Source organism: Meleagris gallopavo, chromosome 6, assembly GCF_905368555.1.
Source record: "Meleagris gallopavo chromosome 6, MGAL_WU_HG_1.1, whole genome shotgun sequence".
Lineage (NCBI taxonomy): Eukaryota > Metazoa > Chordata > Aves > Galliformes > Phasianidae > Meleagris > Meleagris gallopavo.
The window spans coordinates 43,286,364-43,342,822 of NC_139409.1; the positions used below are offsets into that span (position 1 = coordinate 43,286,364).

The 56,459-nt window shown below is 41.2% G+C and overlaps 1 protein-coding gene and 1 long non-coding RNA gene across 2 annotated transcripts; one reads left to right on the forward strand and one right to left on the reverse strand.

The window, feature by feature from the left end:
* Positions 1 to 3,293: 3,293 nt before the first annotated feature.
* On the forward strand, positions 3,294 to 38,369 carry LOC104911558 (uncharacterized). Its single transcript, XR_014884179.1, has 4 exons — positions 3,294 to 3,577; positions 6,277 to 6,523; positions 7,223 to 7,590; positions 38,203 to 38,369. It is a non-coding gene; the product is annotated as an uncharacterized LOC104911558 (long non-coding RNA).
* A 10,170-nt stretch (positions 38,370 to 48,539) lies between these two features.
* On the reverse strand, positions 48,540 to 53,689 carry EIF1B (eukaryotic translation initiation factor 1B). The gene is made up of 4 exons (XM_003207260.5): positions 53,508 to 53,689; positions 51,875 to 52,038; positions 51,113 to 51,214; positions 48,540 to 50,517 (listed from the first exon to the last, which is right to left on the reverse strand). Exons 1-4 carry the CDS (start codon positions 53,536 to 53,538, stop codon positions 50,473 to 50,475), a joined length of 342 nt encoding a protein of 113 aa, XP_003207308.1. The 5' UTR covers positions 53,539 to 53,689; the 3' UTR covers positions 48,540 to 50,472.
* Between the last annotated feature and the right edge of the window lie 2,770 nt (positions 53,690 to 56,459).

Here is a 56,459-nt window from a genome sequence, read left to right on the forward strand (position 1 = left end):
TTAAAGTGTACTCAGGTAATTAAAAGCTAAGAACTAAATCTTCTCCAGTGATTTAGATAGAGGTTGCAAAAATTAAAGAATGGGATCTGCATTTACTTACAGGTAAAAAGCTACAGGTGTCCCCAAGGGAAAAAGCTCTGGTACTGTGAACTTTCATTCCATGAGGAGGGGGAGAAGCTGCTGTCCTGACTGAATTATTGATAGTGTTGTCCACACTGTACTGAAGTTAATGGAGAACAGACACATTTTTTTAGCTGGTGCCACCACTTGTATGCTCACCAAACCTCATGTGTAAGTTATAGCAATTGTCTCAGTGGGAATTCATATGGAGATATGACAGCTGTGGGGTAAAATACGCTGAAGAAGAGACAAGGTTAGCTGAGGATGAAGTACTTTGTTCAAAGTTTAAGCTAGGATATCATTTATCTCTCTGAATGGCTTGTTATTTAAAGTGCAAAAAGAAAAAAAAATATCTTGATAAACAATTATTTTCATGAAGAAAAAAAAAAAAACAAATGCCAAGAATTATTCCCCCAAGTCCCCCTATGCATTCTTATGTCCTGCCGAGTAAGATCCCTTCTATTTCTTTCATCCAGATTTTCTGGTATTAGGAGTTACCTTTGTACTGGCAAGGGAGTCGCAAGAGGTAAGATGATGTAGAATAGTAAAGTGTAAATGCTGATAAGCATTTTCCATTTCATTCCACTTCAGTAGAAAAACATCTGTGAAATCTCAATATCAAATCAAAATTAAAAGAGGTTTCTGAAATCAACACTAGGAGATATTTGCAGCCATTACTGCCTATCTGTGGTATAATCCAATTTAGCATGGACAGGTAGTAGAGATAGTGGAGAAAAAAGTAAAAATACAAAAAACACACAAACTGTTTCTTGTGACATTCAAAAAACACAAGACAGGGTTCAGAGGGACTTTTTGTTTTTTTCCAAAATGTCTGCCAAAGGTTTGGGCAATCCCTCAGCAAGATGATTTCATCTCTAGTTCATTGCTGTTATTAATCTCTGTTAAAGTCAGCGTTGCCAAAGAGATCAATTGATAAATCTCTACTGGCTTCAAAGAGAGCAGAGCGCTAGTGCTCTCGAAAAGCTTGACTTGACCTAACCTCAGAGATTAAAAATGATCAATTTTGCAATTTGACGCTGTCTTTTCTGCAAAGCTTATTTCAGTATGATGATACTATTATTCGAGAAGAAACCTCCACTATGATCAGACATACTTTCATGTACTGATATGTATGTATATGTTCTGACCTTTCCAAGCTGCAATCTGTGAAACAAGAATTGTTCCAGTCAGTTTAGTCCAGGTAGTAGACCTGGAGAGGAGTGGAACTTTGCTCTCATACGAAAAAGACCATTAGAGATGTAGAATAAGGCAAGCTATATGTATGGGAACTGCTGAGTCACAGCCTGAACCACTGATTGATCACCTGAGGCAAGCACTGAGTCAGCCATGGGAGCACAGGTGAAGGTAATTCAGCTGTGTGACCAGAAGGGGTGGAGCCTAGCTGCACCTCTCCTAGACCCCATTTAAGGGCTGAACTGGAGAAGAGTCTCTTTCTGGAGATCCTTCCTTTTAGAGTTTTCTACTGTGAGCCTAGGATACAGGTGAGCATTTCATTTTTGATTGTCTCTTTCCACCATGGTAATCTTTCTAACTATAAAACTGTAAAATGCTATTTTCTAGCTGTGCATTTGTTAATTGTACGCTATGGAAGGAGGAACATGGTAAAAAACAGAAGGTATGGTGGAATGCACTTCAGAGAAACTGCAGAGGCAATAAGGAGTAGCTGGTTCACATGAGATTGCAAAGCTGGATGTCAAAGCAGAAATTGCTATGAATTCCCCTGTGCTTTTTGCTGTTTGTTTGCTGAAGAAAAGAGGGCTAAAATCTTCCAAGTTCTAGATTAACAACAGTCCCAAAATAGAACCTGTGATCTCTAAGATATACAGAAGAGTTGTGGGGGATTGTTCACTGTATAATCATAGGTAGCTTGCTATACTGTCTAGTGGAGGTGCTACAGAATTGCTGGGGCCTTCTGACACTCCCTTTTTTTTGCAGTGTGTGTACTGCTGAATCTTCTTACCTGGTTCTACGTGCACTATGCTGAGTGCATGTGATGGGATGAGAGGAAAGGGCCCTCTTTAAATCATGCCAAACATGGACAAGAGTCTGGTCACAGGCTCACAGAATGGCTGAGGTTGGCAGAGGCCACTGGAGATCACCTGCTCTAACACCTCTGCTCCAAACATGGTCAACTAGAGTAGGTTGCATGATGCCATAGCCATTCAGGTTTTGAATATCTCCAAGGATGGGCTACTCTACAACTTCTATGAGCATAATGTGCCAGGTTTTGATGACTCTTACAGTAGAGGAGGTTTTTCTTATATATAAGGTGAATTTCCTTTCTGAAAGAAATGAGAGCGTCACTGGACTGATTGGTTTCTCAAGCTAGGCAGGTCCCTAGCCAGAGTGAAAGGCCAAGCTAATAATAACTGCCTATCAAATGACAAATTCTGTCTGAGATGGTGGAGCAAAGGAAAAAGCCACTTTTTCCTCAAGGGTGAATGCCCTCATGACAGGCTTGACAAATATAAGTATTTTATAATAAATGAGCTATCCATAACCATTCAAATGAATGCTATGTGGTACTTGTGAATTTAATTATTTTCACCTGGTATTTAATGATTTTCACCTTGTGAAGGATCTAATTTTACTAGGATGCTGTTGAAATCACAGTGTAGACAAAGTAAATGAGTCATGGTACAATAACAGTTATTCACCAAGAATCTGTAAATGGCACATTAACTGCAAGCTTCTGTTTGGTAAAAGTAGCGAGAGATTTTGTTCTGTGTTCTGTGAAAAGATCAGAAATTATGATTAGAAACTGATCTTGTGTATGATCTGGCCTATTTATGTACAGCTTATGTTGCTATCCTTAAAAGAATTACATATCCATCCTGGAAATTGGTAGCTTACAGTTTTAAATATAATTCTTTGCTAAGCCAGAATCTATTGCCTTTATTACATTAGTGGTATACTTCATGAGCATCTGTGAGATTGCTCACCTTGCCAATCCTATGTAAAGGTAAGTGAGGCAGCAGACAGTGGGCCTGCATGGCCAAATGGGAAAGGATAAATGAACCAGGATAACTCATTTTCAGTCCCTGACTGCTGTCAACCATAACAGCTGTAAGGCTGCAGTTGTGCTGGGCTAAAAACAGTACACACACAAATAGACTGTGAGAATAGTGCGAGACAGAACAAAGGGAGGAGAACAAGTCAAACTTTCTTAACTGCACCCTTTGGTCATTTGTAGTTATATGCCCTGTCGTCCTGGTTTTGACTAGGATAGCGTTAAGTTCCTTTGTAGTAGCTGCTACAGTGCTATGCTATAGATTCAGGGTTAAAACAGTGTTGATAACATGCATATGAATTAATTGTTGCTGAGCAGTGCTGTACAGAGCCAAGGACTATTCAACTCCACGCACTGCCCTGCCAGTGAGAGGCTGGGGGTGCTGGGAGGGGATGGAACCATGACAGCTTCCCAAATTGGCCAAAGGTATGTCCTATACTATGTAGCGTTTTGTTGAACAATTAAAGCTGAGATGAAAGGAGGATGGGACTGGGGGGATGTTCAGAGTGATGGCGCTTGTTTTCCCACTAAATTGTTATGTGTGATGAACCGCGCTTTCATGGAAATGGCTGAACATCTACCTACTGGTAGTAAGCAGAGTGAATTCCTCATTTTGTTTTGCTTGCAAGCACAGCTTTGGCTTTACTTTCTGAACTGCTGTTATCCTAACCCATGAGCTCTCACACTCCCTATGTCTTTCTGATTCTCTCCCTCCTTGTGGGAGGAGTGGCTGTGTGGGGCTTAGAACAACGCCTGTACAGTATCTTGCTGCACAACGCCTGTACAGTATCTTGCTGCACAACGCCTGTACAGTATCTTGCTGCACAACACCGAGAAATCGTTTGCCCTTTGATTGTATTGAGTAACTGTCCACACTTTGTAATGCTATTTGGATAATTGCCTGTGTGTGCAATGATTTATTGAACATCCACCTAGGGATACTTTATTGAATAATTAGTTGACAGATGTATTGTTTAAATCAATACAAGTTGGTTATTTTGCTTCATATTTCCTAGAACCATTTCTGAGCAGAGAAAACTTCCTCTGTAGTGGGTAGTCTTTTGAGCCAGATCTCTGCCAGGTTCACTCATTTCTTCTTCCAGAAGCTCCTTTATCCCAAAGCCAACTTCACAGCCCTGCTGCCAACACCACCTGATGTTAATTTTTTTTTCTGTGAGGTCTGAATACTTCTCACAACTGTTCCCATATTCACCTCAACTCTTTTTCGTTGAAAATTCTGGGCTTACAAAGAAATTGTGCTCATCAGAAAGCTGTTCATTATTCTTTTTCTATACTATTCTTGTATCTGAACTCTTGAATTTGGGTCCAGTACTTCACTGCGTAGAGCCCTAATGGTGTGCATAACCAATGTGTTTTGTCACTGAAATTAGGGAGAATTCAGAGCTATTTCCATTGTACCTCAGATCTCTGGCAGGTAGCACGTCATGAAGCTTAGCAAGCCTTGATCTTCTGCTAGAGTGGAGGTATCGTTCATCACTTCTCATTGATTAAAGGCTGGATACATTTCAAAGAGCTAGATGTCTTATGGGAAAAATATTTTCAACGTTATTTTTTGGGAAGAGTAATCTTTTTTGAAATATGTTACCACCAATGCAGCCCCATGTTGCTAAGTCCTTCTTGCTGTTCTTTGCTTATTTTTAGTATATCAGAGTAAATCTGATTCATTGGGATGTCAAGCCTTACTTCAAAAACAAACAAAACAACAACAAAAAACACAGAAGGCAACAGAACCATACAAACCTATTAACAATGCTGAACAATAGCAGCCATACATGACAAAAAGCAACAGTGAGCTGGCTGGAATTTTTCTTACTTGGGATTAGCAGTTCAGGATCATCATACAGGTATTGCTTGTTCTCTGAACACTGAAAAAGAAACTACACGTGAAGGCAAGAGCTGGGTGACTATTGGTCATCCAGCAGTCATGCATTGTTTATGAGGTCTGTTATATTCAGTACTCTTGCTAAAACCCAGCTTGCTTTGTGTTATTTGTCCAGATTAATGCCATTTTCAGTTTTGGTTGTATCTATTGCTTTTTGTTGCTCTCTCTCTTTTCTGTTCCCTTTCAGTTGTGGTGATTCAGTTCAAGGATAGCTCTGCTCTAGTGATGCAAAATATGCAGAGATGCTTACACTTCTATCTCTGGCAAAATAGGGGCTCCAATAAACATCACAGTACTAAAGGAAAAATGGCTAATGACATTATGAGTGATGGAGGGTGGTGGGGGGGAAGCAGGCTGTCTGCTGTCTGAAATGTTATGTATAAAGTTGGAACACATTGTCCCATAACTAACAGATAGATGGAGCAGAAAGAACAGAGTTCTTTGGGGTTATTGATTATCCTCTGCTCTTCAGGGAGAACAGCTGATGCTGTCTCCTGTGCTGATGGTATAAGCAGTACCCATCTCACCTGCATAAGTAATAAGGATGGTGTAGAAGAGCTGGGACAAACATTCAAGGTTAACAAAGCAAGACTGTATCTCTTCTCTTTCTGAAGGGTAGTTACAGTATGCACTGCTTTGTCTGTCCTATACAAATGAGAATGGAGGCAACAATTAAAAAGCATTAAACAAGTTCCCTTCCTAACAGAATGCCTATAGGAAAACCTATAGGTATGTACAATCTATTTCAATCAAGTAACCTAAAGGAAACTGTTACACTATGAACCAAATACTATTTCTGTGATAAATCAATGTATAGCTGAAGGCAGGGATCTTTTCTGAGCTGGAATTGTTTATCTTTAGTGGAATCAAGGAAACTAGCAGAGATGGTATGAAAGTTGCTGAAGATAAAAAAAATAAAAGCAGCAGCACATTTCCTGGGAGGCAGTGCCAGACAATCTTTCTTTCTCACCTGGTAAGACCTCTGTAATTAATGTTTTAAAAGTCCCAGTGAAAGTATACTAAATATTTTATCAGGTGAGGTGACTGTTTTATACTTTCCTGGTAAATATTTTATTTTGTTCACATGGATTCGGCAAATGAAAGAGGTTCCTATAGTTCTTCTACCTGTCTTGGTGCTTGTGTGAGCTGTCCCTGCTTTAGCTCTTCTGTCCAAACTGTAAAGAAGTAAACTCTCCAGAGCTGCTTTTTTTTTTTTTAATAGCACCAGTGAAATGAGAACTGGGAAACCACCACACCACACTGAGTTTTGTTCCTCCATGTATCAGCTTTGGAAATATCATGGGACTTCAGCCACTGATCATTGAAGATTGCTGCCAACATTTTAGTCTAGTTCTGTATTCTGGCCTTATCAGAAAGGGAAGGAAACAACAGAGTACTAGAAAGTCCTCCTGGCAAAATCCCACGTCTTTTCAAGTGGAATGCAACTTGTTTCTCCCGGAAAATTTCAGGTAACTCCTATAAATTCTACTTACTCTAAGATATTATAGTGGATCTCCAGTGATGTTGTGACCTTTTCACACCTGAGTTTCAGGTAGTTCTTACAAGTTGTTGCAAGTGAGCAGGTCTAGGCTTAGACTAAAGAGACAAATGGTGGTGATATTTTCTGGTCATACTTTAAATATGTCTCTCCCAGTACTCACTTTGGGAGAGTTACTAGTTGGTATGTGGATGTTGCTCTGATCCTGACCTTGCAACAGTCCATGCAACACTCTGTTTTTACATCCTTATTGCTTTAGACAGGCTCTCTCTAGTAACAGCTAGAACAATTAAATAGTGTAAATATTGCAATGCTAAGTGTTTGAATATGAGGCTACTGCTGTTTACAAGAGTCCACAGAGTCAAGTCATTGTTTAGTACTTTTAGTTCATGTAGGGAAGATCAGGTACAAAGCAGGATAGTTGGCCTGAGCTGCTAGGTGTGCTATCTAACCTACCCAGTGGTAAGAGGAGAATGGCTAAATCCACCCTTATGAGCAAAATAACTACCATCCCATTCCCTGATGGAATTAAAAAAACATGAGAGAAGTGCCTAATATCTCTAGACAGCATCTGGCTTTAAAATGTGATTATAAAGAAGCAGCATGAGGAGCAAAAACATGCATAAGTATCCTATATTCCTCTTCTCTAAACATCTGTTCTCACTTTAAGGAGGATCAGTTCAACCATTTTGGATACATGTCCCTGAAGTGTCTGCTCTAGTTGGGCCCTCCACTGCATATAGTACTCATGCAGGAGAAGATCCAGCTGCATTTCTTGGATTTCAAGTTCATACATCTCATCATATTGAGTCTGTCTTGCAGAGATGACCCTTATCACCTATTGAACTGGTTCTTCCTAGTCTACACTATCCAAACAAATAAGCAGATCTAAAAGGGAAAGGAATCAAATGCCAAAAATCTGAAGATTAGTTCCACCAGAAGACAAAACAAGATTCTTCTGACCTAAGGTTACCTCCCTGTTTTACCTACCAACTGAAATGTGACTTACAGGAGAAGGTGTGGAGTCCTTTCACTTCGGTGAGTCTGATGTCTTCTCTTGTGCTGTCTTGCCAGTTAATTCTTTAGAAATGTGGGTTTGAATCTCCTCAGGAAGGAGAAGGAATTAAATCTATGTGACTCTGGCTGGGCAGGATTATAGACTGTTCCAAAAGAAAGTGATTCTTCATTTCCACCCCGCTCCCTACATCTTAACAGAAGATGCTGAGCTATGTCTTGGAGGAAGATCAGGCCTCAATGTGCATTGGCTATCTACTCCATCTTACCATCATCATATTTAGATAGGGGATTATCTACTTTCTTCCTGTGAATGACCCAGTAATGGAGTGTTCATGTCTAACACAACCAAGTTACTCCACCATTATGCAGGAGCAGGACTAATTGTTGCCCATGACAAGGAATCCCAGTGGAGCTCATACACGAGGTGGCTTAAGTAGCAATGAGGTGGAGGAGGGTGTCCCAGCTATGCTGTATGATATGGCCCCATGCAAACACTCTGGAGGGATTTGGGGCTCTGTTTTACAAGTGACAGGACATTATGCAGTTAAAAGGTATGTTCTGTACATGTGTACTCATGTTTATTTCAAAAAAAAAAAAAAAAGGAAAACAAACCTGTGTTTTGTCACGCTACTCTGTATAATGCTACCCCAGCTCCCATATATGCCTGGCATCACTAGGCACTGGTACGCAGAGCTCTACTGGAGTGGCAACTGCTAAGAGGCCAAGGCCTAAAAATGCCATAAAATATACAATTTCTCCAAGCCTAAAGTCCAACCACCTTTGGATGACTAAGTTTATCTCTGAGAAATCCCAAATGAAGAAAATTTGCTTTAGAGTTCATGCACTTTTAAAATTATTTTTATAAAGAGCACATTCTCATTAAAAATGACCTTTTTTTTTTTTTGCATTATTTTATACTTTTTTTTGGTTAATGGAACTCTGACTTTTTTTTCCATATCCTTGAGGAAAATAATCTTACATCAAAAGTATAAGTTCTTTGTTACATTGTGGGGTTACATGTCATCTTGAGAAAGGTGGGGAAAAGCCTTCAGCTGTTACTTGTCTCTGGGGCAAGTTTCATTACATTCACTTATTATTTAGGTTGCACGAACTCAGAAAATGCAAATGTAGTTAAATTAAATTTCAGAATATATGAAAACTGAGCCCAACTGTACCACCAAAGAAAGAAATTTTCCCTTTCCACTGCAGGATAAATCAATAGTAATTATGTCAGTTTCTGCTTGACTGGCTGAGCTACGTACAGTAAATCCCTGGTGCAAAGAGACGGCTAATTCTGAGTTCTAATAGGAATAACACTTGTAGATTTCTTTTCTATCTACTTTTTAGACAGGGATCAAAACAAACAATTTGTTTTCATCTTCAACTTTTCCTTGTACTCTTGTTTTCTGTGCCTCAAAATTCCTAATTGTTTCTGATTAATAAGCGTGCAGTATTCCAAGTCTGATTGTTCACAGTTTTCCTAGTGGCATCTTTGAAATCTTTCCTTACTTTTAAGAAAGTGAATATCACGTAATGTGGTAAGAGGAGCTTCTAGAAAGAAATCATTCACTCCAATGACATATTTCTCATTGTGCTGTTGGGTTAAGGGATCGTTTTTGTCACTTGCAAATGTGCCTACTTCTGTGTTCCCACCCTCAGATATCCTGCTTGTGAAACTTGTTATGTCAGTGAAGGTTTAGTGAGAAATGGCTCAGAAGCAGAGACTGTTGAGAAACAGTTTTGCAATGTTTATGTTCCTAATAAAGGGAATAAAAATTATTTTAACACTATGAAGTGAAAAACAAAGCTTTAGTGTAAAAAGATGTTGGAAAACTCCATATATAAATTTTCTGATGTTCCTGAAGATAATATGAAGCGCCGAAATAGTCAATCTCTTTGACAAGTCAAGACTGTTATGCAGAACTATGGAAAAGAGAGCTGCTGCATTTCATACAGATTTACTGTTTAAAAATCTAATTTAAAAAATGTGAGTGAATGCAAGTCCCTTTATCTATATGAAAATAGATGGAAATATATTCAATGCATTTACGGCATATAAAAGGTTATATTTAATGTTATCTGGTCTTGACCTTTAGACTGAAATTTGCATTTGATTTTCAATGCCTCCATGAATGCTCTATTTCCTGCTCGGACCCTTTTTAAATGGCTAGCAATGCGCTCTGTGTTGCAGTATGGATCATTTTACACTGATGATGGTAACTCTTTATGGCTTTATCAAGTCAACTGCTGTTTTAAAGTGAAATGCTAAATTTCATATCCATTGGGGTTACACTGGAAATAGACTTGTTCAAACTTGAGACAGATGTTCTACTCTGTGTTCTATCTGTGGAGAGTGGATCTGCTCTTTGGGAATGTTTATCATAAGTCCTATCTTGACCTGAGCTCACACCATGGCATTGCCTAAAAAATAAAATTGTATATACTGTATACAACTTAGACTATTCTTGAAATTTCATTTTATGATCCCTTTGCTGGTCAGACATTTAATAACACCAGTCACCTAGACTTAAGCACTGATGTTCATTGAATGTCACGCTGCACTTCATGTCATGAATGTTCGTGCAGAATTTCACAAGTGATCAATTTATTTTTCCCCTGCCTTTGTCTTCTCACCCTGAAGCACAACAAACTTACCACCTTCATCTTAACAATTCACTTGACTGATCTACCATTCTCAAATCCAGAACAAGTTCTCCATTCTTACTGATTATTAAACTCAGCAAACTCTGCTCCAGATCTGAAAAAGGATGTGTGTGCTTACTGCTGGCTTGCTTTTTTTTCCCCCAGTCATATCAATACCGATGTATTTTATTTAAGTGTGTCATCTCCACTTTAAATTGTTGGCATTAAAAAGTAGGACTTGAGAATCAGGATCTCCCAAAGAGCGCAGGAAGTGCATATGCTCACCTGCAATGTTAGCATTCTGTATAACTTCAGATCTTTGGGTCTTTTATTTCTCCTGCATTTTCCTGCGCAATTCATATGTTTGTGTAGGACAGCGTCCTCCAGTTTCCTAGAATAATGCATGCAAACATATTATCCAGTAGTCCCAGTGTACTCCCTTCTCTATGCCATCATCTGTGCCATCTTCATCTTGGTGCTAGAGCAAACCAGAGGAAAGCTCAATCTGCTAAAGACAGTGCCTGAACTTTCTCCCAAAGGAAAGACTAATACATCAATCTGCAGCAGTGTTTAAAAAAGTTGAGATACGTTTGTTAAAGCATTTTGAAGTATCTTTTTCTATTCAACTATGAGTAAGATACACCAGGGAATTAAATAATGATCCTCTGTCCTCTTTAGAATCAGCAATTTGATGACCAGCATCATTAGTGCAATGAAGTTAGTGGGCTGCTGTGTTAGACAACAGGCTGCAGAATCTTGCATTACACTTAGGTTCACTTGCGCCTCACGAGGGGAAGAGGGATGTCCTCAGAGGCCTGTGTAGATGCGCCAGTTCAGATCAGGTCCCAGTTCAGAATGCATCAGAAGTTGTTTAAGTTCATTAAAATATTTGAAATGATACATTGTGCTGATAACAGAGTAGTGTCTGGATTATTGCATAATGACATAAAGGTCAAACAACAAGGGGAAAGGATATGTATTTAATAAATGTAATTTATGATTGGGTAATATGATAGCCCCAGTGGAATTACTTTTTCAGTAAGTATCCCTAGCCCTCATTGGATTTGTTCTCTCAGGAGCACTAACAGTATAGAGTTTATATATAAAATCCAGAAAAGCAATTTATAATATGTATTACTTGTCATGACAGTCATATTTACTGGATAATGTAACTATAATATAGCATAATAACTATCCCAAGCAGGAAAAAACAATCAGCTAGAAAAAAAGTTATACCACCTTTTTTAGAGACATTGAAACATGTAGGTTAATATTGCCAATAGAATATTTTTGGCTGAGAAGTCAGAGAACTGCGATGCTTAAGGTCACTACTTTGCCACTCTGCTCTTCAAAGACTACCCTATAGAAAGATGGCATCATGCAGTACTACTTAGAACACAAGGCCTATTTTTTTTTTTTCTCCTTTTGGAAATTGTTCCCTACCCTTGTCTTTTACCTAGAAGAACCATATGGAACCTGACCATGAAACAATTAGCACTGCAGCAACAAAACTCAACTTAGTGGTAGGGGCTTGGATTTACAAAGCTGAGCCTAGTGTTGAAGATCTCTGCCTACTGCCTGGGGAAGATGCAGGTGTGATGTGAGGCTTTATAAGATATACTGCGCAAATATGCTGGGAAGGCAGTAAAACCTATGAGAAAAAAGAGAAAGAACATTGTATGGTGAGATACCTGGTTTGTACACTACGCTTCTCTCCACCACAAGTTAGAGCCCTTGCTCATGAAGCAAGGAGGATAGGCTTTGGCTATAAATTCTCCCTTACAGCTGTAAGTTCTGAGCTGATACTGGGCTAATAGGGCCAAGGGGAAGGAGTAGCAGCATCATAGCAGTGACCCTCAGATGTATGAGAAGAGATCTAGGGGTGGTGGCTCTGCATTATTTCTGCATGTCTGATGCAGAAACAGATGAGGAAATTGGAACTGACCGCAGAACATCTTCCTGCTAGTAGATATTTCACTACTCCAGCCATGTACATAACTCTAATATGCTACACTCTAATGTATGGAGTGGTTCCTCAACCTTATCTCCCATTTGTTTTGCTTTCAAGTGAGCCAGCCTCTTTTTGAGATTTTACTTTTCCCAGGCAGCCTCTCCTGTAGTAAGTGCAGCTGTAATCAACTCCCTAAAATCTGCATTGCACCAGTCTGAAAGGAACCTGCATGTTCCTTTCTTTTGAAGAAAAACAACCCAACAAACACAAAGCAAGCACCAAAAAACACAGTTCCCTGCTGATCCTGAGACACTGCTACGCTTCTCTGAGCCCTTGAGCGTTTTTTTTTATTGTTCCAGTACAGCATCTTCCTGCAGTCAGATGAGGGATTATCTGTCACAGTCATTTCTGTGTTTTCCTTATCTTTAGTGTTGCTTAGCCTTCTTTCATGTGCTCTCTTTGCCCTATCATGCTACTTTCAGCAGCTACTTTTGGGTGAGTGACCTCTCACATTTTCTGCGTGCTCTCTGCTATCACATCTCTTCCTTGGATCTTTGCTGCTTAGCTGCAATGTCTTTTCTTTGTTGCTTTTGTGCTGCAGCAAACCAAAACAACAACAATAACAACAAAAACTACCTACCAACCAACCTCCCATGAAAATACCTACTTGCAGCTCTCTGTGCACTGACTTCCTTTCACTGTGCCTCAGCATCTTGACATGACTGACACCTTATTGTGACTGAACGTTTTCCTGACTCCGTGCATCCTGTCTTTCTGATGTCTCTCCCTGCCCACAAATGCTGCAAACTCTTTAACATAAATTAGCATAAATTAGCAGAGGGAAAGAGCTCTTGCTTCAATATCTACTGTTCCTTTTTCTGCTGTCCAGCATATGGCTAAATAATACCTCCTGTAGAAAAACACACTGCTGGTGTTGGAAAACTGCACATTTTAATGATCTTTCACTACTCAGGAAGCAGCAGTCTTACCACTCAATGAGACCATGTGTGGTTTGCAAAGCTATTTGGCTAAATTACGACCAGGCTCTGTTGTAGCTCACAGGTGTGGAGGAAGGATTGCTTTGTATGAGTAAGAACAAGCAAAAAAGAAAACCAAACAATCCCCTTTCCCAGACTTCTCAGCACTGGCTCATACTCTCCTGCTAAATCCCAGAAGAGCTGTTCCAATCATGGCAGTATTTCATAAGCTTCAGTGGCCTTTTCTATAAATAACCAGACTGTGGGTTTAAGTGGGATAAGCAAGTCTTTGCCACTCAGAAATAATGTTTAATTCCCCAAAGGGAATAGAGGCTCATTTTTAATTGCCATGCATAGATAGCCTTCCAAACAATAGTGAATGCCCATCTTTGTCAATAAGAAACATTTTCACAGGCTTAGAAAAAGAGCTAAAAAAAGTTCAGTACACGTTTACAACAAGAGACAGGATACTATTAAAAGCTTGTGCTTCTTTCACTCTGCGTTGAGTTTTCTTCTATCTAGAGTCACTGCAGAACAGACAACTGGCTAGTGACTCATTTGCAAGGGGAAGCAGGTTTAGTTTATCTAACATTATCTTCAGGAAACAATGACTGAATCAATCATCAATTATTTTACTCCCCCATTTGATCTCTTCCCAACCTTCTCCAGGAATGTCTGCTACAAATACTTCAAAATTGCATGCGTGCTTTAATGCCAGCAAAGCAAGGCTTTGCTGTTGCTTGTCCACGCACAGTGACCAAGAATCACTTACAGAGAGGAAAACCACAGCAGTAATAAAAGGACAGTTTAATTTTCTTCACACTTTCTATTTGTTTATTTTTTCTTTTCCTCCGCTTCATTCTCTCCCTGCTTCTTACGTTGATGCAGTGTGTTGGTTAAGAAGTACTTTATATCCAAAATGAGTCCCTGTCATTGCCTCCATTTTTTTGTCCTGATGGGGCCATTCTGAGGAGTGCCTGTCTCATTGCCCCTATTACATCACTAAAAGCATACAATCTCTCTAAACTCCTTTTTGCAAGATATCATTCTCCTTACATTTCTTTCATATTTTTTCTTTTCCCCTCTATCCCACCCTTCCTTCAATTATATTTCTTGCTCTCTACACTTTTGGCAGCTCCATTCCCAGTGGCACATTTTGGAACCTTTAGCAACTTGAAAGTTCATGAGACAGATGCCATAAAAAGCAAGGTAAGAAACCAGGTCTGAATACAGTATCTATACTTGGCCAAGAAATCACCACAGGGGAGTACCAGAAAGAGATAGGCATTGCCTGTAACCACAACTGCTAGAGAGAAACCAGAAAACATGGTTTTGGGGTCGTGCAGCCCTTTGTCTGTCAGAAGAAAGAGTAGAGTCATCCAAAGTGGTGCTTTTGAAGGGATCACTTTTCTGGAGAGATTCTTTCCAGCCATGGCGAAGCTTGTGGCAACATCTGGGCCTTGCTTGGAGGCAGGTGGTAGCTAATGCCCATTTGGAAGGGGGCCAGGGAGCGGATGCTGTTGGCAGCATGGCCAGACCCATGTTTGTGCTGGCAGCAGCTGTGGTACCATTTGCTTGTGCCTAGTGATCTGGCCAATTCCCAATGCAAATGTGACAGCAGATCATTCTCATATGTGAGCCAAGCGTGTTAGAACAGGGCTTCCCTGCTCTCCTCCATTTTGGTCTTCTGTAGAGTTGCTCTGGAGAATCCATGCAATTGCTATGATTGCATATGTAAGCGTTAGTTTCCAGAGGTCTCCTTAAAACCATGTGATCTATAGGAACCATAATTACCTCTCTGAAAACATTAGATGGAGCTAAAATGATGGGCAACTGCTCAGGTCTGTCAAAGTATGTGCAGCCTTTTAAACTCCTTATATCTATTGGGTAAGTTGCTAGGCATAACCTATTAATGTGAGGTAATAATTTCTAAGTTTATTAATAGGCTTAGTAATGTTAAGGTATGGGATAACCATTCCCCTCTTTGTTTACCCTAAATTTGGCTGAGCTGTTTCATTCTATCCAAAATAGCTGCTGGAATTCTTGTGTGTCATCTATATACTTACAATTTCTCCCTTCATGATGGCTTGTAAATGTATAGAAATAGCGAGAAATTATGACTGCGTGCTTTGATTTTTTTTACCATGCATTTTTTTGGTGCTACCTGTTGCCCTATATAGATGAGAAGGATAATGACTGCCCATGAACTTCCAAGTTTCCCAGTGCTGGTGATGGTTTTTTTTTGGTTATTGTTGCTGAATTTGGAAATTTTCCTTCTTTCCAGTCCTGATGGAGACTGAAACCTACAGGGTGTATTGTCAAAACTTTCTTCTTACAAAGCAGACCACAAACCATCTGTCAAAGACTTTTCAATTGCTAATTTAAAGGAGAGATGGGTCACTGCTAAAATAGCTCCCGCTAATTAAATTTGTCAAATAAAACTGTCCAAACCATTCCAGTCCTTGCTTGAAAATGTGCTTTAAGCAATTCCTGAAAAAATTGTCTGTGAAATAGTTAACATAACAAAAACAAATGAAATCCATCCCATGTGAAATCTCAAGAGAACATAGGAGCTTCCTCCACAAATCTCAGAAAAACTATTCTGCCGGCCTTGGAGCCTTCATAAACTTTTATAAAGGAACCCTTCTAAACCTTAATTGATAATGCCTTGCTCATACCCTGGCATCCAGGATGGAATTGTTCTCTTATACCCAAATGAGATGTTTCCTGCAGAGACAAAGCATGCTGTGAAGGAAATGGCAATTAGGTATGGAAGCCCATAATGGCAACAGTTGTAAGTGAAAGTTAGTCATACAATTGCAATGAGAATTGTTTACTTATTAAATTTTAAAATCTGACCTTAGCATTATTGTTACCATAATCTCCTAAATATTCAACAAAATTTTATTTGCTGTAAAATGCTTTCGTTGAGTTGGTTTGTGTGGAGCAACATTTATACATGCAGAAGTGCATCACATTATTGTTGTCCTTGTGTTAGTTCATCATCAGATGTACATGGGCTTATATCAGAGATTCTCTTTTGTCAGTCTGTCTGGTTTACAAGTAATATAATGGATACTAAATCAAATGAATTATGGGAATCGATTATTCCAGAGAGCATATGTACTTCAAATGCTGCTCTTTAACAGATCACTTCCGACTTTATCTCCTTTGACCACTAATTGCAGAGAGCAATTCTGCTGGGCAAGAATTATTTAGAAAAGATTACATGTATATGACTTTGATTAATTTTTTAATGCCATGTAGGCAAGAACATTAAACCCTGCAGGAGATTGCTGTGCTTGTAATCACAGCTTGAAATGCATTTAGTGTAGCAGGTGACACCATGTATCACAAATATCAAATGCACAATATTTTTTTTGTACTTGACTGAGACTAATGAAATCTTTGAAAATGCTGTGAGGCACATTCTTGTAGCAATACGTTTGCCTTGGAACTGCAAGTCTGTAGAGTTTTCATACGCACATCTTATGTCAGGTCCTTTTGTCACGAAAAGTGGGTACCCGTGGCTGTGCGTAAGCATGCATATGCTGGAGGGAAATGTCAGTTCTGACTTTTCCTTAGTTTTACTATGGCTGAGATAAACTCTCATGATCTCCTGCTGTTTCCTGTTAGTAGACTGTCAGAGGAAAGATATTTATTCAATGCCAAATATAATTTCATTTTTAAGTCCTTAAGGATGCGTTTGTTGTTAAATCTAAGGATGAGTTTTATCATCCACCAGAGCTAGAATTTTAGCTAGTATAAATGAGATTAGAGCTTTTGAGATCTGTGGAGTTGCAGAGCAACAGATTCACAGCTCTTCTTGTGGATATAATGATGGAAAACTTACATTATATGCTAGAAAAAGAGTAATAGTAAGAGAACGGAAGAAAAAAGAGCAGGGGGGAAGAGAGGAGTTTTTCTCCTAAGAGAAAAAATATTGAACATTTTGAAGGATGGAGAAATATTTAAATAATAGTGACTAGATGATCCAAAGAAAAAGGAAAAAATAAAGCTGGGGGAGCCCATCCGATAAGCAGAGAATAAGCATCTGCTTCTGATATAATAGAGAGGGTCATACTGGGAAGTTTTCCTTCAGATTAGCCAGAGTACAAACATAGCTCTACTTCCACCTGCACCATCAGCTATGAAGCTTGTTAGGGTAGTGACAAACATGAAAACCCTGTCATGCAGAAATCAGAGGAAGAGGGTTTTGTTACAAGGCACAAAGAGGTGGGTACGGCCAAGCTTCACTGAAGCTCAGAATTCCTCTGGCTTGCCTGAAATCCAATTGTCAGGTGAATCTAAACAAATGAGTCTTAGAAGAGTTATTAAATACTGAAAGAGTTTAAAGTTGTTTCCTCTGTCAAATAGGAACTTGTGATGAATTCTGTTTTGAGATTGAAAGTAGAGCTGAGAAAAGTTCTATGATATTTTGTGTGAAATGGCCAACCTGTAGTAACCAGAACCTTTTATAAGGACACATCAAATGAACCTTTCCATTAAAATTGTGAAAACATACGAATTTCAGAGCCCTTGAATGCTTCATTTAATCATTGCTAAAATGTAAAAATCACTGATTTTCCAAATCAAAACATCTTCCATCTTGAAAAGTTGGGTATTTCAAGAGGTGGCTAGAACCTGAAACTCAGCAAATGATTGTTGTTTTTTTTTTAAGTTGTCCAGTGCTGTCATTTTGTTTGAGTCATCTGTTGATTAAAACCTTCAAGAGCTTATGGTATCACCTGATTTGTGTCAGGAACATTTTTATTAATGTAGAAGCTTGTGCAGAATGGGATTACTTCTTCCTCTATTGCTGTAATCATTAGCTCATCTGTTAACTGAAATGCAGGGCTTGCCCCATTAATCAGGAGTTTATGATATGGCAAAGTTCTCCTATTAGTTCTCATGCACCTGCCTTCCTTTTCATTGGTTTAGAGAAAAGGTAGAAGGCTTTGTTACACATTCAAGCAACTTGCCTCCTAGGCATTAAACAATAGCTATAATAGCAATAAAGTTTAGAGGCATTGGGCTGGTTTCATTGCTAGCAGGTCTGATCTAATGGCAGGTCCTCTGTGTAGCAGGTAGCACTGGGAAATATGCTCTCTTCTAAGCTGGACCAGCAGAGTGATAGCTAAATTTCTGAGCGTTTAGTCTTGACCTTTCCCACTCCTGGTTATATAATTGAATAAGTAATTGCAAGGAGACCGTACTTAGCCTTGAGTTCATTTTTGATGGACCAGCCTCCCTGTTCCTTTGATGATGTTTCCATATTTCTGTGGCCAGCATTCGTACCCTTGGTTTGAAGCAATTGCCTTTATACCATGCCCTGATGAGCCTTTCCTGTTGCCATTGTAGCCAGGAAAGCTGGAAATTGCATGTGCTGCAGGTGGTGAGCAGCAGGGTTTGATTAATCCAAATTCCAATTTCGCATTATTGAAAAAAGATGGGACAAGAGGAATGCTCTGCAGCTGAGTGTCAAACATAGTTAGAAATATTGCAGCCATGGGGATGATGATGTGGGTCATGCAGTAATTATTTTGAGCCAGGAATATAAAGTGAGACCATACCAGAGATTTGTCAGAGGGCATTGCTTTAACTCATGCTTATATAAGAGCTCAGTGAGAAGGATAAACTGCAAGACAAGTGGCTTTTTGTCCTCTGTTTTATTAAAAATGTGATTTTCATCAAAACTATGCTGGACTAAAGGCTCTTAATACACAGAACTGACACAAATTTGGTGCACAGCTCTGTATCAGAAGATCGTGCAGTCTTCATACAAGCAAAAAAACACTCACCTGCTGGCCATGAATTACAGCCTTGAAGTGAAAATAGTACCCACATATAACTGTGACCTTCAGAAATAACAAGGCAGCATCATCCTTTTCCTTATTTCCACCTGCTACAGATTCACTAAGCTGGGGCTTTGGTTTGCATTTCTCTGCTATGGCAGTTTAATCCCGGATTTCCTGTTCTTCTAGATCCATCTCTATTGCTGCTATCGTATCTTCACAAGAAAAGTAGGGTTTTGTTAGTGCCATTTCACAGGTGGCTGTGAGGAGAGAGTGCTTTATTTCAAGAGGGAGCAAGATATTCAACATGCCTGGGAAATAGAGGAAAAACATTTTTCTGATCTGTAGATTCCATGAATTTTCTCATTTCTATGGGTAGGAAGAAAATGGCAGAAATAAGCACCAAGTGACAACGTTCATTTCTGCACTCTTCTGTCAAGAAATTGATGGGACTGACATCCCGTTATCAAATCGCTTCAGACTTGAAACTTACAGATTTGCTGTGGAAACATCCGTGTATCTGGGACGTGTAACACTGGCCTCAAATTGATAGAACCTTGAGATTGTTTTAAAATGCACTCTTTTTATAAAACCATTCCTGTCTACCATCCTCAGTGTAATTCTCTCAAACTAAAATGTAATGCTTCTTGCAAAGCAGTTCCAAGGCATGCAAACAAAAGCTTGCAAAACATCGTACACTGCCAGAGCCCTCTTTGAAGAGGCCACCATTTGGTGTAGTGCTTACAAGTCATGCTGAATTCAAGCACAAGCCAGGTTGGTGTAACCTCAGTTGCCAAGGCTGAGTGCTCTAGGTTTGATTTTTGGTCTCTGTCAAGCAGAGTTTTGCAGACAGTGACAGTGTGAGGGGCAGGGTGCCTTTGAGGGGATGTTCATGGCAATTGATCTGAAGCAGGCTACCTTTTGTTGGGATGGGATGGGACTGACCTTCTGGTTTTAAGCCTTGTTTGAATGGGCCTGAAGGTGGGTCATGTCTGGCAAAGACTTAGTTGGTGTGGTTTTACTCAGTGTGGTCAGCACTAGGATTCCTCCTGTGGCATTTTCCTTGCAAAAAACATGTAGCAAGTAAGCAAGTAAATTGTGCCAATGAATACAAAGATGCTTGGGAAAGCTGGGCAGCTTCAGGCTTCATCACAGCAGTGTGGGGAGTAGAAGAAGCTGTTTTGCAGGGATGTGTTCTCTGGGTTGGCCTGGGTCTCCTTGTGTTTCCTGGCAGCATGCTTGGCAAAGGTATTACACACTGCTAGATGGCTTCTCTCCTCTAAGCTGTCCAGCTTCCAATAGCAGATTCCCCTCATGCCCATCCATTACTATGCTGCCATCTGCGCTGACTTTTACTGAGGCCTTGGAATGTGTCCAGAGAAGGGCAACGAAGCTGTGAAGGCTCTGGGGCACAAGTCTTATGGGGAGCTGCTGAGGGAGCTGGGATTGTTCAGTCTGAAGATGAGGAGGCTGAGGGGAGACTTTATTGCTCTCTACAACTTCCTGAAGGGAGGCTGTGGTGAGATGGGGGTTGGCCTCTTCTCCCAGGTAACAATGATAGGGCGAGAGGGAATGGCATCAAATTCTCCCAGGTTGGATATTAAGAAACATTTATTTCCCGAAAGAGCAGTGAGGCAGTGGCACAGGCTGCCCAGGGAGGTGGTGATGTCACTGTCTCTGGAGATGTTCAAGAAATGTGTAGATGCGGCATTGAGGAACATGGTTTGTAAACATGGTGGGGATGGGCTGATGGTTGGACTAGATGATCTTAGAGGTCTTTTCCAACCTTAATGATTCTAAGAGTCTATGTCTGGGGCATGAAATGGTGCTGATTAGATACAATTTCCTATTTCCTTTGGGGCTTCTGTTCAGCTGCAGCTGCCCATCAGCTGTCTCAGTCAGGCATCAGCTTGTGTACTTGTGTGTAATCACAGCACAGAGCAGCAGCCAGCTTTCAATGTACGATTTTAAACAGATTATTTTTGTTTTTTTTTGGTAGCTCCTTTTACCATTAAATAGTTTTGCAGGTACGCATTCTGTTTGGAACTATATTCTGAGGAGGAGAAGCTTTAAATCAGCAGTATTTTACTTACCATGTAGAATATTTTATGGACATTCACCTTCCTTCTTTCAAGAAAGACAATCCCTTCCTCTTATTCTACAGCCCATATTCAGTATTAAAGCGGCAGTTTATTTAGGACAGGGATCTTGCAGAGTGACTGCTGTTAACCAGAAAATCTAAACTACGTTGCTTTGCATGTGCACAGAAAGATTGTCACACTTCTGCAGACTAATATAATGTTGGTATTTCTAGCAGTCTGCATGCACGTCTCAGTGACCTTAAAGTTCCTCTCACACAGGATTCATTTTCCTCCTCAGCTGTGGTATTCTAGAACAAAAGGGGAGAAACAAAGCAATGCCAGTTACATGGGGACAACAAGCAGAGGCCTGTACACACAGATGCTCCAAAGTGCTCTGCCTGCCTGTGGCTGAGCCAGCTGGATGTGCTACTGACCCATCTTGGCCATTGGCTCTGCTGCATCACTTGCACTGCCACAGTGTATCTCCTCATTGGGGATGTGCTGAGCCTCAGCTACACCTTTCCTATCCAAACAGCTCATTTTTCTCTGTCATTGATTGGTGGCTTACAGTGACCCTCATGTGTCAGGGAGTGAGCATATGAATTGATGCTGGCAGGGAGTGTGGGATAAGCAAACGAAGGAGGGCAGGGGCTAATCTCTTACTGAGTACAGTTGTAGACAAAAGAGGAAGATAAATCAATCCTCTGTCAGTAGGTATCAAGGAATAAGCCAGGGCTCTTAATTCATAAACATGGATATACATCAATTAGAGTCCTGCCACCTTCACACACAGCTGTCCCACAGAATATGGAGAGGGCAGGAATCAATGATTGACAAATATACTCCACAAGAAACACACTGCTGTCTTAAAAGTGAACGTCTTCACTCTTCTGTCTTGTAAAAGCTGATATAAGCCTGGAAGAGTGCTGTGAGATCTCTCATTTAGTGGAATTTTCCACTCAGTTTATATACATATGCATGCTATGTGCTGCTGGGACGCTGGCAGAATGGCTGCAGGTACTAAGAAATAGTGGCTTTCCTCAATAGTTTGAAAGATAGAAAAAAATGAAGGGGAGAATAATGAGAAATGGCTTATAAAACCTGGCTATTGAAAAAGCAGTAAAATAGCATTAATCCTAGGAATGAATGCCAGGACTTCAAAAACGGCTTATTATCTGAGGCATCACTGATCACATTGAGATGGTGATTTTGTATTCTTATTTGTTTCAATTTCTGCAGTCATTAGCACGGATATAATATTTTTTAAAAACAAACAGGCAAGCATTTTTGGCACTTAAACTTCATTTTTCTCTGTGCCAACAAATGTCAGATAGCCAGCGTAGGACAAAAGAAGGCACCTGAATGTGTTGGGGCAAGGTGAGCACTATGGGAGGAACTGATTGTGAGTTCCCTACTAACCAAGTCTTGTTTAAAACCTTGAGCTGCAAAAACAAATGCTGGCACACTGCAGCACACTTGAAATCTTAGGATAGTGAGCCAGGAACTACTGAGGAAAAAGGAGAGGGGAACAGGAAAACTCAAGGGATATATTTCAAAAGAATTAAGGAATTATCCTCCAAAAAGGCGAGAGGGTCAGCTGTGCTGAAGTATCTCTACACCAACACACACAGTTTGGGAAACAAACAGGAGCTGGAAGCCACAGTGCTGCTACAAAACCTTGATGTAGTTGCCATCACTGAAACCTGGTGGGATTATTTCCATGACTGGAGTGTGGTTATCAATGGCTACAAGCTGTTCAGAATGGGCAGATGAGGAAGGACAGGAGGAGGTATTGCTCTCTAAATCAAGAAAGGAGTAGAGTGTGAAGACTATCTCTGAAGAACGGCCATGAGCAAGTCAAAAACCAATGGGTGAGAGTTAGAGACTGAGGCAACATAGTGAGCCTTGTGGTTGGTGTCTACTACAGGCTGCCTGATCGAGTGCAGCCTGTTGATGAAGCCTTCTTCCCAGCTACAAGAAGCATCATGATTGCAGGTCTCATCCTGCTCAGGGTCTTCAACCACCCTGACATCAACTGGAAAAGTAGCTTGATGACCTCTAGGCAATCAAGGGGGATAACTTCTTCAGCCAAGTAATAGCTGCACGAGGGACTTGTTGCTCACTAATGCAAGTGAGCTGATTGGTGACATCAGGATTGGAGACTGCCTAGGCTATAGTGATCATGCAATGGTGGAACTCACACTCCTGAGGGATATGGCACAGACAGAGAGTAAAATAAGGATGCTAAATTTTAAAAAAGCTGAATACCATCACTACAGGGAGTTAGTCAACAAATCCCTCTGGGAAACTATCCTCAGGGACAAGGGAGGGGAGCAAAGATGGCAGATCTTTAAGGAAGAGCACACAAGCTCTCCATCTTCAAGGGTAGGAAGCCAGGAAAGGAAGGAAAGAAACCAGCATGACTGAAGCAGGACCCAGGACCTACTGGTCAAGCGGAAGAGTAAGAAGAAACTGCACAGGCAGTGGAAGTAGGCACAGGTATCTTGGGAGGAGAAGCCTCATAATTACATAGCAAGTTAACTAATATCAGCATCCAGGCTCCTCTAGGACCCTGCTTACATCCCTAACTCTAGTCATTTCCTAGCTTGCTACTTTGGGAAGCAGTAATAAGAAAAGTTATCTTGTTAAATGATATATCTGCTTTGTTATGTTCAAAATTTGACACACGAAGGCAATTTAAAACCTGAATTTCTTAAGCCACTAAAGCTACCTTGCATACAGGAAAGAAAGACAACGGAACGGAGCTCAACCCTCCTGTCTCCTGTTGATATCAACTTCATGCCTGCAGTAAGCTATTACATTCCTTCTGAAGGTCAGATCAACTGTAAAAGCAAAGTTTCCTAAATGAAGTTTCCCAGACTGTGTCTGGGAGCCCCAGCTTACACTTCTACTTTGCTATAGATTAAAAAAAAAAAAAAAAAAAAAAAGTTGTGCTTTTTCCTTACTGTTCCCCTTATCTTATTCAGTGTAATATTTCATTTCAGTTCATTTTTTCTCGAGTTCCTTACCAAAAGCTGAAGATACTATAGATTGTAAACAACAAAATCTCCTGCTGAGAACCAGTTCTGCATACTGACTGTTGTATATATGTGAAGATTTTAAAAAATGAGATTGATCTACAACTTCTGAGATATAAAAAGGAAAAGAAGGAAAATTATTCTTTTACTTGTATTCATATCATATCCTCTTTATTAGGATGGAGGAAAAGTATTTGGGATCTTATACTACTTTAGGGTCAGGAATCTTCTTAATATGAAAACTGAAATATTCCTGCAATTGTAGGAAACAAAAACAAGGCTCCAATTAATAATCTATACCTACATCTACACGTATTTTTGAGATTTATATATGATCTAAAGATCTAACTTACACAGTATAGAGATATATATTGTTATGAGTCTATATTTATCTATCATAAGACAGGCTGTGAAAATGTTACAAATTGGCAATGCTTGAAATTCATGCTTGCACCTAGAAATGATAAAAAATAAATATTGTTCTGATCTAGAAGAATCAGCTTGGTAAGGAAGTATTCCTTACATTCAGTCCTTTTCAAGCAGTTCTTTAATTAAGCACTTTGTATTGCAATAGAGCCTTCAACACTCTATGAAGTGCCTATAATTCTAATGCCATTTTCAAGGTCTACAGCTTGCACTGTTAATAGGTATTAGAGAAGCGTAATATATAATAGTACAGACACATAAGTAATAGGGCAGGTATTTTAGAAGCACAGATGAGCCACAGGAAGATTAATGGAATTTGACAACGTGACAGAGAAGCTGGTGCACAACTACATCCATCTGTAAGCATTTTGCTCTGCATTGCTGTGAAGGAAACGATCACTGAAGGAAAATAACCCTTTCATGAGTGTAATTTGGTAACAATTTGCACAACACAATAACGTGTCTTCTTAATTCAAAGACATTTGACAGAGACATCTTGACATTTTCATTAAGGAAGCTGTCAGGATTAATCTGGAAGAGAACAAGAATCTTATTGGAAAGTGCCTACTTATCCTCAGTAATCTAATAATCTGCACTAGTAGGGTCAAGTCATTTTTTATGATACAGCCTTTAATCATCTATCAATTACAACTTTTAATTACAGCCAGCTGCTGAGATATATCGAGATCTTCCCATGATGAAATGAATAGCTATAGCACTGCTCTGAATAGTGCTCTATTGCCAGAGAGACAGCAGGTCCCCTCCACCACTGCTCCTGTACTGACATGGCTGTGAAATGGCACTGAGCTCCTGACACGTAATGCTAAATATCTGGTTATGTCATTATGCTTATGCGTGAAAAACTGAATGAAGATGATGGGAAAAGTTTTAACTGTGGCATTTTCCAATTTATAACCATTTAACTTCATCCATTAACATTTCTAGCTAGCTAGCTATATTTACAGCTGTAAATATATGTAGACAGAAATAAATAGTGTTTGTCTTCATGAATATGAACATCTGTATAGACAAGGAAATTTTTTTCATGTCAGTGACTCTGGCATCAAGAGGCTCTGCTGCAGGACGAAGGGAATATCTCATCCAAGAGCCACAAAGGTCTGCTGAGGGCAGGGCATTCACCTCCCTCGGCAGCACAATCCAGGTCACAGTGTTCAGCACTGGCACTGTGTGGGGTGGATAAATAAAGGTACACAGCATTAATACCCCAAAAGTCAAACTGTCATAGCTCACTCGCTACCCTGAGAAACAGAAATTCACCCTTGATTTCATAAAACATAATTTGCTGTGTTCCCTGTGTCTTGTTGCCCTATTTTTCTATTGATTCTGTGGCATTAGAGGGCTTCGATATCAAGAACACAGCAATAGTTTTACTGATTCTATAGGCTCATAATGCAAGAGGCCAGCTGCTCATAAAGAAAACAGTGAAACAAATCCCCATGTACTTTTTTTCACTTGATGAGTGAAAACTTCATTTTCCCTTTTCTCTAAGTGTAGGACAGTTCAATCTAAAACAAAGACACATAGAATGACCCTACCAATAAGGTCAGGGTAATTTAGAGAACAAAATTAATCTGCCAAGCCCTGTGTGTGGTGGTTGTTTTTTTCTTGGTCATTTGACATCACTGTAGTCTCTTTTCATCTTCAATTCTTGTTCCTCTTTGTTATTTTCTATAAGGAGTTTTATTTAGAGGAAGAGATAGATAGAGGACTTTATGTCTCCATTATTCAATGGTGGATTTTCATCCTGGGACAAAAAGGACAAGAAGGATTCTGATGGCAGAGCAAAGTGAATTAAAGATCAGAAAATTTCCTAGATCTGGCTGAGAGTTTATGAACTAATTTGCATACTTCTGATTTTAATGTCAGTGACTTGTTTCCTGCTCTTCTGCTGTAGGTTTTTTTAATTTTTGTTTTCAAATTCAATCACTTGTGTATTCATTTTCACACTTTTGGAGACAGCGTCCCTGTGAGATCTAATTTAAGGAGTATATTTCCTCTTTAGAAAAGAAGAGATTATTTCAAAAAGAAAAAGAAAAATTCAAGAACAACAGCATCTTTGAAATAACGTACTGTGAACAGCATTTATTTCCTAGGGCTTCTTAGGAGGGATTAATGGCTTTAGAGGAGATTTGCAGAATACATTTCTCAGACACCCATCAGGCAGTGCAAAAGGCTGGAAGAAGCACTACAGCACTGCTCAAGCTTGTTTAAGTGGACCTGATTCTCAAGGGATAGCACTGTGTTTCAGCCAGGTGAAGATGATTTTACTCTTCCACCTCCACCACCTGAGTACATTTTATATATATATATATATATATGATGTCTCCTTCTTTCTTCCAGCCTCCCTTTAGATACTGAAAGACCGCTATTGGGTCACCTCAGAGCCTTCTCTTCTCCGGGCTGAACAGCCCCAGCTCTCTCAGCCTGTCCTCACAGGAGAGCTGTTCAGTCTCTTGGGTCTTTTTTTGTGGCTCTCCTCTGGATGCTCTGCAACAGGTCCACGTCTCTCCTGTACTGAGGTTCCCAGCTTGGTTCCCCCCTTCTCTCCTGGGCTAAAGCAACCCAACCCCACTGTAACTAACACAACAGTGCTGCCACAGAGGGCAAACTTCTTTCCTTCTGAATCTAGTATTTTTTGCCAGGTGACACTTTCCTCCTTCTCCAGCAGCTGGATCACCTGTGAAGTGCTGCACACCTTGAGCACAAGGAGTTCAAACAACTGCTGGCAGCACAGGAAGGCCTGTCCAGAAAGCCCCAGAATCTGAAGGTATAAAATATGTTGCACCTGAGTCAGGAGGAAAAACCATGATTCACAATTCTGATCTTGAATAGGGGAGCCTCTTCTGCTCTGTTGAAAACAAGCCTCAGAGAAAGCTCTTCTCTGTACCATTGGAAATCAAATTGATGAACAAATGTATGTGTTTCTGATAAGTGAAAGCACTCCGTCTCTGGAAAGGGAATGAAAGGAAATGACTTTTCAGTTATTTGACCTCTGTGAGACTCTGAGGGCTTCAGGCTACTCCTTAATCCAGATGGCAAAAACTCTTTTGTCAAAATACATGAGAAATTCCCATTGAGGTCAGATTTTCACAAGGGCATTTCTGGCAAAGCCGGTAACAAAGCTTTTCTGAGCTTCATAGGAAACTTTGGATGATGGCACTTCCATTTCTGTATCAGTTTAGTCTGTTGGTTGGCCTAAAATCTTTGGGATTGTGGTCTGCCATGTCTCAGCTCTCCTTGCAGTATCGTAAACCCAGCAAAATTTAGGAGACCGCAAACACCGTGTACATGAGGATTGGTTGTGCAATGTCTTATTTTAGGGCCAATGAATTATTTTCTGACAGCTCCTGAGAGAAGATTCACACTCAAAAGTTATTCTGGAAGAGATGATTTTTGCAGAGCCGGGAACACTGATTCACTGCCACCTCACTCACTCCTCTCAGTGTCTGCTACGTGATGCAGAAGTGAGGTAGAAAGAAGGCAGTGATGTCTTACTTTTGCTGTGCTAAAAACTGGGGCCGGTTTGTGACTTGGCTCTTTTCCTGTACATTTCCATCATGAGATGAGAGACTGCAGCTAGAGAATTGCAAATAACTGGCTGCTGGTACATAAAACAGAAAGGCAAAATTTCTCTTCCCTTTCTTACAGACAATTGCGTAAAATACTGAGACCATACAGTCCTCAAAGAACAGAAAGATGAGACTGGCTGTCATGGTCTTCTTGTACTAAATCTTGCATAGTTAGATTTACAAATGTCACCATGAAACGAGATGAGTTCAGACACTTATACAAAGCTACACCTCCAAAGAAGAGCTCCTTTTCTCACTTTAATTTTCCTGTAAATGTTACATCTCAACTCCACTGCTAAATACTTTGCATTTGCTGGTGGAAATGCTCCACATTTTTTCCTCGTATCTTGCTGCCCCATTGCTAGGCTGCACCCCTTCGAAATAACTCAGCTGAAATGAATGCAGTGATTTTGGGAGGCAGCAGTGTTTACAGCAAAGAAAATGTGAGAAACTGCATTCTTCAGGCAGCTGGAAAAGGAAAAGCAATTTTAAAGCGCTGTTTGGAATGGCTGATGCTTTTATCTTGCACAAATGAATTATTATTTTTACATCTGTGCACCAAGAAACCAATTTTAATCTGTCTGTGACTACAGGAATACAATTTTCTGGTGATAGTTAGAAGTATACTTAATAATACTGAGAACAGAAACAGCATTCTAACCACAAATGGAAATGGGATCAAACCTGTAATGGTGATGAATTCCTCAAAAATACCCTCAGTGATGTCTTGCAATGGAAAACTGCATCTCCTGGATTTGTTTTTCATACAAAAAGATGAAAAAGTAACCCTTTTTAAAGTACATGTCATTTATTCACAAGGGTTACTTTGCAGTGCAACATTTTTTAAAATATACTCACTCAAAAATTATGACCTGTCATAGAAAAACAAAAATCCAGGAGGAACATACTTTTCTGTATTTATTTTAAAACTTTTTAATTTTTCCAAACAGTACAGAAAAGTGTATGTATGTATATAAAGAAGCTACTAAGAAGCTTCTAAGATTTTGCATTCGGAAATGCGATTCCTGGTAGCTGTGCATTTAAAGTCAAAGAACTTTTTGCGGAGTGAATCACGTCACCAAATTAAATCTTACTTATTGACTGCCCTCAGAGATAAGGTGAGAATGCAGGGAAGCTTCACAAGCCTGCCCTCAGAGAAATCAAGTATTCTAAAGCAATGTTGCAAGCTTGTCTCTCTTTTCCTTTGGAAGTTAATGCCTTATAAGCACATAAACAGTAAGTAAATGGAGAATAAGTATACAGGCTATGCAAAAGAGAAGTGTATCTTCCAATACTTCACATCATAAACTCAACAAAAGGGCACCTCAACCATTGTTGTAGAATTGCTACCCTACTAGATCTAGATTTCTGCTAAGTTTCAAAGGGCAAGCTCCAAAGAAGATTGGAGTGCATCTCCAGGGAACCTCGACACATAAAAGTGTTTGTTCCTCTGACGTTTGGAACAAAGGCAACAGAGAGGGACTTGTTGCAGAAATGATATGTTCTGGCACTAAATATTGCTCAGAGTAGAAAAGTACAAGCTAATACATTTCGGGGGAAAATACGAACTAGATTCCAATGGGAGGGAAACTGTGCAGTTATGGACTTCGGGAGAAGAAAATAATGCACAGGAGAAATTCCAATGTTCCTCTGTTGCAAGGCAGGGGGAAGACAACCCCCTGATTTTCAGGACATTTCACTATTTTGAGATGGTAAGTCCTAGCTTGGAGTGACTGTCAAAAGGTTAGAAAGGGCTGATGATGTTATAGAGTAAGGGAAATTCAGAAGTAGTTAGGGCTGAACTTTTATTTGATAAATTGTAAGAAGGTTAAAAAAAAAAAAAAAGCCCACAGAAATACAGAAATAAGTGGTGGATCTGTGCTAAAAATGATGATGTCCTCAGGATTTCCTCTATTTCCTCTTCACTAGCAGACCTCTCCCGTAAGCAAAGGTCTCTTAACTTCTTTAGAGCAAGCCAACTGAGCATCTGGTATAAGAGTTGCTGTGGCTCTAGGCTTAGTTAGGCTGTTTTGTTGGGCTATGGAACAGTCCTTTGTTGCCTCCTGAAAGGATAAAATGGCATTGAAACACTTTTGTTTTTTGTTTGATTTGTCCAGAGTATTTAAGGAGAGGTTTTAAAATGCCAGCGAAATCTAATAAATTCTAATATCACAGCAGTGAAAGGATGCCCTTTCAGTGGCATGGACCTAAAAGTGGTTGAACAGGTGGGAGAACCCCTGGGCAGTGAGGAAATTCTGGAAAAAATATAATCCACATTATGATTTAATGTCACATATGGAGAATGTACCATACGGTACAATCCTGAGTGACTAGGAAAAGAAGCAAGAGCCTTCATTGTCTCACAGCACCAAGCTGTACATTTTCATAGTGGAATCAAAGTGAGGACTAAATGCAGAAGAAGTAGAGAAAAAATATTCAGGCAAATATTATCGACAAACGAACAGCTAAGAGGGTGATAGTCAATGTCGTTATTCCTGATGTGGATTATTTCTCCCAGGTTATGAAAAGCAGGTTAATATTTGATCTTATATCAATACATATTCAATATAAAGATTATTCTGGAAAACATGTCTTGTCATGGCCGTGAACTTACTGTGATAGTTAACAGTAGAAACTGACTGGGAATCTGAAGAATTTCACTGCAATTAATTATGTGAATACACTGATAACCACTCCCTATTGTAGGTGTATTGTCAAAGGTGATGTTACTGACAGGTATTTAAAATATGTGACTTATGAATTCAATATTATCTCTTCTGGACTCTGTTTTACCATTAGAGTAACTGGATGGCATTGATTTTTTCCATCTCCTGCTGCTTATCTCAAGCTCTTTCATTTTGCTTGCCTTATTGATCTTCATGTTCCCTTCATACATCATCTCACCGGAAGCTTGTAATAAATCAATGTGGCCTCTTAAATATATGCCCTGTTATACTCCTCTGGAAGAGTCTTAGAGCTCTCGGTGGCTACTGGACACATTTAAATAAGCGAAAACATCTTTGCCTCATCTCTGACTCTTGGATGTGAGACCTGTACAGTCATTTTATTGAGCACATGTGTTTTAAATGACTGCCATAATATGGACTTAGGAGGAAAACACTGAAGCAAACTAAAGAGAACTCAGTGTGAGTTTTTTAGCTCCATTTTTAGTGACTCATTTCCTAATCTTCTGCCTGTAAGTTGCATGCTTTCTCGCAGTCCCTCTTCTTTCCCACATCCAGAAAGACTGAAAGCTTTTCAGGACAGCCTTTCTTATTTCCTGCTTGCATTGCCCATACTGTTTAGTTCTTAACAGAGTTTCATTAGCACAAAAGGTGTGCCTGAATATAGGTACAGAAGTAGTAGCTGTGCAAAACAGTGCCAGGACATCTACGACTACAAATAATCATTATTTTTGCTTTGTGCTGCTCTAACATCTTTGGATAACATTGATACTTAGTACCTAGTTCTTTCCCACATATGCACTTGCATTTACTCCAGATGGCTTTCTGCAGTACATAGGGATATTGAAGTAGTTTTCTGCCATACAGAGTTGGGTCTTGCTGGGAAAAGAAGACTTGTATTTATGTGCTTGAAACCAGAATAATAACACAGGAAGATAATTCTCACCTTAAGATGTTTTAAGTGGGTACTTGAGGAAAACATAACAGTACAAACATAAATTAATCAGCACCTTGGTGACAGAAAACAATATGTTAAATTTGGAGACTTCTCCTAGGAGATGTCACGTGAGTTGAAGTCTACTTGGCTGAATAAAAGCAGATATAGAGATGCTCATTTTGGAGCTCTCCAATGCAAGAGCCAACAATGAATGTTTAAAATCCATATATAATGTAGAGTAGTTACCAATAATGGTTGTGTACCTCACTATTTGTAGGCTCAAAAAAATCTCACCCTGTTCTATTGTATTCTGAAAATGGGTTCAGGCAGACTTGGCACAAAGACCCCCAGAGCCCTGCAGCTCAGCTCAGAGGAGGTATTTCTGCAGCTGCATTGGCTGAGCAGCCTTCCTGGGAAACACCAGGTTCAGAGAATTTGGAGAAACTTCAAGGCATGATTTGCAGAGGCTGAGAGCTTGCTTATTCCCACCTAATTCACTAAGGGACAGACAACTGAGGACCTTCCGCTGCCTTGAACAAATCACAAATTCAATGGCAGCAATCTCACATGGCTTACTTTTAATAGAAAACTGCAGCATTGGCTCAAATGCCTCTTTCTGATTTTGTTCTTAACCTGTGAATGCTGTCCCAAGCACGTACAGATGGATTAAAATTCATGCTGACATATATGGAAAATGAACAGCCAGAGCTGAGTGAACACACAAAACTTGTGTGATAACTCTTTGGATAAAAGAGAGCTTTGCAACCCTTCTGCTAGGTGACGTGTTTGGCAGTGAAGAGGGTTCAGTTATCTGACGTGCCTCCAAACCTCTTAACACCTGAAACAAACCTTAAATTAGCCTGGTTTGAGATCCTGATCAGACACATGAGAGACTAGCTTACATTGCCTGGGCAGAACAAAACCTCCTCACTTACAGCAACCAGCTAGCTGGAAGCCCCTGGCTGGCTGAACCATTCAGGCAGGTGCTGCTGAGCTTCTGGGCAGGCTCACAATCACTTGAGCAGACAGAAGATGCTCTTCTGGTCCTCTCTCTTTCTCTCTATTCACCCAGCCATCCATCCCTCAGAGAACTGATCTGAGAGGGATTTAGTATCTGACATTTGCCTCTTCTTTGGAGACTCAGATGCACGATCATAGGAATGCAACTTGACAAGGTACCACATTTCAGCTGAGCTGCAGGACATGTGCATGGCATAAACTAAATCAGATGTAGCCATTGAGCACTATAACTACAGGGAAGAGCATCCTGGTCTACACGCAATACCTTGTGAAACTCAGTGCTGTACCGAAGACCCAAGGTATTAGAATTCATTCAAAAATTCATTCATTCAAGGAGAGGGACTAAAAATGGGTAAACAAAACAATCAAAATCTTCTAAATATATATGCCTTCACAAGCCAATTTGACTAAGGAACAAACAAAAAAAAAAACCCACAAGACTTATCAGCACTGCAATTAAAGTGAGAGTTGACAACAGTTGGTTTTGCTAGCTCTGCTGTGGCTAAGTAATGATACTGAAATGATACTGAAAGTTTTTTGTTTTTTTTTTAATCTGCTCAGAAGCCCTTCTCCATGTACGAAGCAGATCACGAGACACATTTCCCGTCCTCATTTTTGAGTGCATTAATTTTTCAAAGACTTGGTAAAGATTCTACTAGAGGGCCCTACAGCAATGCTTCTGGACTGCTATCAGCATACTACACAATTGCTGGAGTAATTCAATAAGTACCTCCTTTATGCAGCACTACAGGGAGATTTCAAAGCCCCTCAAATTGCAGAGGAGCACCAGTAACCCTGCCCTGTAAGCCTGAGGATGTGCATGAGCTACTCCTTGCATCTGCAGCAAATGATCAGCAGCATTTGGTGACTACTTTAAACATCCACAGAGTCCTTCCATATAGTTTTATTGAGAAACATAGTTGAAATGATGTTGGTTGAGCAATTAGTCCCTGATGGTCTCTCAGGCAATCGTAGGTGTGCTTACAATCTCTAGCCATGCAGGGTGCATCATGGTGCCTTGCTAGCAGTGGCAGTCCTAAGAGAAATTCCCCCCTTCTCAAACAGGTTCCCCCACTGTAGCCTGGCCAAATCTCATTTCTACCGAACACAGCCCTGACAAGCACAGTTTTTCCTGCCTTCTAATGTCTACCCAGACTGTGTAATTTCTTGCTGCTACAGTATGATGGACTAATGCCATTAGATCACGATTCTCTTTAAACTTTTTGGTGGCAGCAGGACACCTGGTTCATGGCAAGGCCCTGCCCTGGCACATGAGCTCACCAGTGAGTCTCACTCAGCTCTTTGAAGGTTACCCTGCAGCCCATGGTCCCACCAACAGCAGCATCCCCTGTGGCTGCTGGATAAGACTGCCTGGACAAATGCACCAACCGGGGCTCGGAGGTACTTATTCTAATTGACCAGAAATGCTGATTGTGTTATAATTAAATTGCAGTCTAATTCTACTTGGTAACAACAGATAGAACAAAAACAACAGAAATTAAGATGTAGAATGGAAACTGCACTAAATTCTAGTAGGAGTATCAGGCCAGAATTAGGCTGGTTAGAGAAATGTTGCAGTATTGACTAATATCACATTCAGCAGTAACTGTGGAAATTAATATTTGGGGATCTAAAACTGCCATAGTTATTTTTTTCTTTCCCTAATGCTACATCTGTCGAGACATGCTCTCAGACTTGTGGGCTTGGACAGGGAACAGAAGCCGATGCTTCTAATGGCCGTTTTTTGACTGTCATATTGCTTCCCCCTTGCCAGACCAGCTTTTCATTCATCATGTTGTAGAAAAGTCAGCTCATTGTGCAGATCAGTGATCAGAGGTGTTCATTGTGCAAAGCCTAGAACTAGGTTATTCATTTCCCTACCAGATTTAATAATCTATCTCTTTTATTAGTGAACTCTGCAGGAAAGGTGGCTTGTTACATTTCTTAGGCATTTAAATGAAAGCCCTCATTGCTTCAGTCTGTGAAAATCATGAGATAAAGTTTTGTTTAATGCTGGAGATCCCATTCCTGGAGGTACCAGCAGTGATGCCGTGTTTGCTGTAGAGCTCATGCTTTGCTGTAACGATTTACCTTTCTGAAAGCTCCTTCATGGGGGGAGCTGAAAACTCTTTAAACCATTCTTCATACACAACAGGGATGACAGACTGTAACAGCAGAGTTAGCATCACAAATATTCCCTTTAGATCTTTTCTTTCTACTATCTCCACCACTAGTGACTAAATCCAAGCTTACATAGGGATGCAAGCTTTAAAACATCCCAATTCCTGACACTGTTCCCTTTGTGGCATTGCATCGTGACATGATACCTACAGCTTTTACTTGAAAATAATCCTGGAGGAACAGCTTCATCTGCATTAGCCATTGCTGAGTTTACTCTGTGGTAAAATGTACACCCCTGGTTTCTTCCAGGATTTTAAGGGAAGGGTAGCTCAAAAGCACTCACTTTCCCATTGATAAAACACATCACTTCCAACAGCAACACTAGAATTGCAACTATGCAGGGAATTGCGGCTAGACCTTCTCAGGAGAGCTAAAACCTAGTGAGGCTTTATTGCTCACCACTGAAAAGTAGTGTGGTTTGGAAATTAGCCTGCAGACTTTCTAAGATCACAACTGGCACCGCTGCTCTGAAAGCTGGGCTACAGGAGAGTGACATGGATAGACTGAAAGCTGCAGGACAGCACTATGAGACATTTGTTCTTTTCACCAACAAACCAACATGAGATTAATGTGCAGAGAGTTATTAATCCTCCTACAAACAGATCATTTTTCAGTTCATTAAACATTATTGCTAAACTACCAGCAACTTTTCCTCCACTACTCACCCCTGAGAAAGAGCAGCTCACAACCATATGGGAGCAGAAATGAAATCTTACAATGAAATCTTACAATGTGCAGGATTTGTTGTTGTTGTTGTTGTTATGTGGTTTCTTTGATGGGGATGGACAGTGAAACTTGGTTTGTTTACATTGAGGTATTTCATCAGTGCTGAAGAGGTGTATTTATTCAGCTCAGGAAATATTTATTTTACACTTCCAGAACTTATACAAACAGCAGAACTGACTGACCTCTTCCCCTCTCCTCCCTTCCATCACCTTCCTCAACTCTTGCCTTCCAGCAATATAAAAACACAACCTCGTGCCTCTCTATCTTACTCAGTGATTCCTTAGTGGAGGCCTCTGCAGAGCACCTGGAACCACCTCTTTGCCTGAAGCCTGAATTTCAGTCCCATGTGCAGGAGAACTTCTCTGCACCCTGCCTGTGCTGCTAGTTGGGATGTGGAGAATTGTGATTTGAAGGATTTGCTGAAGGAAGAAGGTAACCAGATGAATAGTATATTTTGGTGGATCTTTTCTCACTCTGCCTTTGAAGAGCAAAAGAAAAAAAAAAAGATATTCTTTCTAATAAGAAAAAAACAAGTTGAGGAGGTGGTTAAGAAATCATAGGAATCTTAAAAATCTGATAAAATGCAGAGGTACCTCTGAAAACACTTCAGACCCTGCCAATTTGGGTTATTAAATTAATCTGGTTTTACTTGCAAGATATATTTGCTCAAAAATCTAAAGAAATTATGACCTTCAGATCCAGTCCATGAACGCAATTGCAAGTCTCCGGAACAGCTATTAGTGTAGTAAAACCTCAGTTTTTCATTCAAACTAATAACTGGTAGTCCAAATTTCTTTACTGAGTAACCAACAGATTCATTTTTAGCTAGGTCACAGCCGTAGTTACATAAAAGCAATGCCATGGCCCTGAGAATAATAATGCAATGCAGTCAGCTCTGTTCTTCAGCTAGGAGCCCAGTAAAGAATCTACGTGCATTGAAGAACCACACTTTTCAGTGAGAAACAAAATCTGCTTGTTTCTGCGCTGTTAAAGTACTCACCTGTCTTCAACAGTGAAAGAGGGAGTTTACACTCTCTTAGGTGTGTAGGTTGCTTAGGTTGCTACACTAGCTGAAATTGAGCATACCCAACGTGTAAAATTCCATTAAACTGCCCTAGGTTGGCCTATGTAGCTCCAAATGGCTTTCTTGCTCATATCTAGGCTGATGCTCTCAGTCCATAAGTTTTATGACAAGTCCTCATGTACAGAAGTGTGCAATGTAAGCGTTTGAGTCACGCTTACAGCTTTAATCTAGGCCAGGAATGAAATCAGTAAGGACTACACAAATCCGTCAAACAAATTGTTTGGCTTGGGATTCTGTATCTTGTAATCAATACATTCCAGAATTAAGTGACATGCCTGCAAGTCCTTGCTTCCGAGGGAACATGTGTGCTTTCCAAACACTCAAGACAGTTCCAGTCATTTGGTTTCCTGAAATGGAACTCGAGGAGAGGATTAGGAGAGCTTTGGGCAAAGTATGGAAATATAATTAAGGCATCTGCAGTCCCACAGCAATCAATAGGCACTCATGCACCTGAGAGACTTGCTGGAGCCTGCCCCTAAGCACTACTGGCAGTTTCCAAAGGGAGTCTAAGCAGCTGTTACCTGGCCTTACAGGTTGCATTCATTTCTAAGTTCACTTCCACCAATAATGCCAGTGGAAGGGGACCATGTCCCAAATCAGGATTTTGCCTTTGCTCACCTTGCCACCTTTTACATCACACTGCGAGGCAGGCAGACCACCTAACACCAGTGCCATCGAACACTGCAGTTCTCAAACTCAGTTCTTAAACTCACCTCCAGCGCCTGTTTTCATGATGTTTGGAGAGGGGCAGGCACTAGCTTGTGATGTTGAGTGGTGCCTAGTGCCGTGGGCTCCTAGTACTGCATGAGCATGTTCATTCTGAGTAAAAGTTACTCCTTTTCATTTTTGTGGCAACATATCATCGGATCTTCCTCTGTCATCTCAGATGAGATCTGAGATCTGTCAAATCACAGCTTCAATTTCCTGGCTTCATCAATAGACCACCTTTTTTCTCTCTCAAGTATAATAGTCGGATCACTTAAGTCTGCTCTGAATGCAGCCAGGGTCAGTGTCTGAGTTACCAATGTGAGTTCAGTGCCATTTTCCTGAAGTTGGTTGCTTTCCCTCCTTTTCTAATTCCCACTTGCAGTTGCCATTTTTAGCATCTTGTCCCAGAGGCACTCTGTGTTCCTGCCCCAGGAATAATTAGCTGCTTCCCGTGGAGCCATGCTGAGGCAGCCGTGGTCTTGCAGAACTAAGTGTCCCTGAGCACACAGCAAGCTACAATTGCCATACTTGAGAGTGACGCTAACCAGAATGACCTGAAATGCTATGAGAGTTCAGCAGCCCCAAAAGAAAGACATCTCAACCAAAAGAGTAAGTCATCTTTCCTCAAGGCTAACATTTCAACAGAATCTGAAACTTTCCACATAGTTAATGGAACTAAAATGCTCACTATAGAAGGAAAAAAAATGCATCTTTCAGAACCTTCTACGTTTCAGGAAATTATATTGATTTATATATTTGGAATGGTATTTATATACTTATTTTTTGCCACAGGGGATCAGGAAGCCTTCAACATGTGAACTGAAGATGTTAAGCTACATTTTGGATTACAGCTTGTTCTACAGTGTGACTGCATGAGATGGCAGCAGAAAGGCAGCACCAGAGGTAACCTACTCCATTTCTGCCAGCTGTGGTTTGAAATCTTAACAGTGGTGGCATCAGTTAGGTCCTTCAGCAGGTAAGACAGCTGGAGGGGAGTACATCATTCTGATGAAGCACACTTTCAAGTCCCCAGTGTCTGAACCAACCAAATTTCTCTAGCCAGTATTGGAGAGGGACTGATGCCTTAGCTTCTATCACTGAGCCTTGGCTAACTTCTGTATCCAGAGAGTGGTGGTCAGTGGCTCAATGACAGGACGGAGATCAGTGATGAGTGGTGTCAGGACCACTCAGGAATTTGTACAGGACCGGTGCTCTTTAGCATCTTCATCAGTGACAGTGGAATCAAATGCACCGTCAGCAAGTTTGCAGATGGCACCAAGCTGTGTGGTGAAGTTGACACACCTAGGGACAGAATGCTATTCAGAGAGACCTAGACAGGCTTGAGAAGTGGGCCCAGGAGAACCTCATGAGGTTCAACAAATCTAAATGCAAGGTCTTGAACCTGCTTCGTGGCAACCTGACTATCAGTACCAGCAGAGGGATGTAAGGATGGAGCACAGCACTGATGAAAAGGACCTGGAAGTACTGGTGGATTGGAAGTTGGATATGAGCCAACAGTGTGGAGCAAGAACCCCTTGGGGCTGCTCATCTCTGTGATCAGGTAGGGGCAGTGCAGACCCGCTCTGCAGCCTCCTGGCTCACCCTCAGGACCGACCTAGGGCTTGTGATGCTGTGGGGGCCTGCAGAGCTCAGGGTCATTGCAGGGGCCAGACAGCTGTGAGAGGGGCTCTGAGCTGGAGTGGGGTCTCCTCTGCTGTGCTTCAGGAACCCCCATCTGCAGTGCTGCGTTCAGTTCAGGCCCCCCCCAGCATAAGGACTCGAGCAGTTGGAGGGGATACAGAGAAAGCCATGAAGGTGCACGGAGGATGGAGTACTTCTCTTATGAATAAAGGCTGAGAGAGATGGGGCTGTTCTGTCTGGGGAAGAGAAGGCTCCAGGGAGATCTAAGCGCCCTTACAGCAACTAAAGGCAGCCTGCAGGAAAGGTGAGAATAGTCTCTCTGTCAGGGAGTGTAGTGCCAGCACAAAGGGTAGTGGTTTTAGACAGAAAAGAGGAGAGTATAGATTAGGTATCAGGAAGAAATGCTTCACTATGAAGGTTGTGAGGCCCTGGCACAGCTGCCCACAGAAGCTGTGGGTGCCCCATCCCTGGAGGTGTTCAGGGCCAGTTTGGGTGGTGCCCTGGGCACCCTGATCCTGCTCTAATTGACCTTGCCCACAGTAGGGAGTTGGAAGTAGGGAATTTTTAAAGCGATTTCCAACATAAGCTATTCTACGATTGTGCTTCCCTTTCTGCTGTTTTTCAGCATCCAGAGGTCAAAGAAATGAGACCTGCAGTGAGCAGCAGCTTTGTGTCATACTGGGAGAGTCAAGGGACCGTTTCCCTACTGCTGTAAAAACTGTAGATTACACTCAACTGTAAACAAACAGCAGCACTGAGTGAAAAATAAGGCTGGCTGGAAATAAGGCTTGACTAGGAAGTCTGATGCATGTGTTCAGGTTGGATATTAGGAAAAAATTCTCAGAAAGAGTGCTGAGAGTACTGGAACAAGCTGCCCAGAGAGATGGTGGAGTCACTGTCCCTGGATGTGTTCAAGAAACATGAAGATGTGGCACTGAGGGACGTGGTTTAGTGGCATGGTGGGGATGGGTTGATGGTTAGGCTAAAAGATCTTAGCGGCCTTTTCCAGGCTTAATGGTTCTGTGGTTCTATATGCCTGCACAGCCCAGAAAGCCAACCATATCGTGGGCTTCACTCAAAGAAGTGTGGCCAACAGGGTGAGAAAAGTGATCCTGCCCTTCTGCTCTGTGCTGGTGAGGCCTCACCTGGAGCACTGTGTCCAGATGTGGAGTCCTCAGTGCAGGAGAGACATGGACCTGTTGGAGCACATCCAGAGGAGGGCCACAAAAATGATCCAAGGAATGGAATACCTCCACTATGAGGACAGTCTGAGACAGCTGGGGCTGTTCAGCCTGGAGAAGGCTCTGAGGAGACCTGAGACTGACTTTCCAGTCACTGTAAAACAGGGCTACAAGAAAGAAGGAGACAGATTCTTTAGTAGGGTCTGTTGCGATAAAACAAAGGAAAATCGTTAGAAACAAAAAGAAGGGAGATTTAGATTGGATATAAGGAAGATGGTTTTTTATGATAAGGGTTGATGAGGCACAGGAACACGCTGCCCAGAGAGGTGGTGAGAGGCTGGCCTTGGAGACATTGAGGATCAGGCTGGAGGGGGCTCTGAGCAATGTGATCTAGCTGCAGGTATCCCTATTCATTGCAGGGGAGTTGGACTAAATGGCCTTTAAGGGTCCCTTCCAACTCAAACAATTCTATGATCCTATATACCAACTGCTACAAGGAGAGAAAGGGTATGTCTGTTCCTCTTCAGGTTCCCACTTGCAGGGCCTCAGCTCAAGGCAGGTACAAGTCAGAGAAGGTGCATCAGAGACAGGCACCCTTTCTGAGACCAGTATTTTCAACTTGCAGGCGGAAATTTTAATTCTACGTTTCATGCTGACACTCAAACACTTAACAAGGAAAATAAAATATTTTTCTCCCAAACAATTCACTTCAGCCTTCACATACAATTTCATGGTGCAACAATAGGGTACAGAAGAAGGGAAGACGAAAAATATACGAACAAACTAGTTCAGCCTTGGTAATAAAAGCAGAGTGCATCTTTGCTGTAAACTATGTCCAATCTGCAGTTTTGTGAGCTTCATGGCTTTTCAGAGAGGCAGAGCTGGTGCCATGCAAGCAGACACGGGACATCACAATCTTCCCTGTGTTTTTGAACAGTGTGTGCTGGAAGCTCAGGTCCTAGGAAGCTGGAAATCAGACTGTGAACAAATGAGCAGCTTTCCTCCCATGGCCCACATTAAGATAAGGAAACCAAAAGCTCAAAGTTCTAAGAGTGCAACACCAATGTAATTTGTCATTTTTGTTTCTCATAGCTATGGGGTACCTGCCTTATAGGAACAGGGTTGTAAGTGGTAATTGAATGAAATACACCATCATGGATAACGAGCAGCTGAGGATTTTCAAACATTTGCTAGCTCATCTATCAACCTGATGACGAACACCTTTCCATTGTTTTCACACACACACACAAAAAAAACCCAACCCAAACCAAAAAGTTTTCACTGCAGCTTATTGAATTTAAAATTGAGTCTGAACTCAGCACAACCAAAAGAAAGGGAGACTAACAAATACCTTCAGCAAGGAACATGAACTTCATTTTGAGTTAGTCTGATAGCCGTCAGGAAATGTTTCTGCTTGAGGATCCCAAAATGTAGGCGGGTCTTCTGTATCAATCCAGAGGGGCTTACATTTCACCTTCCAAAATTAGGTCTCAGTGACATAAATGTACCTGATTTTATGGAACGGTGCTAGTTGAAATAAGCTAGCAAATCAAAATGTGCCCCACCACCAGACCAGAGAGCATGAAACACTGAACCCAGCTTTTATAGTGCACAGTAAGAAAGTCCATGAGCATCTAAAATTCCTGAGCAGGAAAGGTCAGCATTCCTGCTTTTTCTAGAAAAAAAAATCAAACAAGAAACATACATACATACATAATTTTAAGAAAACAGGTTTTAAATTACTGACAGATTTATCTGGAGACATAACTTTGCACATGTCTGTGCTATATTCTATATATTCTATATATATTCTATATATTGCATGCCCAGTGATTGGAACCAGGCTCACCTGGTGCAAGTCATCTACTCATTTGATAGAATTGGCCCTGGAATTTCAGAAAATCAGATTTCATGAACACGATGTACTTTGGAATCTTGTCATCACATAATGCTTCACTCCTCAAAAAAAAAAAAAAAAAAAAAAAAGCTAATATACAGAAGGGAAGCTTCAGTTGCACGAAGTTCCATTTATTCACCTGAATCATCCAAAGGCCAAGGGAAAGACTGCTACTGACTCATAGCAGCTACTGAATCAAGTGTTGAGTTAGAAATCTCTCTGTGCAATTTCAGCTTAAGAAAAGATACAAGCTTCCTAGAAGATCACATGGTGATAAAGTTTTGTCCTTTCATAGCCAAAGCCATAGGAGCACTGTCCAACACTTACCAACTCAGAGCATTTTTCATTTCTATGACAGCTTTAATAAAAGCCAGTTAGAGTTTTGATGTTACAGATTTTTTAAAAAGTGTTTTTCAAATTCTTTTTTAATTTGTATCCGCAGAAATCCAAAGCATTTTGACTGCTCAAGGACTCCATCTCTAATGGGCTGCTTCCAACTCATACATCCATGGGAGAGGAATGAGCCCCCAGGCATTATCCATGCCCAGGTCCACACAGATACCTGTAAGGGCCCAGGCAGCCTGGGGTGGCACAGGAGAGGACTTTAGCCATACAAAATTCTGACCCCTAGCAGGGCCACTACTGGCATCTCTCATTCTTTTGACTGCTTCTGCAGCACTGGTTCCTTCCAGCACATCGGGGCCTGGCATGCAGTCACTCCTATTTTCCCCTTACACACACACACACCCCAATTTTCTCTCCTCCGCCTCAGTCCAGCAGAACCATTCCCAACACCAATGTTTCTCTGAGCCTGCAAGCACAAGAAAACTGAGTGGACAAGAACCAACTCTTTCCCCCCAAAAGCAAATCACTTCCCATCAATTTCCCTCCCAGAACTGTCAGAGCTGGTGGAAACTAGAGATGGAAAACGTCTGTCTCTTTTTGTGGCCCCTTGCCATTAGTTGACTTTAACTTGTTACAAAGACACTGTGGTCACTGTCATTGTGGCCTCTACCAGTGAACTTTTCTCCTCTCTAAGTTGGAGCACCAGGACCGCCCTGTGGAAGGTGTGCAAGAGGCTGTGGTGAGCATGCACTGAGCTATGCTGTGATGGCATAGGGGAGCCATAGGGTACCAGCCATATGGAAGGGGTACATCTAAGGACAGATCTCTGTTCCTCTTCCTGTCAAGTAGAAGAAATTTCTTTTAGGGTACAACTTCGGTTATGAGTGCACAATCACCTGGGAATTTTACCACAGTTTCCCTCTATGCATTCCCTGGTTTATTGTCACACTCAGCATGTACTGTCTTCCATTGCCATCTAGGGATACAGACTGGAAACAGCAAGCAGACATTTACATAAGCTTTATTTAAAACATATTTCAAGCTGATAAAATAGGTTGGTTTGACAGAGGCTGGTTATTTAGTTGCTTTTGGGGAAGAAAAAAATATTTTAAAATCCTTTCTCTGTGATCTCACAATAATTACTTATTATTGATCACTTCAATGCCACTTATCACACACAGAGGATGGTAGACAGGTAAGCACACACCACAGAAGTCAGCTCACATCTCTGCATTGCAGGACACTGCTTCAAACCTGTTAATCTCAAGCACTTGCACTTTTCAATCAACGCCATACACATTTTCTTCTTTCTTAAACAAAGGGTTTTGGCTGTTACAAGCCCGATTTTGAAACTGTTTGTATAGCCTACCATCAAAGGCCCACTTTTGAAAATATAAACCCAGTGGATGCTTTGCCAGTATCAGCACTATGAGATACAATCTGGAAAATATTGTCCATCCAATTTCAACAGTTTTAGGACAATTTCTCTTGATGCATACTTGGACTGGAAAAAAGTCAACCCCTTTTCTTCCTGGATTACTAAACTAGACCAGAGGCATAAACTGCAATTGATGCAGCTTTCAGCAGCTGTGTTGTTCCCATCACATAGCTGCGCTATGTGCAGAGCTGGGCAGCTCAACTTAAGCAGCAACAGGCTTGCCAAAAGCTCACACAGTCCATGCTGTCTTACTGCAAGGGGATCTGAAAGAAAGCACTGCTTAGGGGATGGATTTAGAGCACTGAGATAAACACAAGAACTCTTCTGGGTAAGAAATGCCTGTTACATAATGTAAGAGAGGCTTCTATGTTAGTAGTTGATTTATAGAAACGTAGCCCCACAAGTCAAGCACTTGAAAATTATCACGTTGCCTCTTTTTATTCAATTGTTTCCCCCAAGCTCCCCTTTTAAAACATTCTTAATGCCTTCCTCCTAAAAAAATATGAGTATTAGCAGTCCAAAATCAACTTAGCTGCTAACATACCAGGAAATAATCAGAGATCAGACATCATCTCTTGTGATTTAGGTGAGCTGTGAGTCCACCAAGTAAATGGAGTGAATGGTACAGCCTAGATAATTCAAATATCACATCACCTTTTTTTTTTGTTTAACGCCCTGTAGAGCCTTGAGACAGCCATGTAAAAGTGGTACTGCCATTTTAAGCAACAAACTGAGCAAGTTTCCTTTGCATTTCCGCTGCTGCACCCTCATCCAGCAGCAGGCAACTGGGTACTTCCATTTTGTGTATAAAATAATGTCCTCAGATGCTCACTTGTTCTCTGCCAGCCTTGCCCATTTCCAGTTTCGCAGGGCTTTTTTCCTCCACTGCAAACTTCCACAGTGGACTACTGACAAATTCCCTCGTTCAGAGGGAATTGTCCTGAAGTTGTCAGGATGCCTTATCGGGCAGACAAAAGGTAACTGAAGGATTGTAACACACCAACACCAAGCATCCAGCTCCATCAGATCACACACCCTAAACAGCATGTTCTGTTAGTTTAGATTTATTGCTGGAGACACAGCTGTGTACCAAACTGTCTGCTATAAAAACCAGCTAAGAAATGGAAACCACGCAGCTGCTCCTGCACAGTGCAAGGCAGGTGCCAGAAGATGTGTTGGCTTCAGGTGAGGTGACACAGTGCACGTCTCTGCACTGCAAAGTGGTACAGATACCTCCTTCCTCCTCGCCCCCTGCAGAAACACGTGCTGTTGCATTATGCACGTACCTTCCTGTGTTACTGAACAACGATTTGGTTTCACTGTGACTTTGTTCTAAGAATGAAACAAGTTACAGACCCCATGAAACGTCCCTCCCCTCGGTGGCCCAGTGTCCTGCAGAAGCAGTTCAGTGATCTAGACAGGGCAAGCAAGGGTGGGTGAGTGCTTTCAAACAAAGCACTATTCAGTGTTCCACCAATAAACAAAACCACTTCAGGACAATCAGGAAATATCCTCATGCTTCTACAAAATCATACCTAAGGGAAAGGTGGGTAAAGAAGGAAAATTCTCTTTTTAGTATTCACTTTTTTTCATACCGAAATCTCACTCATTCTCTTGAATAACTCATGGCTCATTTTACAAGTTACTACTGGACAAAGGAACCCAGACACTGGTTTTGTTCTGCATCTTGACATCCCAATCCAAATCTGTGCTTTGAGTTACAGGTGCTGTAGGTCTGACAAGTGTGTTTGCAGAGCTATCTTTTTCACCAGTGTTAACAAGTACAGATGTATTGATACTACTGATGCATGTTGATGCAGCCCATCAATCATCAGGAAATAAGCCTAACACTGTAGATGTACTAAGCAGCTAAGGCAGCTTCCTCTACAACAAGGGTTGCCCTTAGTTGATTTTTCCAGCAGGACTCTTTGGAATAGGCCATTTTTAACCTTCCTCACTGCAGAACTACTCTGTAGTTATACATCATTGTATTCGACATTTGCTAGGTCCATCTAAATGAGCACCCTCCTAGTTCACAGCATGGACAACTACCAAAACACTTGCAGTGCCACCTCTCATGGAGTCAGGAGTTCCATCATGACACCCAAAAGTTGTCTGTCTGTACTGTAGGAACAGTGCTGTTTCCATACCTAATTAGATAGGGACCACAAACAGCTACAGATGAATCCCATTTTCAAGCAGCATGGCCATTCTACCTGCAACCACATCCACAGAATTCAGCTACTCTAACCGAAGTTTCATAATACAGATTAAAGTGGTGGGGTTTTTTCACCTGCATAATTAAAGATGGATAAGCAAAGATGCATAAGCAAAGATGGCTTAAAATATGGGGAAAAAAATATTATATGCACAAATACTATTATCTGACCCCAAATTCAGTTCTGAAATGTGATGTTACATTTCACAGATGTCACGTTCTAAAATAGCTCAGACCAAACTTGTGCACACATTAGTGGCTTCTTTTTAAAAGAAATTGGATGGTCTTCTAACATAAAATTTCAGATCTCAAGCCAATAGTCATTGTTTTGTTTTAGAGCTACCATCACCCCAGAACAAGTCTCAATACTTTTAAGTCAGTTAACATGGCTTACAGCAGATATTTAAAAGTGGAAATGGAACATTCCTTGAAGATATCAGAAGCTGTGTTACAAGAGGATGACATACATCACCATTAAATGGTACTTTTATCTTCCACCAAAAAAAGAAAAAACAACCCTTTCTTACTAGTATTAAAATCCCATTTGCTTTAGAAAAAAAAAAAAAACATACATAAAACAACATTGGTACATTTTATTTCAAAAGATTGTTGTCTCAGCTCTCTAGCAATACTTTAATACAGGTTACGACTTGTCCAAATAATTATCAAATGGCCTGTCACATTCTTTAACTTTATAAATACTAGTCTCATACATATATTCACATAATAAGAGATAAGGCTGAGCCAAATTAAACAAGGGTGTCAGTGAAAACTCTGTACCCTGGAGCCTTCCAGGTGGATTAAGAACTGTTGACTGGAACTCGAAGTACCTGTCCTATACTGTAAGATTAGAGCAGCACAGTCTGTAACAGGGCAGCACGTGAGATCTTACACAAACTCTAACCAGGACGTGTTACAGCAGGGGGCACTGCCTCACCCCTGCTTACTGGTGGTTTGTGAATACATTATGCATCTATAAGGCATCAGCGTAGTGATTACAGACAGGATGGCAGAAGAGGACAAATGCAGAATTCTGCTTAGTTTTCAGATATGTAAGATAAACTCCCAACAACCTCTCACAACTTTTATGATGCATTACAATTTAGATGCATTTAGAACCTTAAATGCCAAGCTCTCGAAATTCTGTTATGTGTTTTAAAAAATACACAAACAGAAATAGCAATGCTAGAAGTCAGCTCCAGGAAAACCTAAACTAATTATGGCAGACTAAAGAGACGAGCTTATTTCCTAAGGTTTTGTGTTCTGTTTTCCCCCTCCAAATTGTTATCCAGAATAGAACACTTTTCGTTTAGGCTGTACAAAGATCATATTGCAGGAAAGGAGATGTTAAGCAATGCCATTGTGCACATGGTATTCATTGGTTCAATTTGTGCACTCCTTTTCAAAGGTTTTTGCTCGGGAAAGTTAGTGCTCATCTGCCCATAGCTGTGCTCTTCACAGTTGTCTCTGAAACAAAGGGCCAGACTTGGCAGACCACATGGGCAGGTCAAGTGCCTGATAATTCACAGAGAACGGAAAGCTTACAGACTTAAACCACTACCTTCTACACTGACTGCTACCAGAGTTTGGGAAGCAATGCTCTCCTTCAACAGCTGTATAGATAAATTATAGGAATTGGCTGTTCAGAGCATACAACAGCTTACTTCAGCTTACTGGCCAGCTATAATAGCCTAATATACCTATGCATAGCAAGGCTATGAAACAGCAGTTCCTCACCCAACTCCAACTAGCAGTTAAACCTCTGTATCTTCAAGGAGGCAATCCTGGAGATACAGAGTGTAGAGGCTTTACAATATTACAACAGAAGAAAACACAACTATCTGCAGTCTGAGCTTGCACAGCCTCAGTCCCTGCAGGTTTAGAAGTGTTTTCTAGCTCCCTTTTCCTGCCTCAGTAATTACAGGCAACATCCTATTTTCTAATTTATTTTGGGACAAAGTCTGAACACTGGCTTCACTGTGGAACTATGTTTCCCATGCAGTAACCTAAATAGCTCTTTTTTCTAGTCTCGTGTTCTTCAGCTTTCCTGGAACAAGGGTCTGCATTTCAAGTCTGCATTTTGACAGACATTTCAATACAAGACAATAGAGCTTGAAATTGTGGAAGCCTTTTCTCTAGAAGAAGCCATGTTTGTAACATGGTTAGCTACAATCTCATCGTGACGCTAGTTTTAAACAGTTCAAGGACAAATTCCTGCATTCTTTCTAACAAGATGAATTTTTGCTTGCTGCAACAACAAATCCCAACAATTTGAACTTAAAATGTACTACTTATTCCCTCTTGTTTTTTTTTCTTCAAAGGTCAAAGCACAAGCAGCTCCACCAGTACAGCATAAAAATCAAGCCACCTATCAACTCAAGACTCCTCCTTTCAGAAAGCACTCTTAAATGAAGGGAACAAAATAGTTTCTTATTTATTTCAAGTAGAATGACTACAGAGAAATGACTCAGCTTAGGTAATGAAAGTTAACAGAACATCATTTGAAATGAAGACTGACTCAGTAACACATGAGACTTGCTAATCATTTGTTAATCTCCAATTCAAAAACCCGCTACAAGTACTCATGTAGTATCAGTGAAACAGAAGACTATACTGTGTTCCTCCCCCCCTTGGGCAACAGAACAAGCTTTGAAATAAAACGTCTTTTTCCAGGATTTGATAAAATGAAGATCATTAAGTGCTACACACACCAAAGGATTAATCACCTGTGAATCGGGACTTGGTAAACTTGGGGAACAATGATTTTACCTCACTAATGTGCAAGACTAGCGTAATGGTTGTCATTCTTTGGATTTTAGTTCCATGTGTTGATATTCTGTGTTTACAGGAGGCTTTTCCTCCTCATCCTAAGCACATGACACCTTAATTGTATTCTCTCTTCTGGGACACCCTTCTGGAACAGAAAGGCCTGTAACACCAGGAAGAATGTGTGGAAATTGAAAGAGACAGAACAGTGGATTCTTACAATTATCTAAACCACAGAGTACAAAAATGTCATACGAATGATCTGCAGTGCTCCCCCAATTGTTGTTAGTGGCATAAAGGTTCTTACCTGAAGTCATCAATCCAAAAATGTTCTGATGGGTTACAACTGAGCATTTGTTTTGAACATGCCTCTGAACATGAAGAGTACAAACACAGGTGGTAATAAACAGGAAAGTTTCTCACATTCTTGATGTCTAGTTTGGTAATCAATTTTTTTCCCTCCACATTCACCAGATGAAGTCATTTCATTCCGTTAAGAGACCTGCTTTGCACTCAAAACACTAAATACCTACAGCTAACTAAAACTAGATGAGGAGCTTGGTAGAAAAACCCCCCAACACCTCTACTATAACACTGAATAAAGCCTAAATCAGCTTTCTCTAGTAACATCCAAACCCAATAAAATCCTCCATATTCAAACTTTTCTCACAAGAAAAAAAAAGCTTAGTGAAGAGCCTGTTCCTTTCCTCACTTCTGCAGCTAACACTACCAGCTAATAGAAGTACTCTGCCTGCCAACGTTAAATGCTCAGTCATTGCAGAATCCAACTCAGTACCGTTCCCCTTCACTCTGACAGAAGAGGTGAAAGTCAAATGGTTTGGGAGAAGCATTCAAGACCCAGATGTTTAATATACTCTCAGTAATAGCAGCTTTAAGTAGATGAACTTATGTTAGTCCTACTACGCTTAACACCATTACTACATACTGCAGTAAATTTTGGAGAGAAGATTCAGCTACTCAACAAAGAACATCTTATCATGCTGCTATTAAGATACACCTACATAAAAGACTTAAAGCTCTAGTCTTACAGCTACAGCATAAGATTGCATCAAGCTAATCTACTGATTCACCAGCTAATACTTCATGTAGATTTGCCATTTTTTTTTCAGTAAGCAGTGAGCTATACTTGCCACAAAACACTTCAGCCACTCTGTAGTAAGGCTGCTGCACTAGTTTAAACCTTAAGCTAAAGCATTTCAGATATCCCAGAAAATACATGAATCAACTTTTATTTTTTAAGCAACACCACACACTATTTTAATACAACCCACACAGTTAAGTCAGGTGAAAACAGTCAACTGAACAATCATCACTAAAACATTTCCATTGGAAATGTGCTGAAGTTCACAAGCGTCTTCATTACCACCTTACTGGAGTTTTCTTATGTGTTTCTAGTCTACACACCACATGTTTCACACAGTCATGCAAATCTGAAACCAATTCAGAATGGTGAGGTAATAGGGAAGTCCATTCACTGCAAAGATACATTTTTCACAGAAGAGCCAGGCTGGGTAGGACCAAACACTGCAGGATTCTTCATGGGAGTAGAGGTGGGTTAGAAACCATGAACCTTCAGTTGTTCTTCCTTGACAATGCCAATCTACAGGAGAAAAGCAACAAACTTCTGTACAGCTTCCACATAGAAGATATTGTGGTATTAAGTCATTACAATCTTCTACTTTGATTAAAGAAACTGAAATACAGTATATACTCAAGAAAGCAGTTTTCTGTTTTCTCAAGAAAGCAGTTTTCTGTTTTCTGGACTGTTTCTGGGCCACAGAGAAGAATTTACTACACAAAAAATAAATCCTATCAGACGTTGGATTTTTCTGTAGTCCTAGCACTCAAGTCTTCAATGGTTTAGAATCAGCAAAACAGTGGCGACAGCTTCTTCCTCGACAGAAGCACCAGTTTTAAAATTATGGTTTGCATCAAGGACTTGATTTACAAATGGAGAAGTTGAGCTGCACTGCCAGAAAACAAAAGGTGTGTTGCAGCAGGGTAAATGCACTCCAAAGCAACATTTTTGCTCAGGGTCTACTCATCCTGCAAATGACATTCTACTTCTTGGGTGCAAGTATAAAGGAACTATAATAGACATCTTTAACTGCTTAATTAGCATTAGTGCCATCAATTACACTAGTACTTTCAGACAGGTTTAGAATACTGCAAGGTATTTATCAGTAGTTCCTCACCTCCAAGAGGAATTGGCAGATGTTCTTCCTCTGGTCACCTTGAAGCTGGATAACTTCGCCGTATTCAGGATGCTCAATCACAGTACCATTACAAGCAAATTTCTAAAGAGAGAGATTTATATTGTAAGACATGCATTATGATTTTGCTTAGTAAGCCTTTTCAGGAGAATTTTGTCACAAAAGCTGCTCACTAAGTTCCACTGCCAAGCTCAGCAAAGGCTACATGTACTCTGAGAGCAAATCGAATGTGCCTGATACATACAGAGAGAAAAACCAAGTGCTGATAGGAAATTCAAATAAAGAGAGGCTCCCACCCTAAAAAAAATGGCCAATGTTAACTACAAGAACAAAAAACAAAGGCCTAAAGTACTCTTCCAGCTCTGCACTATTAAAAATTATAAGTATTTTTACCCTAGAAAAACTCAAGGTCTCTACTTCAATGGTAACTCAACTCTGACAGAAGCAGGAATGCAGAAATAATTTATCTATAATTGATCTTATTCTTTACATCCACAATGCCAAATATTTGTGAAATTTAAATCAACAATTCAGAATATGCTGAATTTTATTAACAGGAAAGAAACAGCTTTTTAACAAAAAACAAGTATCACTGGACACCAATGGAACTTTTGAAACAGGTTGGGGAAGGCAATCTTAGAAATGATGTCCACTATAAAGAATGATGTAAGACAAATGTTTGGTTACTTAACATTAGTAGCTATCATAACTCTTTCATCTTTATTCTTAAGTCAACAATTTCACCTTTTTGAAGGCTTTCACAAGTTTCTTCTTGTCATAGTCATCTGCAATTCCCTGAACGGTGGTTAGAGTCTTTCTTCCGTTTCGCTGTTGGATCCTTATATGAATGTAATCCTCAGTCCCTGCCGGGAGTAAGTCGTCACCCTTTGTAGCATCAGCAAAGGGGTCTACAGGAAGAAAAATATTCATCTAAATCCCATGGAAGAAAAAAAGAACAAGCTCAAAACCCAACAATTCCTCACCTTACAGAGGTCTTTTTTTAAGGGATAATTTAGCTCTTTTTCTCTCCTGTTTCAGAATCTGTTAAAACCAAACTACTTTCTAGAGCTCTATTAAGTTTCACCTGGCTTACCAACTCACCACAGTGCTCTTTAATACCTGTCTGGATGTAACACTTTTCAGTCACAGTACTATTTTATTGCACTATTTATGTATTGTTAACTGTAAATTGTGAACTTCCGCACCTGAAATGAAGAATCCTATACAGTATTTGCTTTTAAAAGCACACAATGTTTCAAACAGTCATTAAGTATTTTAAGGAAAAAAAAAAGTTTGTAAGGTGGTCATATTTTTGTTAATCAGATCAACTGGTTAAGTACAGAAAAATAGAACAACTCCTGCACGAACACACCTTTAGAAGTTCAAAACATAAATTGTATGCCATGACAACTACATTACTAGCATTTTCAGTAGACAAAATTCCTAGCTCTTAATGTAAAACATAGCAAGACACTATGAGACGCCAGATGCAGTCTCTGAACCAACCTCTCAACTTTAGGCAAGAATTGTAACAAGGTTATTCAGGCTTTAAATGCAGAAATGCTAGCTCTGAAGTTCTTCGAAGCTTAAATGTACCTAACACTGGTGAAACAGGCATTTCAGAAGAAGGGTTTCCATGTAATGAAATCATACAATCATTGTAGTTAGAAAAGACTTCTAAGATCACCTAGTCCCTCCACACTGACCCACCATCACCACTGACCACGTCCCTCAGTGCCACATCCACACAGTTCCTGAACACTTCCAGGGATGATGACTGCACCACCTCCTTGGGCAGCCTGTGCCACTGCCTCACTGCTCTTTCTGATAATATCCCAAACGTCCCCTGGTGCAACTTGAGGCCGTTCCCTCTCACCCTATTTCTTCTAAGGTGGAAAAAGAGACCGACCCCCACTTGACCACAGCCTCCTTTCAGGTGATTGTTGAGAGCGATCAGGTCTCCCCTAAGCCTCCTCTTCTCCAGACTGAACAATCCCAGCTCCCTCAGCCGCTCCAGTCCCCTCACAGCTCCGCTGCCCTTCTCTGGACACGCTCCAGGGCCTCAGCGTCCTTTAGTGAAGGGCCCAAAACTGAGCGCAGTATTCCAGGTCCGGCCTCACCAGTGCCATGGGACAATGCCCTCCGCGCTCCGGCTCGCAACGTTATTTATGATACAAGCCAGCAAGCAGCTGGACGCCCCGGCTTCTGTTGCCCCATGTCGGGGCACAAGGCCAGGCAGCCGGAGGCGGCCTCAAACCGCAGCGCTGGGAAATGGCGCTGCACGAGGGGCTCCGGCGGCCCGACACCGACCGGGCTCGCTTGGGGCCGGCTCCGCGGCTACCCGGGGACGGGGAAGGGGCTGCCGGCGGGCTCTTACCGAAGGATTGGAGGTTCTGGATAGATGACATGCGATTCTGCGGCGAGAGGCTGGCGCAGCGGGGAAAGGCCGCGGCTGGCTCCGCTCGGGTCACGTCTGCGGCTCCGCAGTGCCGGCGGGGGCGGGGAGCGGGGAGGGGAGGGAGCGGGGAGGGTGGGGAAAGAGCGAGGGGTGGGATAACGAGAGCGCAAGGAGGCGGACGAACCTGCGAGGGGAGCAGAAAGAGAGAGGAATGAGAGGAGGAGCGGACGCCGGCGGAAAACAGCGCTCGGAGCCCCCCCGGCACGCCGCCCCGCTGTACCGCTAACGAGCAGCGGCCTCCGCTTCTCCTCACAAAATGGCGGATCTCCCGCGCAGCGCTCCTGAGCGCCCCCGCCGGCCCCGCGCTGCCTCACGGGAACCCGAGTTCTCCCCGCCCCGCCGCCGTAGGCCGCGCGGCGCCGCTCCGCGCCGAAGGACTACGGCACCCAGAGTGCACCGCGCCGCCGCTGGGGGAGCATGGCTGCTGGGTCCGCACCCTTAGCTTTGGGGCCTCTGTGCGTGCGTATGTTTATGTTCGCAATCCGCTGCTTCCGCAGAGAAGTCCCAGGTCATCGAAGCCTTTTCCTCTTCAGGCGGTTTGGGAGTACAGACTCCCTCTTAGGCCTAACTCAGCACCCAAGGCTGTGCTCGGAGAGACAGTTCACACTAATGCGTTTGAATTTTCTGTCTTCCCCTTTTGTCATCCCAATACAGAATTCCCCTCTGTGGAAAGTGCAAATGTTGTTTCTGCATTGGATATTGAAAAGGGCAATTGATCTAAAGAAGTAAGCTGTAGCATACCCTTAGAAATAGCTGATGTGAAAAGTAGAAATACCATATACATATTAGTAATATATTTTAGAAACATAGTTACCGAATTACGTGACAAATTCTTACTCCCAAAGCTGAGATAGACTTTAAATGTTCTAAACATTTAGGTTGTTCATTAGGCCACAGAAGTGAAATACATTTAACGAGCTTTCAAGGACTCCGGGCCTTTACACGAAGCAGAACTGTCCCACTCTGTGGGAATGTTAGGATGCCATAGGCAGGCTCCAAGATACTCCCCTCTATCCTTCCAAGCTTATCTCTATGCAAGGACAGATAAATGACCAGAACAATGACCCAGTGTAAAGGGCACAAATGCTAGGGGGTAATTAAACAATTAAGAGGTTGCGTTTATGTTTATGTTGTAAAGCAGGCATCTGAAAGTTATGACCAGATGTTTGTTAAGAAAGCAATTGTTAGAAGGCAATTAATCAATTAAGATATTTGTGTCTGAGTGGTAAAGATTTGTGTTCACTTGGTATTTGTATGATTAGTGAAGCGTCGCGAAAGATTGTGAACCTGCAGTACTCAGCCAATGAGGACCCAGGGGAGAGAGAGATAAGCGTCGGGCAATAGGGGATAAAAGATAGAAGACTGTTTTCTGTGTGTGCTTCTGCTTGCAGGAGGCTCAACATTGCAATTGTGAATAAAATCTGCTTTATCAGAGATACTGTCCTGGAAAACTATTTGGATATTTCCAACAATTTGGGGGCTCCTCCAGGATAATTATAGCCTCTCAGGGGTCTCCCTCACTACCCTGGACAGGATAGGTGCACCCCCTGTTTAGGTGGTCTGGTGACACTTTGGGACGGCCGATAAGAAACCGAAACTGTTACATAAAGGACAGGCTCTGAGAAAGCCAAGAGGGAGGTACGCATGGGTGTTGGCTATTGTGACCCAGTAACTTCGTGCATGGACCAAGGTAAGGGAATTTAATTCTTGCCTTGGGGATCGGTTGAGACTCTTGAGTGTGTGTGACTGAGATGCACTTCTGTGTGAAGTGAGTGTGAAGTCCTGATTTGCCGTTCCATTGTCCTGCGAGGGGCACAGCCAGAGATGGACAAAGTGGCTGTGTTGGTGAAAGGAAGAGTCTCGGAAGGGAGTTGTTGGTGTACGGTACTCGGTGCACTTGATGAAGTGCCAGCAGTACACCCCTATTAATCCGAGAGATAGGAGCGTAGTACTCCGGAGGGATTGAACCCAAAATCCAAGAATCAGGGTTTGGTAACCTATGAGCTGGGTAGTTCACAGTAGCATTCTGGAGGGATGGTAATAGGAGTTTCCGAGAACGGGAAAAAGGTCCCCGAAATTATGCCTAGAGATAGCCCCTTGGGAGAAATGCTTCAAAATTGGAAAACCAACCCCAAAACTAGGGACAAAGACATGAAAAAGATGTTTAGATACTGTACTCAACTTTGGCCTAGAGAGCCTTTACAGGGAAAATCAGTATTTTGGCCAAAATACGGATCTGACAAAGACTGGATCTGTCAGATTCTGATTTCATATGTAAAGAATAAAACTCTCTTGTCAGAGGAAGAAACAGAATATGTTGCTTGTTGGTCACGAGAGGTCAGTCTATTGCTGGCAAAGAAAGATTTGGATCAGGAGGAGGAGGAATCAGAAAAGAGAGCTAATCGATGGGATCTCCTAGAGAATCTACCCCCTCCATACAACCCTAATGTAGTACAGGAGGTGTCAGGCATTTCTCCAGAAGAGCAAGAGAAGACTCATAGAGTCATTTCACAGGAAGGAGGGCATGCTGGGCTCGGAAGGGAGTTAGAACAATGTAAGAGGGATATTGAAAACTTTCCTTTCCCTGACACTGACTGCACACACACCTCTATGTACCCCCTACGGGAGATCCCACTGGGACAGGGGCAGATAGGTTGTGTAAACTCCCCACTAACTAGCGCAGAGGTCAGGAATTTCAAGAAGGAAATGAAATCCTTAATTGAGGATCCTATAGCAGTAGCAGAACAATTGGACCAATTTCTGGGTCCTAATCTGTACTCATGGATGGAATTAATGTCCATCATGTGTATATTGTTTACTGGAGAGGAAAGGGTTATGATCAGACGAGCTGCTATGCAAGAATGGGAAAAG

Bases quoted from the DNA above. Each gene is read 5' to 3' on its own strand.
- EIF1B (XM_003207260.5), bottom strand. From the start codon at position 53,538: ATGTCATCTATCCAGAACCTCCAATCCTTCG. The intron at 51,215-51,874 runs GTGAAATTGTTG...CTCTCTCTTTAG, and splicing joins TTGTGAAAGCCTTCAAAAAG to AAATTTGCTTGTAATGGTAC. The intron at 50,518-51,112 runs GTGAGGAACTAC...TTTCTCCTGTAG, and splicing joins TCTGCCAATTCCTCTTGGAG to ATTGGCATTGTCAAGGAAGA.